The sequence below is a fragment of the Podarcis erhardii genome (genome assembly GCF_964252035.2).
Source record: "Podarcis erhardii genome assembly, chromosome: 1".
Classification (NCBI taxonomy): Eukaryota; Metazoa; Chordata; class Lepidosauria; order Squamata; family Lacertidae; genus Podarcis; species Podarcis erhardii.
In genome coordinates this window covers 197043-264211 of record NC_138497.1, presented here as the reverse complement: position 1 = coordinate 264211, position 67169 = coordinate 197043, and the positions used below count along the sequence as shown (strand labels likewise).

The following is a 67169-nucleotide window of genomic DNA, read 5'->3' as shown; positions in this document are numbered from 1 at the left end:
TGTTGGCTATTTGCAGTATGGTAGCGCTGCAGAGAGCTTGCTGGGGAGACCATGCATTAAAAAGGGACTCAAAAATAACTTAAACAAGGTTTTAATTACAAAAACAAAAACTCCTTATACACTAAATACATTAACAACAAACCAGACCCAACCACCAAACCAACCCCCAGGGTAATGGGAGAACTAGGTGCTGCTCCTTATATACTACATGCAAATGCTGACACACCTTAATCAATGCAACTCAGCAGCACCTGCTATGTTTCACAGCTGTAAAGCTGGGTCTCGTTATCTTGCTCTGGCCCTTGCTCTGGCCCCTTAAAGACATACACATTAGGTGGAACAATGATGAACCTTTACATTTAAAGAAACCATTCAACAAATCAGAGCAACTTCAAGGGGGGCATGGATGGATCACACTGTCATGGACCATGTAATGATCAGCCCTTGATGTACACAGGTGAAGAGTCAAGGGGATCTCCCCCTCCTGCTGCAACAAGCTCTCCTCCCATCTCCCAGAACCAAAAAAGGGTTGAAATGGGAGGAGGGGCAAGCTGCATGCAGACACAGTCTCAGATTGCTTGGGGGAAGCCCTGGAGAGGAGAGGACTTCGATGGCTGTGGGAAAGCTATGAGTTTCAGTCTCTGCAATTGGATCTGACACTCAGCAAAATCTGTGAAGATTGTGTCTTTACAATAAAGAGTTAACTCCAATTTTAAGCAGTGTGCTTTTGTGACAGCTCACTCTGTGACACCCTAGATCATTTTCACATGTACTACTGGCAACTAGGTGTCCCTCATCTTATATTTGTGCATCTGGTTCTTCCTGTCTAAGTGTAAAGCTTCCATTTGTCCCCCTAGGAGCTGGGGGCACTGTTATACAGTGGTTCCGCTCCTTCCTCCTGGGCCATGTTCAGAGAGTGGGGGGGGGATGAGTGTTCAGACCCCTGGGCTCTCACTTTTGGGGTGCCTCAAGGTTCTGTCCTCCCCCCTCCATGCTTTTCAACATCTACATGCAGCCACTGGGAGAAATCATCAGGGGGCTTGAGCTGGGTGTTCATCAATATCCGGATGATACCCAGCTCTCTCTTTCAAATCAGAACCAGTGAAGGCGGTGAAGGTCCTGAGTGAGTGTCTGGAGGTGGTTGGAGGATGGATGGCAGCTAACAGATTGAAGTTGAATCCTGACAAGACAGAAGTACTGTTTTCAGGGGACAGGAGGTGGGCAGGTGTGGAGGACTCCCTGGTCCTGAATGGGGTAACTGTGACCCTGAAGGACCAGCTGCACGGCTTGGAAGTCATTTTGGACTCACAGCTGTCCATGGAGGCGCAGGTCAATTATGTGTCCAGGGCAGCTGTTTATCAGCTCCATCTGGTACACAGGCTGAAACCCTACCTGCCCGCACTGTCTCGCCAGGGTGGTGCATGCTCTAGTTATCTCTCGCTTGGACTACTGCTATGTGCTCTATGTGGGGCTACCTTTGAAGGTGACGCAGAAACTACAACTAATCCAGAATGCAGCAGCTAGACTGATGACTGGGAGTGGCCGCCAAGACCACATAACACTGGTCTTGAAAGACCTACTGTACGTTTCTGCGCACAATTCAAAGTGTTGGTGCTGACCTTTAAAGCCCTAAACGGCCTTGGTCCAGTATACCTGAAGGAACATCTCCACCTCCATCGTTCTGCTCAGACACTGAGGTCCAGCGCCGAGGGTCTTCTGGCGGTTCCCTCACTGCGTGAAGCCAAGTTATAGGGAACCAGGCAGAGGGCCTTCTCGGTAGTGGCACCTGCCCTGTAGAACGCCCTCCCACCAGATGTAGAAGAGAAAAACAACTACCAGACTTTTAAAAGACATCTGACGGCAGCCCTGTTTAGGGAAGCTATCGTATTTTAATATTTTGTTGGAAGCCGCCCAGAGTGGCTAGGGAAACCCAGCCAGATGGGCACAGTATAAATTATTATTAGTATTAGTATTAGTATTGAAATGCATTTTGTTAGTTTTGGCGCAGTCTTCTCCAATCTGTTAAAGTCATCTTGAATCCCAATTCTGTCTTCTGTAGCATTAGCTATCCTTCCTGGTCTGGTGTCACTGGGTGAGCATCCCCTCAATTCCTTCATCCAAGTCATTTATAAAGACAATGGGCCCAGGACAGAACCCTGCAGCACCCCACTTTTCACTTTTTTTCCAGCATGATGAGGAACCATTAACAAGTATTCTTTGGGTTCAGTAAGTCAACCAGCTACAAATTCACTTAACAGTTATCTCATCCAGCCCACATTTTACCAGCTTCCTCTCAAGAACATCATGAGGGACTCCATCAAAAGCCTTACTGAAATCAAGATACACTATGTCCACAGCATTGCCCTGATCAGTAAGCCTGTAAGTCCATCAAAAAAAGAATTGAGATTGGTCTGGTGTGACATATTTTTGAGAAACCCATGCTGGGTTTTAGTAATCACAGCATCCTTTTCTAAGTGCTCATAGATTGACTGTTGGAATTATCTGTTCTAGGACCTTTCCTGGTATTGATGTTATGCTCACCAGTCGGTAGTTACCTGGGTCTTCTTTTTCTCTTTTTGAAAATGGGGACATTTGACCACCTCCTCACCTAATCGCCAAGAATTCTCAAAGATCACAAAGGCTGAGATTACACCCGCAAGCTCCTTTAGTACCCTTGGATGCAGCTCATCAGGCCCTGGAAATCTGAATTCATTTAAAGTAGCTAGATGTCCCCTTACTACCTCCTTTCCTTTCATGAGCTACAACTCCTTTTTTGCATCATTTCTTTTGTCACTAGGTTGGTCATTGCGTTCCTTTTGTGTGAAGACAGAGAAAAAGTATATGTTAAGCAGTTCCGCCTTCCTCTGTCACCCAAGAGCATTGCTCTGTCTTCTCCATGCAAATGACCTACCACTTGCTTGTTCTTCCTCTTCCTTCGAGCATAGCTGAATAAACCTTTATTCTTATTTTTAACCTCTCTTGCAAGCCTGAGCTCACACTGAGCTTTAGCCCACCTGACATTCACCCTACATCTATTGGCTACTTGTATATACTCCTCCTTTGTGATTTCTCCATTCTTCTATTTCTTATACATTCCCTTCTTAACTCTCAGTTCATCTGTAAGCTCCTTATGTAGCCACACCGGTTTCCTTAGATGCCTCCCACTTTTCTTTCTTGTTGGAAATGTCTGCATTTGGACCTTCAAAATTTCATCTTAAGGAAACTCCCATCAGTCTTGGACTCCCTTCTCTCTGAGTATTTCTGACCATGGGATCTTACCCAGGAGTTGTTCCTGATGTTTCATTGGAGTATTGTATGAAATTTGCAGCAGGTGGGTCACTTCAAGAGTAAGCACTATATGCTTGCAGGACTCCTGACTTCACAAATATTTTGTCACAAAACCTTGGTATCACACTGCTTGAAACTTTGGGATCTTTTCCCCCTGTAATCCTTGTTCTTTCTTAATTCAGGTTATCCAGAGTTGCATGCTGCATCCATTGAGAAACGGATCTGACTATGCAGAAGCTAAAACTATTCCACCCTTGCAGGAGGCGCTATTAGTGCTTCTACAAAGGCAAGAGATGTCACCTTTGTTCTTAGCTCCATGATTACAGGGTGGAGAACAAAGAAGCCACCTAACATTCTTACTAAGAGGATTTCACCAAAGCCTAAAGTTGTCACAACCTATTAAGGCAAATGAAGCCTGGCATTTCACAAAAGGCAGAAACGCTTTAATTTGATTGTGAGAGATAGAATTCCCCATCTCCATGGTTTCCATTCCAGCCTAATCCTACTCAAATGACATAAGCACTTTCATACTGGTGATTATTTCTAAATCTCTGCTCTTGACAGGGAAACATGACATTATCTCCCCACAGAGGAGTTCCGGCAGATCTTGTGCCTGGAAGGTAGTCAGGCGGGCCGGGAGGCGAGAGAGGCCGCCTGCCAGCAGCCGGGAGTGGGCACGACCCACAGGGCAGGCAGAGGGCCGAGTCCGGGTCGCCAAGCGGCACCGCCTGAGGCTGCTGCTGCTGCCCCCGACGCCTGGCTGGCGAGGCAAGGAGAGGAGTCCTGCGGCAGCCAAAACAAGCCAGACCAGGCTTGGGAGGACCCAGGCAGAATGTCTTCTTCGGCGGGAGCCTGTCCATGGCGAGCGGGGAGCGCGGCCTTCCTCGCCTCGCCTCGCCTCGCCCCCCCACGCTCGCTTAGACCAGCTCCTCGGCGGGGCGCGGGCGGGGGCGGGGGCCGCAGCCGTGCTCGTTCGGGGCCCGGGCCCTCCTCGACTTCTGTGGGGTAACTCTGAGGAGGGACCCGCCAAGGGCGCAGCAGCAGCAGCGAGCTTCGCTCTGGCGAGGGGGCGAGGGACACCCCCCCCCCATGGCGCTCCTGGCCGCCGCCGCCTCCTTCCCGCCCTTTTCAGCGCCTCAGGCGAAACGAAGAAAAGGGCGGGAAACTTGGGCTCCCCCCCCCCCGCGCTGGCCTTTTCGGTCTCGGCGTTGGCTGCTCCGCCTGCCTGTCAACATGCGGCCCCTCCTTCGCCAGGCTGCCTGCCCAGTCAGACGCCTCTCTGAGCTGCCAGGCGGGGGGAAGGGCGCCCGCCGCCTCAGAGGGAGCAAGGGGCCGGAAAGGGCCGCCTTCGCCTGGGGCCGAAATCTCTCCGCAGGCGGAGCCATTGGGCCCCCCGCTGGCTTTCCATTCGGCCCCAGGCTCCCTTTGCATTTCTCCAAAGGGGGGCCATTTCGCCTTCAGTGAGAAGTTTGTGGGGATGCTCAGTGAAATTCCTCTCAGTTTAATGGCGTGGCGTGTTTTGTTTCTGTGTCTCTTGCTCTGTAATGCCTCCGGCTACATAAATAAGCAATATCTAGGCAGAAATGAATCCTTTATTCTGGAGGTTCATTCCTACCTCAGAGGAAGTGCTTGTAAGGCCTTTGCCGTGGCTCTGGGAGGAGAGGCTTCCTTGGCTCACGGCCGGCCGGCCGGCTCACCCGCCTTCCGCAACCAGGATGGCCTGGGGAACTTGGCCCCTCACCAGCTGCCTGCCCTGCTTGTGCCCTTTCCGGCAAGTCCGGTGCAACTCAGTCCTTCGGAGGAACCAAAGGTCCTGTCGGGATTGTGGCCAGAGATCCTTCTGGGCATCGGTGCCGTGGCTCTGGCTTGCAGGACATGCCAGAGGAGCACTCCTTGAACAGGCCTCCAATAATGGCATCTTAATGCAGGGGGAATCCAGACTTTAAAGAAAATCACTGGATGAGATTTCTTTTAAATACCCTGGTTCTGTGATAGGGACACACAGAATTCAAGCTGAGAATACAAATTCAGTGCCTAATAATATTATAGGCATGTTGCATCTGAGTTTATCAAAGAAATGTAAGCAAGAATAGACACTGAACTTACAATACCATCTCATGCATCTCTACTAAGAGCCAGCCTCACTGAGTTCAGTGGGGCTTACTCCCAGCTGAAGTGTGTAGCATTTCCGCCTCAAGCCTGGCAGCAAACAAACTCTGCATCTTCTCAAAGTCCCCGAGGGGATTCCTAAGACTTCTAGGCCTTGCGCTACCAAATCCCACTTCACATAACCATAACAATGCTGGTGGAATGAATACTGCCATCTGAGAATGCATTCATTTTTGGTACACAAAATCAAAGTTTAGTACAATGTAGTTAAACTCAGCATATCTGAGCTTTTATCTATGTGAACCAAAGTTTGTTACCTCACCCTGCCCCCAATTTCAGTGCATTGAAATATGTGTTTGTAAGTTTAAGCTCAGAATTTATGAACTCAAGGGGAGAAAAATTGTAAATCTGTACAATTATATCTGAGCCCCATGAATCAGACTTGTAAGAGCAATCATGTTCTTTTAAAGCATAAGGACTTTATTAACACTCTAAAAAAGAAAGCTAAGATTTTCTGGTTTCTTGCTTAACAAGCTAAATTGATGTCATAGATCACACAGTGATGTATTCCCAGCTGCTTAAGCCTCTGGACTGATGTCATGGATCACACTATGATATATTCACACAACTCAGCAGGTTTTAAAACATAGACAATTTAACTGTACTCATTATCCTTTTCCTGTCAGTAGGAGATGCAGCTTGGGGTGGATTTGTAGCAGAAAAAATGGAAGCAAAATTGTTAAGAAACTTCCCCCTATACCATTGCCCACTGCTCAACTTCTGCTAGAAGTTTCAGCCAAGAAAGGAAGGAAGAAAAATAAAGAGAAATAATAATAATAATAATAATAATAATAATAATAATAATAATAATAATAATAATTTATTATTTGTACCCCGCCCATCTGGCTGGGTTTCCCCAGCCACTCTGGGCGGCTTCCATAAAAACCAGAAATACACTAAAATATCACAGATTAGAAACTTCCCTAAACAGGGCTGCCTTAAGATGTCTTCTGAATGTCAGGTAGTTATTTATCGCTTTGACATCTGATGGGAGGGCGTTCCACAAGGCGGGTGCCACTACTGAGAAGGCCCTCTGCCTGGTTCCCTGCAGCTTTGCTTCTCATAATGAGGGAACCGCCAGAAGGCCCTCGGCGCTGGACCTCAGCGTCCGGGCAGAACGATGGGGGTGGAGACGCTTCTTCAGGTATACTGGGCCGAGGCCGTTTAGGGCTTTAAAGGTCAACACCAGCACTTTGAATTGTGCTCGGAAACGTACTGGGAGCCAATGTAGGTCTTTCAAGACCGGTGTTATGTGGTCTCGGCGGCTGCCCCCAGTCACCAGTCTAGCTGCCGCATTCTGGATTAGTTGTAGTTTCCGAGTCACCTTCAAAGGTAGCCCCACGTAGAGCGCATTGCAGTAGTCCAAGCGGGAGATAACTAGAGCATGCACCACTCTGGCGAGACAGTCCGCGGGCAGGTAGGGTCTCAGCCTGCGTACCAGGTGGAGTTGGTAGACAGCTGCCCTGGATACATAATTGACCTGCGCCTCCATGGACAGCTGTGAGTCCAAAATGACTCCCAGGCTGCGCACCTGGTCCTTCAGGGGCACAGTTACCCCATTCAGGACCAGGGAGTCCTCCACACCAGCCCGCCCCCTGTCCCCCAAAAACAGTACTTCTGTCTTGTCAGGATTCAACCTCAATCCATTAGCCGCCATCCATCCTCCAACCGCCTCCAGGCACTCACACAGGACCTTCACCGCCTTCACTGGTTCTGATTTGAAAGAGAGGTAGAGCTGGGTATCATCTGCATATTGATGGACACCCAGTCCCAACCCCCTGATGATCTCTCCCAGCGGCTTCATATAGATGTTAAAAAGCATGGGGGAGAGGACGGAACCCTGAGGCACCCCACAAGTGAGGGCCCAGGGGTCTGAACACTCATCCCCCACCACCACTTTCTGAACACGGCCCAGGAGGAAGGAGCGAAACCACTGTATAACAGTGCCCCCAGCTCCCAGCCCCTCTAGACGGTCCAGAAGGATGTTATGGTCGATTGTATCAAAGGCCGCTGAGAGATCCAGCAGAACTAGGAAACAACTCTCACCTTTGTCCCTAGCTCGCCGGAGATCATCAACCAGCGCGACCAAGGCAGTTTCAGTCCCATGATGAGGCCTGAATCCCGACTGGAAGGGATCCAAATGGTCCGCATCCTCCAGGCGTGCCTGGAGTTGTTCAGCAACCACGCGCTCAATCACCTTGCCCAAGAATGGAAGATTTGAGACTGGGCGATAGTTGGCCATACTGGCCGGGTCTAAAGATGGTTTTTTAAGAAGCGGTTTGATGACCGCCTCTTTCAGCGGATCTGGGAATGCTCCCTCACAGAGGGAAGCATTCACCACCTCGCAGAGCCCATTGCCCAGCCCTTCCCGGCTTCCTTTTATTAGCCAGGATGGGCAAGGATCCAGGAGACAGGTGGTTGGTTTCACGCGTCCAAGCAGCCTGTCCACATCCTCGGGGGTAATGGATTGAAATCGATTCCATGCAACTTGACCAGACAGAGCTCTAGCACTCTCCCGCCCCAGCCCTGCTCCCACGGTGGTGTCTAGCTCCTTCCGAATATGAGTGATTTTATCTGCAAAAAACTTTGCAAAATCGTTGCAGGAGATCTTGGGGTCTTTACAAAGCCCCGGTGGTAAAGGTGGTTCCGTTAAATTACGAACCACCTGAAAAAGTCGCCTGCTACTATTTTCTGCAGATGCAATAGAGGCGGTGAGGAAAGTCTTCTTCGCCGTCGCTATCGCCACTTGGTAGGCTCGACGTTGAGCTCTAACCTGTGTCCGGTCAGATTCGGAGTGAGTTTTTTTGCCACCGACGCTCTAGCCGTCTCAGCGATTGTTTCATCGCCCTCAGCTCCGAAGAAAACCACGGAGCTGTCCGGGCTCCATGCAATCGGAGAGGGCGCTTCGGAGCCAGACAGTTGATAGCCCTGGTTAACTCCGCATTCCAGCGGGCCACCAGGGAATCAGCTGAAAGGCCATCAACATGGGATAAGGCATCCCCTACCACTCTCTGGAAACCATTTGGATCCATTAAGTGACGGGGGCGGACCATCCGAATTGGTCCCACCTCCCTGCAGAGGGGAAGGGTCGCGGAGAAGTCCAGTTGCACCAGGAAGTGATCTGACCATGGCACTTCTTTTGTTTCACTTTTACTTAGTGTCAGATCACCCACGTCACTAGAGGTGAACACCAGGTCTAAGGCATGTCCATGACTATGAGTTGGGCCAAACTTATTCAGGGACAGCCCCATGGAGGCCATGCTTTCCACGAAGTCCTGAGCAGCCCCTTGTAAGGTCGTGTCGGCATGGATGTTAAAATCCCCTAGGACAACCAAACTAGGTGTCTCCAGGAGAAAATCCGCCACGACCTGAAGCAGCTCAGACAGGGAATCCTTGGTGCAGCGGGGAGGTCGGTACACCAAAAGGAATCCTGTACTGCCCCTATTGCCCAACTTCCAGAACATGCACTCAGAAAACTGGATCTTCCCAATAGGACGCCTGGTGCAGACTAATGACTTCCTAAAAATCACTGCAACCCTCCCTCCCCGCCCACATGACCTGGGTTGCTGTGCGTAAGAGAAACCTGGTGGGCAAGCAGCGGCAAGGACAGGCCCATCTGCTTCCTCCAACCAGGTCTCTGTCACACATGCCAGGTCAAGTCCTCCATCCACAATCAGGTCGTGGATGGCAGTGGTTTTATTCATCATTGACCTGGCATTACACAGCAACACCTTCAGGTCATGTAGGTTTCCCCTGTTGATTCCAGTATCCATCCGGTCAAGGCCAGACCCGGAGGCAGGGATAGTCTTCAAACAACGACTAAACCTGCCTCCTCGGTAATGACATGGTCTGGTCTTAGCGTAACTCCGCCTCCTGCCCATGATCACCGAGATCGGATGTCCCAGTGCTTCCCCCCCTGTGGAACTTGTCCCAGCCATCGTGATGGCTGGGGCCCCACTCCCAGGCAGCCCTGATCCCGCCCCTTAAAAACAAAACACAAACTATACAGAACCAATAGAACAACAACAACAACAAAAAGGAACAGAACAATTATACTAAAATTAATCCCCAACCAAATATCCATCCCACCCACCCCCAGCAATGGAAAAAAAGAAATAAAAATTTAAATTGCCACCGACTGCTTGAGGACATTTTAAAGCACATTAACCCCCTGGAACAGGGAAGCAATGGCAGAACACTTCCCACACTTCCCAAGAGTTTGTTCCAAAAGTTTGTTCCTGAGCCACGCCCCCTGGGCCAGTTGGAAAAGGCCCTGGAAGGGAGCAGGCCCTGCAGTCCTCACCCAGCCGATGGTCCGAGGCCTCACTGCAGCAGGAGTCCCTTTATAGCCAGGAGAGAGGGCCTGGGCCACGCCCCCTGGGCCAGTTGGAAAAGGCCCTGGGAGGGAGCAGGCCCTGCAGTCCTCACCCAGCCGATGGTCCGAGGCCTCACTGCAGCAGGAGTCCCTTTATAGCCAGGAGAGAGGGCCTGGGCCACGCCCCCTGGGCCAGCTGGAAAGGCCCTGGAAGGGAGCAGGCCCTGCAGTTCTCACCCAGCCGATGGTCCGAGGCCTCACTGCAGCAGGAGTCCCTTTATAGCCAGGAGAGAGGGCCTGGGCCACGCCCCCTGGGCCAGTTGGAAAAGGCCCTGGGAGGGAGCAGGCCCTGCAGTCCTCACCCAGCCGATGGTCCGAGGCCTCACTGCAGCAGGAGTCCCTTTATAGCCAGGAGAGAGGGCCTGGGCCACGCCCCCTGGGCCAGTTGGAAAAGGCCCTGGAAGGGAGCAGGCCCTGCAGTTCTCACCCAGCCGATGGTCCGAGGCTTCCCCGCAGCAGGAGTCCCTTTATAGCCAGGAGAGAGGGCCTGGGCCACGCCCCCTGGGCCAGTTGGAAAAGGCCCTGGAAGGGAGCAGGCCCTGCAGTTCTCACCCAGCCGAAGAGAAAGAATAAGAGAATTGATGAAGGGAGGTAGCGGGAGAGGAATGGAACACCTGTGCATCCCATGTTGTTTGACTCCCATAGTCCAGTGGCTCTTCTGCCTCCTGCTTACCCTCTTGTATCCTTGCAGGTTCCTCTAGAGCACTTACCTTCAGCAAGGTAGAGGGCCACCTGAAACAGGTGGGGAAAGTCTACAGCAGCAGCTCCAGAGCAAATGCGTATATGGAGCTGGCTTCCACAAAGAGTGAGGTCTCCTTCCTAAAGAAAGTACGAGAGGAGTGGGGGACAAACTCATGAAAGAGCCTGCATGACAGCTGACGCTTAGGTCACATGGCTATGAGCAGCCAGCAGGCAGGACAAGAGCCTCCTTTATTTTCTGCCCTTCACCCAAAGATCACAAAGCAGTTCACAATACAGGGTGCCCTAGCCTGCTGTCTTTGGTTTTCCTTTGGGTAAGGACAGTGGCCCATCAGTTTGGTAGTCAGCATGTTCCAGCATATTCAGTGCAATTAACTTCAGCCACAAAGGGCAATGAGAGACATGGGAATGATGGGGAAGCCCTATGTGCTTTACCCAAAACACTTGTTACATTATACATCCCTTACTAACTCCATTCTTCCATGTCTCCTAACAAAGCAACATAACACCTGTTTATCTGACTTTTGTGTTCAAATCTCAATTATCACACCACATTGAATATGCCCCAATTACCATATTTACTCGAATCTAATGCACAACTTTTTTGGCCAAATCACGTTATGAATATTTAGGTGTGCATTAGACTCGATGACACATTTACATTTGCCAGCAAATACTTTTTTTGGTTTCAAGGTTCTGAAAATTGAGGTGCGCATTAGATTCGATGGCACATTAGACTCAAGTAAATACGGTACCTCGTGCTTTGTAACCACAGTGTAACTAACATTCCCCTTTCCTGACAGTGCGACACTGTCTGAGCAGGAGTCAGGGAGCCAGACGGAAGGGAAAGACTTCAACTCAGCTCAGACTCCGCAACCCAGAAGCAAAGCAAGGCCCAGGGCTGGTGCAGATGCTGCAGGCTGACTGTGAGGGGCCACCTCCATTGCTGTCCAAGGTTCTGAACTACTAAAGAGACGTAAGCAGTAAGGTCTTGCCTGGAAGCTGGATACTTTGCTATTAAGTGTGCTGTTTCATGCCTTAATATAGAAGCCCAATCTAGGAACCGGGCTTCTTGCTTTGCCTGGCACCCTATAAGTTGGGGCTGGACACACTGGTGGCACTGATGGCACTAGGGCAACTCCAACTGTGGTGCTGAGCATTATCCTGTTAGTCTTTGTGCTTTAACCTGCGGTATGCAGGCTAGTCCTGTGCATTACACATAAATACATTCTGCAGGTTGGCTACACAGCTATGTTGTGCTTCATTCTTGCTGGGTATGAGTAACGTGTGGTCGTCACCCCAAGCATTTTTATTGCCTTCAAATCCAGAAAGAGCAGCTGCCCTTGGCAGAACACAACAAAGATGCTGAAATGGCTGGGCCTCTGGTTTGTGGAACAGTTTTGGGCTTGATTTGGGACCAACTCTTGAAAGAGCTAAGAAGGACTAAGTAGCTTCATGAGTGTAGCTTGACCAGCAGCCGAGATCCAGTCCTAAAGGGCCCTGCTGAGATTTCACTGACAATTCAACTTCAAACAATTCAAGAACTTGCTGCAAATATTTATTGAAGTTCATCTCAACCACCAAACACAATATATACTGGTCAGTACACAAGAGAGTGTATTTGTATTAAGGCAAGGAGTCCCCAGGAAAATAAATAATTTCACACTTAAGATCAGTATTGTCATAGTGCCTATTGAGTGCTTATAGTGGTCCTCATCCTTAGCTAAGTAATTTTTGCACAACCCCACTATTTCACCTGATGCATTCAATTCAAATACTTTCATAGGATAATGCCCCACCTTTTTCTTACAAAGATTTTGCAAACCTGCAGTATTGTATAATCTTTTTTATATAGTTGAGCCATTAGGAGAGATTAAACATCCAAGTCCCACAGAGATCTCCCAGAGCAGTTTGCGTCAGAGGAAATGCCTGCATCCAAACCCCAGAAAACAGGATAAGTGAGAGACTGTCAACTTTAGGGCTTTCTGGAGTTGGAAAAAACAAACATTTCAATCAAATATCTGCTGGTAGAGAAAGAGGAGACAGAATTGCACAAGCAACATTCTTGCCTCAGCCTCCCAGTTGTTATGCCTGATAATCACTGTGTAAACAGGAGAAACTCTACAAATATTCAGGCTTCCTTAAATCTTTTGGACAATTAATTGAAGGAAGGTGTGTATGTCTAAAGCCTTCAGAATTTTGTTTTTTACTGATGCAGCTCCACAAGAAGTCACAGCCTCCAGATGCACAGAATCTGCAGCTGCCCTCCCAACACCCCTGAACCCTTTTTGTGAGTGCTGTCAGCCCCCCTTCTGGGAATGGCCCCGGGGGACTCCTTGTCCTGCCACCATTAATGAACACAGAGGAGGAAGAGAGGCGCCGCTTCCAGAGCAGAAACTGGAAGTCCCTGTTAAATCCCCTTTTCACTGGGAATGTGGCACAACACCCCAGATCACAGGAGTGACCAAGGCACTGACCCCCTGTGAGCAGAGCAGGGGCAGGAGACCCCTGCTCAGAATGAGACCCTTGCAATGGCCACTGAAGGAAAAGGGATGGCAAAGAGTCCTCTGGAGAGGGCTTGCTGACACGTGGCCCAGCAGGAAAGGTGGCAGCCACCATGTTGCACGACAAGCGAGAGACACCACATGGAGACACAGGCAGGCGGCGATGGCGGCCATCATTGGGGGCTTGTTGGGCTGCCCTCTTCCGTGAGGGTCTTGAAATCCATGGACAGGGCCATCTCCTCAGCCAAGGGGGGCCTTTGCCACTCCTCCCGTGTCAAGATGTAGCCCACAATGGCCCCAAAAGCCACCAGCAGGAGGCCCAAGGTGTTGGCAAGGACTCCCTCCGGGGCAAAGGAGCTGTAAGTCTCCCTGAGCAGGAACAGAAAGGTTGACATTAGCACAAGCACTTTATCTCCACCCCACAATTTCTCATTCATTCATTCATTCATTCATTCAAGAAAAAGGCAGCTCAAGGCTTTGGGCAACTCGTCTGCTGACCAGACATGTTCAGAATCTCATTCTGCCTTCCAGGCCAGAGGAGGCAATGGAGACGACACTCAGTTCCAAGCCCAGCACTGCTGCCATTTTTCAGGATGTTGATTTGAGAATATATTAACCAAGTAAACTGCACAAAGCTGTAATGAACACCCCTCCTAGGCAGTCATTTCTGCTCCATCCCTCACTTTGCAGCCCAGAATTCTGGATTTATCAGAAGGAAGCCGAGCAGAGACAGAGCCATCAGGTTGTAAGTTAAAACAGAAACACTTCCACAAAGTGGGGGCCACTCACTTGATGTTGAAGAGCAGCACCTCCAGGATCCCCAGCAGGGCAGTGGCGACGGAAAGGATGAGGAGGGCAGCCCCAAAGAAGACGTGCTGCGGTTTGTATCTGCTGCGGAGCGAAAAGGAGGCTCCAGGGAAGAGGAAGAAGCTCCAGCCCAGCAGCCACTAAGGAGGAAGGGAGGCAGTACCCCAAAGTCAAGAGACAGCAGCCCACCTCCCATGGAGCCCATCCCACCCCCAGAATTGACGAAATAATCAGGAGGCAAAGAGGAGCCAGCCCTCAAACACTGCAAACTCCCTTTCTGCCACCGCCTTTAAGTTCTGGTGAGAGGTGGGTGGTGCCCCAGGATGAGGGGCAAAAGGTCTCCCTTCCAATAATCCACCCCCATGGCCTCCTCCTTCTGACCCCAGGAAGCCATGACTGGGGCACAAGGGCTGGCTGAAAGGCAATTCAGAGCGGCCGCCTCCTTCCTTGGAGGTTTTTAAGCAGAGGCTGGATGGGCCTCTGTCAGGGATGCTTTAGCTGAGATTCCTGCATTGCAGGGGGCTGGACTAGATGACCCTGGGGGGTCCCTTCCAACTCTTAAGATTTTATGTGGTGCCACTGCAAGTGGCCCCACCCCCACCCAGGAGGAAGGTGGCGCAGGAAGGGCTCCCAGCAATGCAGATCAGCTGTGCTCTGGGAAAAGATGAGGATCCTGGGAGCCAAGACCCAGCTCCCCAGGCAGACAGTGTCAAGAGCCCCGTGTTGTTTCTGCAGTGCAGGTGCAGCCCTCCCAGAGATCCCCCATCCAGCGCCTGGAATCAAAGGCCCTCCTGAGATGGATGTGGGTGGCTGCTGGAAGCTCTGAAGCTGTCAGGCTGCAGCATGCAGCAAGGATGTGGCTCAAGGGTGTCCTTCCTCTACTCGCTTGTGTCCAGACAGACCCCTGGGCAGCTCAAGCCCCCCTCCCAGGTTGCTGAGGAATCTGGGGAGCCCCAGCACCAGATGCCGTTTCAACAGGGGAATCAGCAGCCAGAGTTTCTTCCTTTCTCTTGCTCTGATTTCCTGCCCCTCGTGCATTTCTCCCTCGCTGCTCTCTGGTGCACAGACCTGCTTTGGAAGGAGGCCAGGCAGACACCAGCCCCCTTTCTTCCTCCCGCTCTGCTTTTGCCTCACCTGCACAAAGTAGAAGCCAAAGGCCAGGATGCCACACCAGCTGTGCAGGCTGTACATGTCCGGGATGCTCTGCTTCTTGTGGAATTGGAACACGGCTATCAGACCTGGAGGGAGGGAGAGGCCTCAGGTGACCCCCTGCCTTTTCCCAGCATCCCAACCCTCAGGCAAAACTGCACCAGAGTGGGACCCCACTTAACATGAGTGATGAGGGATGGGGAGATGGGCAGGTCCAACTTGCCTGGGAAGAAGCACATGGGTGGAAATGGCAGGTGGTGGAGACTGTCTGTCTGGGGGAGCCCTGCTAGTTGTATTCCAATCCACATATGTGAGGAACACAGTAAGCCACCTACGGCCTCGTCCACCCCAGCCTTATGTTTTTATGGGAGAGGAGGCCCAAAACATGCCCGCTTCCTCCAGCTTATTGGAGAACTCAGAGGAGCTGTGGGTTGACCCTGAGACTCAGGGAAGCCTCTAACCACCCCCTTGAGCCTGGTGCCCCTCAGAGGGGCTTCCGAGAAGGCAGGCAGGAGGTTGAGGCTCAAGCATATGGGGCAGATTATTCCAGCTGCCCCCCCCCCCAGGACTCACCAACCAGTGCAATGACCAGCGCCAGGGCATGGAGCAGCCCGTGGAGGACTTTGGTAGAGCGCTTGCTCTCATGCCGGAAGACCCGATATACCAGGAGGGCTGCAAGAGGAGAAGAGGGAGGGGAGAGGGGCAATGAGGTGTGGGGCTGGCTGAGAGGGGGGCTTGGCTCTTGCTCCCCTGGCCAGGAACTGCTCCGCTCAGACCCCACAAGTAGCGTTCTTCAGTTCTGTATTTTGTACACTTATAAATTCATAAATATGTTTTTAAAAAACAAACAAATAATTGAAAAGGTTTGAGGGTCTCTCAAAAGCCTGGGATTTGAATAACAGAGTGGAAGATAATCTTGTGGAGCATCTGCCTTAGTCATGTGGCTGAATGACCATGCGCAGACACAGTTTGTGGACCCTTGGCTGGGCAGTGCAAGATGTGCTTCTGCCTCCTTTGGGACGGGGGGGGGTGGCACATCCTGTTCTGCCCCCTCTCCTAAATTGTGAATGCAGTTACAGCAGGGGGAGGGGTTTGAAATAAGCAGCTCCCAGTTGTCTCCCTTGGAAGGCAGTTCTCAAAAGGCCCCCCTCCCACCGCTTCCTTACCGTCTCCTTGGAGGAAGACCATCCCAATGACCATGCACAGTGGGTGGGCATTGAACTGCAGCTTGGATCCATCCCAGGCAATGCCACCTCGGTATTGGCCCATCCAGGCCCCCGTCAGGGTGATCACGGCCAGGCCCACCACCTGTGAAGCAGCCACGGCGTAGGTGAGGCCAGATGGACTGGCACTCCTGGCCGGAGAATCCTCCATGCTGTGCTCAGCAGAGCCTGGGGCTGCCAAACAAGAGGAGCACAGCTGTCAGCAGGTAGACCCAGGGAGGGCAGGGGCTGCCTCTGGAAATCTCGGGGGAACTGGAATTTGGGGGGGAGACCTGCACCCCTCCTTGCCCCACTGGGCAGCAGCACCTTGGAGTAGCTGCACCCGTCACCAGATCTTCTGTTAATTCCAGTGGCCAAAGAAGGCCCAGAGGGTGGACCAGTTACTCTACGAGCCAAAGGTGGCCCTCAAGATCTCGCTGGACTTCCAGTGGAGCCCGTTGCGATTCTTAATTATCTGTCTGCATTGTTGTAAAGTGATATTTTATCTCTTTTGTAAAGCTTGCTGCACACCACTCTGGAATTTTGCACGAAGGGTGCTCTATGAACACCTGGGCCAGGCTGCCTGGGGTTTCTCCTTCACCATTTCGTGGCTCTATAAGGATCAGGGAGAAGAGGAAGCTGGCATGGCCCCACTTGGCCCTGGGGCAGAGAGCCCAAGCCGAAGCTGTGGGGCAAGAGTCTGAGGCTCCTCCACCTTCTGCAACTGGGAGCTACAACTCCCATTCTCCTCGGCTTCATACAGCAATGTTTTGGGGTACCTGATGGGACCTGGAGAGTTCAGAACATCTGAGCAGGCATGAAGCACCATGTTGGGGAAGGCCACTCTGGCCAAACTCCCCCCAGGAGTCTCTCACCCCAAATGCTTGTTCCCCACCTGCATCTTCAGGTCCTTCTCTGCACTTTGACCCAGCACAGCAGAAATGTCTGCAAACATCCTCCCCTTTAAAACAAACACAAGCCCCAGGAAAACACAAAAATGCCTTCATTGGGCCACAACCAACAATGATGATCTCCTCTCTGCACTGGGAGTTCCCAATCCAAGCAAGAGCCTCTGCTCTTGCTTGGATTGGGAAATGCAAAGTCTGACCGCCCCCCACCACTTGCAGGCTGCCTTCCAGCTTCCCTCTTCTACTGAGTCTCCACCCAAAGATGGGGCAGGATGGAGCCTAGATGTGCTTATGGGCAGAACCAGGACTAAACCACTGAGCCTCTTGGGCTTGCTGATCAGAAGGTCGGCAGTTCAAATCCCCGCAATGGAATGAGTTCCTGTGGCCCTTTCCCAGCTCCTGCCAACCTAGCAGTTCGAAAGCATGCCAGTGCAAGTAGATAAATAGGTACCGCTGTGACGGGAAGCCAAATGGCATTTCTGTGTGCTCTGGCTTCTGTCATGGTGTCCGATTGCACCAGAAGCGGTTTAGTCCTGCTAGCCACACGATCCGAAAAGCTGTCTATGGACAAAAAGCGGCTCCCTCGGCCTGAAAGCGAGATGAGCGCCACAACCCCATAGTCACCTTTGACTGGACTTAATCGTCCAGGGGTCCTTTACCTTTATGGGCAAAACCTCAGCACCACCATTTTCTGATGGAGAAGCAGAGCCTGCAATGCCTCTGAAGAGCCTGGTGAGTTGTCCCCTAGCTGCGTTGCTGGGCTCTGGATCTCCCTGCCCCTCTGCCAGGGATGTGGGTACCCTGGGGGCCTGTTCTGTTGCACAGCACACAGCTGGCCTTTGCAGCAGGGAGGAGGACAGGGCTAAGCCAATTGACTTAATCCACTTAACTGCGCTGATCTAATAAGGCCTGCAGCTCTGGCCAAGAATCGATGCAAATGTGATAAAGACACCCACTCCCACCTCAGCTTCCAGGATCCAGGCTTCTGTTGGGCACATCCTGCTCCCCAACCAGATCCCCCTCTGGCCCCCTGAGCCCTTTGGAGTCTGCTGCTCCACAACAGCAAAGAGCAGGAGCTGCCATTAAAACAGATGAAAACATCTGGCTGCAGAACAGGCCTCCCTAGGGAGAGGCGCAAGGCAGGTGATTCCTTTAGGCTGTGCTGACTTGCCAGGGGGAGGGGCTGCACTTTCCTCCCTGCTCTCCATAACCTGGTCTGTGGTAGAACAGCTGCTTGGCATGCAGAAGGTCATTGGCATCTCCAGGCAAGACTGGGGAGAGACTCCTTGCCTGAAATCCTGGAGAGCCACTGCTGCCAGTCAGTGCAGACGGTACTGAGCGAGATGCAGCAATGGGTCCCACTCAGTATAAGGCAGCATTGCACGCCCCCCCTCCATGCCAGGCCCACACTGCCTGTCTCGTGAAGCTTGCCATGTAAGGGATGTGCCAGGGCAGGAGGGAAGGAGGTGACTGGCAGCACCAGCCTTCAATCAGGGAGCACCTTGGCCAGGCTCAGTGCCGGGGGGGGGGGGGAGGTAATAGAATGAAGTTACCAGTTGCTGGACAAAAAAGCACAAATCAAAACCTCAAAGCAACTTTCATACATCCCAAGTCCCTTTCCCCTGTGCCATTGTAGAGTTGAAAGGGACCCTGGGCATCATCTTCTGGTCCAAGCATGTAAGGTCTGACAAATTCCTCCCTTGCCTTGCTGACCATTTCGTTTCCCAGAAGGTGGAAGAAGCAACAAGGGGATCATCTATCTTGGATCTGGTCCTCACTAATAGGGTGGAAGCACTTGGAAACTCTGAAACTTGGGAGGAAGTGATCCTCCTCTCCTGGGTTTCAGGATACAGAGGAAAGGGGAAACGAAAGGGGAGTCGGACACAGACTCTGGACTTCAAGAAGGGCAACTTCATATAGCTGAAGGAGCTACTGGGTGTGATCCCACCGTCAAAGAGAAGGGAGTCCAAGAAGGATGGGAGTTTCTAAAAGGAGAAATGTTGAAGGCCCAAATGCAGACAATACCAACAAGAAAGAAAAGTGGGGGGCTCGGCAAAAATATATGTAAGCTATTTTCATACAAATTGCCCCCCAAGTCACAGCAGAGAGATAACCCCCCCACACACACACACACTTTCTAGGCTTCTCTGGCACAAAACCCCCAGCACTGACTTGAAAATATCAACAAATTCTGCAAATAAATAAATAAATAATATAGGTTCCACGTTATATAAAAAAAGAACCATTAAAGGCATCTTGCCCACAGGCCCCTCCACCTGTTTGGCTGAACTCTGGCAAGAAGGATCCACTCCGAAGTGGCTGGCAGACCTGCTGCCCTTGCCCCCCAGTTCTGCAAAAGAGCCAGCTGCTTCTTTGGGCGCCCCTTGCAGTCAGCAGAGCCGAAGAAACCCTCCGTCCACCTGCCGGAAGCCCCAGCGACCCGGGTTCTGAGGGGCCCAAGCAGGCTGGGCCTGGCTCTTCCCTCCTCGCTGCCCCCAGCGCTGCCTCCGTCGCCGCCGCGCAGTCCAGCCCGGGCAGGCAGCGCTCAGCCCGGCCAAGACCCACCTGCTGCTCCTGCTGCCGCGTCCTGAGCCCCCAAGGCGCGTCTGCCGGCCGCTCCAGAGCTCCTTGCGCAGCGGAGAGACGAGGCTCCCGTTTCCTCCTCCTCCTCCTCCTCCTCCGGGCAGAGCCTGGACCTCCCTCCCCCCCCCCGCCCGCCCGCCCCCCGCTGCCCGGCGCGCCCAGAGCGGCGGGAGGCGCTGCTGCTCCGGACTGGGGGCCCTCACCTGCCCGCCCGCCCGCCTCCTGCGCTCAGCCGGGGGACCCTCTTGCGGGGGGGGGGGCGGGACGGACGGACACGGGACTGGACGGAGCCACCTTCAGCTAACATGACTCACCTTTCCTGTTCTCGCCCAGGCAGGAAGCCAGAGCAGGACGAGGCAGAGCAGCCCCGCGGGAGGGCGGGGGGGGGAAGGGCCGGGTCTGGAGGGGACCCCGGGGCATCTAGTCCACCCCCCCCGCAGGGCAGTCCCGCTTGCTTCCAAAGAGGGGCAAGCCGGGGGGGCAGCCTCGGAAGGGCCCCCTGCTCCTTCTGCCGAGGGCGCCTCCTTGCAGAAGCCTCCGTCTCGAGAGGGGGCGGAGGGACAAAGAAGGGCCGCGAGGGGGGTCCTGTGTGGGCAGACGGAAGCCCATCCCGGCCGGGGGGGGGAGAACTCTGGGTCGCCCGCCCCACTCCCCCCCCCCGCCCAGACCGGGGCGACCAGCCGGGTCTTCTCTGGGGGATGCGGGGCCCCTTGGCGCTCCAGGGAGGCGCCCCTCTCCTCCCCCCCCCCCGCTCACCTGGCGGCGCCTCCGTCCCAGTCCCTGCTGCTGCGCGGCGTCCGCCTCCTCCTCCTCCCGGCCGGGCTCGGGGGGGGGGGGGAGGCAGCTGGCATCTCCCTCCCCACCCTCACCCCGTCGCCATGGAAACGGGGGGAGCTGCGGGGCGAAGGAGGAAGAGGGGCTGCAGCCAAGGGACCCCTCCCTGCCCGTCCAGGCTGAGCAGGTGCAGGTGCAGGCTGGGTGGGGGGGGCTGCCCTGAGCCCCAACAAAAGAAGCGCCTGCTCCAGCGGGACGAGATAAGCCCCCCCCCCCATGAGGGGGTCTCCCTGCCGTCTGCACCTGGCTGGGGGGGGGCTTCCCTGCTTGAGAAACGAGCCCCACAGGAAGGATGCCCGCAGAACTCCCTGCCACCTTTTAGCTATCTCTTGGAAACAGTCCTTTTAAGACAGGCCACCTCAATACATTTTTGTATAGAACCACCAGCACCTACTGGTGATTTAAATGTTTCATAGATACATTAGGGGTCTCCCTCCACCCCAATTTTTAACTGGTTTTATCCAGTTCTATTTTATACAGTGTATTGTTCAAGTTGCTTTGAGATTTTCTTTGTATAAAGCCACTAAGAAACATAATAATGTCTTAGCTTCCATAGCAAATGTTTTTTAGATTATAAACTACGTCTTGGGCAACAAAAGATAATATTTAGAATTGGACTGGTACTTTTGTACAGAAAGGGACTATTCACAACATGTTGCAGAAGATGTAATTAGGAAAATGCTTCTTTGAAACGTAAGTTTAAGCAATGTCTGACTTTTATGAATTTTTAGATTGAAGTCTTAGGATGTATAAATACTATATTTGAGGGAAAATAAAATTGTCTGATAACAATATCCTAAATGTCATGCCAATTATATGGGGCTTGGTAGCTGGTCGATCTAGATGGACTCTTTGTGCCCTTACTTCTGCCAAAAGACTGATATTGACTGGAAAGATAATACTTTGGCCCCTTTTGATTAATGGAGAGACGATAGGACATTTCTTGCAACATAGGAACAGATTATTTTTAGATGCAGATTGTGTATTTTGTGCATTTTGTTCAGAGAGAGATGACCCTCCATTTGCCTCTTGTGGCTTAATCAACCAGCTGTTCTCTTCAACATCCAGGATTCTGTAAACACCAAGCATTTTATTTTCAAAAATACAGAAACGATTTTCACTCTCCGCACACAACTCTGGTCCTGGGGACTCCTGGCCTGCAGGAGCAGCTCCCATTTGGAGAAGGACCCAGTTCACTGTCTCTGCCAGGTAGGGCAGGCGCACCTCCCTACACCAGAGCCCACTTTGCCTCTGCTGAAGGGTCAAAATCAGCGCCTCTGCCCGAGGAAAGGCCGCCTGGGCTTTGCAAAGGTCTTTCTTCACTCTGTCAGTTCCTGAAGTTCCTCTTGGGTCCCTCAGGCCTTCTTTTTTCTGCCTTGGAAGCTGCGCTTTGCCCCTTGTCCAAAGCAAACAGTGTGTGGGACACTGGAAGAGAAGGAACAGCAAGAGAGCTTTCAGTGTCCTCATGGCCAGCAGTAAAAAGGGCTCTGGGTGGATCAGAGGCTTGGCTGAGGCTTTTCAGGTTTCCAAATGCCATATGTGAGCGCTGCCATTTAAGATAACTTGTGTGACTACAGAAGGCCCAGAAATCTATTGAAATTTGTTACGCTTTCCTGTTGCTCAGCCACTCAGGCTCAATAATGGGTGTAATTCCTTATTTTAACTCATTTCTGGTACCTCCACATTGAGCTCATGTTACCACAAGTGCATGCAGCGTTGTCATTTGATTAGTAAAAAAATTACTCAGTCACCAGTTCAGTAACAAAGCTATGCAAACATATATACATGCAAACAATATTCCAAAAGCAGAACAGCTCTTCCTGATTTATTCCAGAGGCCAGACTCTTCCTGACTTATTCCAGAGGAAAGGGGATATGTTTAATATAAACGGAATTAAAATAACAACAATATTAGTTAGTGGCAAATCGCCCTGAGTTTCACTCACACAATGCCATTCATGCAGCTTCCAGCCATTCTAAAAGATTTGGGGCAGGATGTTAAGATGAGATATCTATTTTCTCTTGGAGGTTTTGTGACACTTTTTAGTTTGTGGCTGACTGAAGAAGCAAGCGTTGACATCGTTCTCCACACACAAAGAACAAGCGGATGCTAAGATGAGGACAGCCGCTCCAGGAGAGGCACCAACCTGGACCTGTAGAGCCGCCTCTCAGGTGGCGGAAAGGCTGGCCTGTCCTCTGCCCCAGGCTGGGGCGGCTTCTCCTCTGTGCTCTCGCTGGGGCCGACTTCCATGGCATCGTCCGCTGCCGGCTCCCTGCAGTCTTCTCCCTCCCACACATCCATTGGGAAGGCGCTTTCTCTGGAGGGAGATCTCGCTGCCTTTGTGCTGGCGCAAAAACACAGCCCAGAGCAAAACCCTTGCAAACTTGCTGCTGCTGCCACCACCCCAATTTCTCTCACCACATGGAGGCTGTCTGCGAGTCCTGGCCCTTCTCCCTTGTCAGCTTCTTCTCCCCCCAGCCTTGCTTTTCTTCCTGCAGCATGCAGGCAGGAGCCTGGGTACTGCAGCAGTCACAGTGGCAGGCAAAGACTTTTTAGAAGAGGATCTAAATCCCTCCCCACCCATGAGGCTCACCAAGTGGCTTTGGGGCCAGGCACTTCCTCTCTGCCTCACCTACCTTGGCTCCTGGGCGAAAAGGGCAGGATTCCAAAGAAAGCCAGACAGTACTAGATTTGTCTAGAAGATTTGTCTGCTCCCCCCCGCTCCATCTCCGAAGCCAGTCTGCTGAACAGTGAGCATGTCTGCCTCCCCCCCCCCTGTTACCCACACCTGAGTACTTACGTCTTTGCCTTCACGGGTTTATCAAAGCGGAAGTCCGATGGGTAGCAGTGAACTCGGACCAAGTGCTCCTTGCGCTCTTTGCTGTTCTTGAACTTCTCCGGACAGCTCTCAACCAGGCATTGGTACTAGGAAAGGGGGCAAGAGGGGGCTGGTCAGCATTTGGGGTCCCAACCACTCAAGCAGAGGTGGGCTTTTTTAAAAAAAATCTCTGATGTCTTATTGCGTTTTTGTATTTTGTTGGAAGCAGCCCAGAGTGGCTGGGGCAATACAGTCAGGCGGACAAGATACAAATGATAAAATTATGATCCTGAAGAAGCAGCTGGCTTCTGGTGCAACGGTCTCTTATCGGGACCGGAAGCCACTTCGTGGAGCAGGCGGGAGGATGGGGCCGCCAGGGGCCTCGGCTCTCACCAGGCTGCGCTTCTCCGCCATGACCCCGAAGAGGGCGTCGTGCCCCTCGAGCAGGTGCAGGTGCAGCAGGTGCGCCGAGGGGAAGGCGCGCTGGCAGGCCGAGCAGGCGCTGCGGTGAAGGAGGCCGTAGTGGTGCTCGCAGCTGGCCAGCGAGTCGAAGAGCTGCGCGCAGCCCCCGGCCGGGCACGGGAAGAAGGCGGGCCTGCGGGAGACACGGGGAGGGGGTCGCAAGGGGCGCCCAGAGGCCACCCAGACCCGCCCCGCCCGGCCGGGAGGGGAGAAGGGGCGCCCGCGGGCGCCGCTCACCGGGAGGCCCCTCCGGGCGGGGCGCTGGGCTGCGCATCCTGGAGGCCGAGGTGCCGCTGGACGTCGCCGTCCTAACAGGAGGGGAGGAAGAGAGAGAGACCCGGATGAGGCCACTTCCGGGAGGGCCCCCTCCCCGGGCTCCCCTCCCCCCCCCCCAGCCCGCCCCCCGCCCGCCTGCCTCGAAGAAGGGGTGCTGCGCGGGGAAGCGGAGCCTGGCCGGGCGGAAGCGGAAGGGGCCTCCGCCGCCGCCGCCGCCGCCGCCGCCTCGCTCGCCGTCCTCGTCCCGCATCCTCCCGCTTTCCTCGCCCGGCGCCGGAAGAGGCGGGTCTCTCTCTCTCTCTCTCTCTCTCTCTCTCTCTCTCTCCCGCTTCCGCTTCCGGGTCCCCGTTGCCGGGGAGACGCCTCCCGGTCCATGGCGGCCATGAGCGAGTTCCGGCTCCACCACGACGTGAACGAGCTTCTCCGGCTGCTCCGCGCGAGGGGCTCCTGCGGGGAAGGCGGCGGCGGCGCCGAGGGCTACGTGGAGCTGCTGCAGAGGAGCCAGAGCGGGCCCTTCCTCGCCACCTCCGCCGCCGCCCTCGGAGCCAAGGCGAGCCAGCCAGCCAGCCAGCGAGCGAGCGAGGCCCCGGGGGGGGAGGGAGGGAGGGAGGGAGGGAGGGAAGGACCCCCCCGGCCCCCTCCCTCCCTGGATGGAGGGACCCGGGACCCCCCAGGGACGCTGACCCCCCCCCCGCCTCCCCGCAGGTGAAGATCGCGGAGTTTTCTCGGACGCCGGAAGACTTTCTGACCAAGTACGACGAGCTGAAGTCGAAGAACACGCGGCACCTGGACTCGCTGGTGCAGCTGCTCTCCAAGCTGACCGAGGACAAGGAGGTGAGGAGAGGCCAGCGGCGCGGGCGGGGACAGACACCCCCCCCCCGGACAGGAGACCCAGAAAGCCCTTCCAGATCCGGGGAAGGGAGGCGGGGCAGACCTCGGCGGGGTCCCCCCCCAAGCAGCCCCAGCCAGCCATTCCTCAGCCCAGCCCAGCGCTCTCCTTGATACCTGGCGCTGGCTCACCGGTTCCCCATCAAGAGAAGCAGCAGAGGGTGGGACCCGCAGCCCAGGGGTGGAGGGTCCAGAGCCCCCGCTCCCCTCTCTCCCTTCCCACCCGGCAGGCAGACTGACAAGAGAGAGACAGGTTGCTCTGGCCTGAGGCCTGAATTTGAATTCGGCCCCCTGAGGCCCACCTCGGCTGTCATATATCAAGACTGGGGAGGCAGCTGGGAGATCCACTCTCCTTGGGGGCTGTGGCTCTTTGGTGCCCTTCCTGAGTTCTGCTTTTTGTGGGGCTTTTGCAGACCCTCCAGTACTTGCAGCAAAATGCCAAGGAAAGGGCAGAGCTAGCAGCCAATGCAGCGGCCAACAGTGGCGGAGCCAGCAGCAGCAGCAGCGTCACTTTCTCCATCCCCTCAACAACAGCCAAAATGACCGTCCAGGAGCTGGAGGAGCTACGGAAGCAGCTGGGCACCGTCACAACCAGCTCCAGCGCCCCACAGGTCCCTTTCTTCTCTCGGGTCCCCTGATTTGTTATTTGGGAAGGGAGGGTTCTGCTGCAGCCAAAGCCTTTGGGATCTCTCTCTCACACACGGCAAGCCTAGGATGGGAAGTCAGTGGGCAGCTGCAGGAGGTCCTTAGCTGGGCTCCCTGTAGCGCCTACTTCAGAGGAAGTTCTGCCTTGTCCAACGCTCCGGGCAGGTGGGCTGCTCTCCGGTTTGCCAAGGGGACTAGGGGTGGGTCCTGAGAGGCCTCCCTGGGTGCAAATACTGTGCCAGCCTCTTTTGCCCCCTGAGCAAAGGGGGCAGGAACTGGCAGCGAGTGGGAGCCCAGCTGCCATGGCTGCTTGATAGTTCAGTGTCTGGGCTGGTCTGTCACTCGCTCTCTTCCTTGGCAGTCTCTTGAGCTGGTGCGGAAGTCGCTCAGGGACAAGCAGAACAGGAAGAACTCTGGGCAGCCCATCCCGTCCTTTCCCGCCTGGGTGTATGAGAGGCCGGCCCTCATCGGGGACTTCCTCACGAGCTCCAGCCTGAGCCTGGACACCACGGTGCCTATAGGTGAGTCTTGCATGAGAGGAGCAGAGAGTCTCACAGCCTGGGGCTATTTCTGCCTCCCCTGCCTGCTGGATGTTTCTCTGGGACCCTTAATGGGCAGCTGGTGATGCTCTGCCAACATGGGTCTGGGCAGTGCAGTGCGGAAGGTCCAGAACACAAGAAGAGTGGGGCGGCTGGATCAGGCCAAAGGGGCCTATCCATTCCAGCATCCTGTCCTCACAGGGGCCCACCAGATGCCCCCAATGGGAAATCCATTGGCAGGATCCAAGCCCAAGAGCCCTCTCCTCTCCCATAGCCGCCAACAACTGCCAGCTTATCATAGATTAAAAACACATGAATACGAGTAGAGTTTTATTCGTGAGCCCAGCAGGCACAATAAAAAGTGTCAAACAGCTTGACGTAAAAAAATAAGCACACAAAACCGTGTCCAGGTACACAAAATATCAATAGGGATAAAGTCAAAGAGCATTTCAAGGCAGCCACCTGTCAAATGCCCTCTCCTCTCCCGGTGGTGGGAGACCCTGCTCTTTTTAAGAATGGCCAGCTGCCCTTTTGGCCCTCAGGCGGGTTCCCCAGATGCATTTGTTTGAGTGGCGCCGGTGCATGACGTGCCGCTTTCCTCTGCCAGGGACTTTGCCCCTGGCAGCCCAGGAATCTGCTGTGGTGGAGGACTTGCTCTACGTCCTGATTGGGGTGGATGGCCGGTACATCACTGCGCAGCCACTGGTGGGCAGAGAGAGCCGCACTTTCTTGGTGGATCCCAACCTGGATATGTCAGTCAAGGAGCTGGTCACCAGGATCCTCCCCGTGGCAGCGAGCTACTCCATCGTCACCAGGTAGCAGCCTGGGCTTCCTCATCAGGGATGGAGCTGGGGGAGGCGAAGAGGATGCAGCGACAGCCTGTCTCCCATCCCTCCGGCTGAGGGTTGGGGGGGGGCCTCCTCCCACCTGGGGGGTGCAGCAGCTCAGAGCCCCAAAGGCCCCTGGAGCTCAGGGAACCTAGGGAGCTCCCTGCTTCCTCTCATTGCTGAGCTGCACAAGAACAAGGCTTCCTTGCATCTCGGGCGGGGGGGGGGGGGAGGTTGGCATTGGTGGGCCACGTTTCTGGTGGTGCCCAGAGGTGCTGGGGCTGGCTTCCAGCAGCAGCTCTCTGTCCCACGCTCTGACAGGTTTGTGGAAGAGAAGTCTTCCTTTGAGTACGGGCAGGTGAACCACGCGCTGGCGGCCGCCATGAGGGCCCTGGTCAAGGAATACATGACCCTGGTGACGCAGCTGGAGCACCTGCAGCGCCAAGGCCTGCTCTCCCTGCAGAAGCTCTGGTTCTACATCCAGCCCACCATGAGGACCATGGAGATCCTGGCTTCCCTGGGTGAGTGCGGGGCAAGGGCTCTCTGGGGGGCAGCGAGCAGGGTGCCTTTCTGGGCAGCCGCCTTCTCTGTCTGCTTGCCTCCTCCCCTGGAGGGAGGGAGGGAGGCTTGGACCTTGGAGCCCCAGTGCCAGGAGAGGCCGAGATGGCTCTCCTTCATCAAGGGGGGCGGTGGAAGGAGCTGGGTCCGTGTGTGTCCAGGTGGGGCTCTGGCTCTGCCCACTGCTGGGATGTTGCTGCAGGGAGGGTCCTTCCAAGGGAGTCCAGCAGCCCAGCGCTGAAAGGGGTTCCCTCGTGCCACAGTCAGTCTCAGGTGAGGCCAGTGATTGGGTCATTCCTTTTCCTGGGGGCAGCAAAGTCAAAGGGGCTCCCTCTGGGCCTACCCACCCCCTGGAGGGAGGACCAGGGCCCCCTGGGAATGCCACTCCTCCTCCTTCCCACGAGGAGCCCCATCCCTCAGCCCTAGAAAGAGGAGCTGCAGGGGAGCTTCCTTTGTACACACATCCCCCCCCAATGCTGTGGAAGCCTCCAAGTCCCCCCCACCCTGGTGCCCCAGAGCAGAAGGGGGCAACCTCTGGCCCCTCCTTATTTTGGTAATAATTTTTATAAAGTTGCCACAGAGGGATGTCGGGATGTCTTCATTTTGATTACTGTATATATATTACAGTTTTTAAGGTTGATCTCTTCTGTGAGAGCCAGTGTGGTGCAGTGGTTAAGAGTGGTGGATTCGTAATCTGGGGAACCGGGTTCGCTTCCCCGCTCCTCCACCTGTAGCTGCTGGGTGACCTTGGGCTAGTCACACTTCTCTGAAGTCTCTCAGTCCCACTCACCTCACAGAGTGTTTGTTGTGGGGGAGGAAGGGAAAGGAGAATGTGAGCTGCTTTGAGACTCCTTTGGGTAGTGATAAAGCGGGATATCAAATCCAAACTCTTCTTCTTCTTCTTCTTCTTGAACCGCCCTGAGACCTCCAGGTATAGGGTGGTATATAAATTCAATTAAGAAGAAGAAGAAGTTTGCAATTACAATCCGATAATAGCCTCATTATAACAATACCAACTTGTAATACAGTTATTAAAACCAATCCCCTGGCCCCTCCTGCTGACTGCAGGAATAACTCTGGCGTGCTCGCTCTCTGTTTCTGTGTGTCTGCAGTCTGTGAGCTGTACACTATTTGTTGATTTTGCAGAAGCTTCTATCAGCTGAATAGGGTGGGGGGACATTCTTTGAATAAACAGTTCTACATGATTCAGATTCAGCACAGCGGATTGCCTGGAGCACCTCAATTGTGATAAGTGCACTTGAGGACAACCAGGGAGTGGCAGAGGTTCTGTTCCTGAAGTGGTTGCCAGTAGCCTCTTTTCAGAGGTTCTTGGGCACCTTTGGGGGCCACAAGTGACCCCTGAGAGGCAGGTTTCACTTCACCAACCCCAAGGGCCTATTGAGCCTTGCGGAAACCCTGCCTCCGCTCTGGGTGCTCACCTCGTAAGCCGGTGTCCCAGGCCATGGTCCAGAGCAGCCATCTCCTGCTGACCCCTTTTCAGATGGGGGAGCTCCTGCAACATCCAGGTGTGTCTGCCATGGATGGGCACCTGTGCCCTGACCAACACTGGCTTCAGCGGGACGTGATTCTTCTTGGCCTTTGCTTCTTGTTGCAGCCACTTCTGTGGACAAAGGGGAGTGTGTTGGAGGGTCAACACTTAGCCTGCTGCATGATAAGACGTTCAACTACACGGGAGACAGCCAAGCCCAGGAGCTCTGCCTCTACTTGACCAAGGCTGCCAGTGTCCCCTACTTCGAAATCCTGGAGAAATGGATCTACCGAGGCATCATCAATGATCCCTACAGGTGGGCGGAGGAACCCGTGGTCCTTCTCTTGGCATGTGAGCTGGAGAAACCTCTGGGGTCTGTTTGGGAGTCCAAGCAGGGACTGCCTGGATGAAGAGCCCTGGGGAGCCTCCTGCTCTGCGCCTCCCTGCCATGGGCCTAACCGCTTTTTAATTCCACAGTGAATTCATGGTGGAAGAGCATGAGCTCCAGAAGGAGAAGATCCAAGAAGACTATAATGACAAGTACTGGGATCAGAGGTACACGATTGTCCAGCAGCAGATTCCCTCCTTCCTCCAGAAGATTGCAGACAAAATTCTCAGCACAGGTGAGGAGCCAACTTCCTGCTTGACAGGAAAGCGGAAGGGGAGGAGGGAGGGTCATGCAGTGGATGGAGAAGCCCCCAGGCGGGGCGGGAGGGGGGCGGTTGTGGAGTGCCTGGGAGGTCTGGTTCCCTTTGCAGCTCTTCCCTTCTGCCTCTGGGCGAGTCGTATTGAGGATATCCTGTGACATTTTTTCTCAAGCTCCAAAAGCCGATTGTTGTATTTATCTGGCTTCTTTCCATTGCCCTTCCGTCAAGGAGGGAGATGACAGATGAAGCAATTGAGGGGATCCTCATCAAATTTGCAGAGGATACCAAACTGGGAGGGGTAGCTAATGCTGCAGAAGACAGAATCAGGATGCAAAAATACCTTAACAGATTGGAGAAGTCAGCCCAAACTAACAAAATGAGTTTCAGTAGAGACTAATGTCAGGTTCTGTGCTTAAGTTTCATGCATTGGGAGGATGAGAGGGACAGCAGGGAAGGGAGAGGAAATGTGCTCATTTGTTTGTGTACAAGGTCTGAACAGTGTTTAGGGAAGAGCTGAGCCCGTCCTCATGTCCCTTTGTCCCTCCCGACCTGCAGGGAAGTATTTGAATGTCGTTCGGGAGTGTGGCCGTGATGTCACTTGCCCCCTGGCCAAAGAGGTCATCTACACACTGAAGGAGCGAGAATATGTGGAGCAGATCGAGAAAGCCTACAACTACGCCAGCAAAGTACTGCTCGATTTCCTCATGGAGGAAAAAGAGCTTGTGGCCCACTTAAGGTTTGCTTCCTTCCAAGTGGCGTCTCTTGCAGGCCACTTTTCTTCTCCATGCCAACTGGGACAGTTTTAGGGGCTGCTGATTTGGGAAATGAAGGGACAAAAGTGTGGAGGAGCTTGTGCAGGAGGAGCTGGGGGGGGGCAGGGGCCACGGGACCCCCACTCTAAAAGAGGGTCCTCCCATTTCACTGCCTCCCAGCTGAATTGCAAGGGGCTGCTTTATTGCAGATGGCATAAAGATACTTGCAGCACTTCTTATTCCAAAAGCCAGGTCCGCTTCTTCCTGTTTCTACCGGGCGGGAGGAGGCAGGCGGTGGGTGAGGGCCTCCTCTGCTCCTGCCTCCTCTGTTCCTGCCGCAGTGAGTTGACTGGTGGCCCCTTTCTGTCAGCAGGTCCATCAAGCACTACTTCCTCATGGACCAGGGGGACTTCTACGTCCATTTCATGGACCTCACCGAAGAGGAGCTGAAGAAGCCAGTGGACGACATTGTCCCCACCCGGCTGGAGGCTCTGCTGGAGCTAGCCCTACGGATGAGCACAGCAAACACAGACCCCTTCAAGGATGACTTGAAGGTAAAGAATACCTGGCACAAAGGCAAGGCCTCAGGGCCCCAGAGGTGCTGCCGGTGTCTCCCCATTGAGCCTGGGCAACCCCGCGAGTGGCTTTGGCTTGTCTAGCAGGGCTCTGGGGGACGTTTGGTGTTGAGCCCTTGCCCACCCAACCAAAGAAAATACTTTTTGCAGATAACGTTGCTCAGATTCAGGAAGAGGTAGACTCCACCATGGAAGGGTCAGGCCAGGAGAGTGCTAGAATCCTGTCTAGTCAAGTTGCATAGAATCAATTCCAATCTGTTACCTCTGAGGATGTGGACAGGCTGCTTGGACGAGTGAAACCAACCACCTGTCTCCTTGATCCTTGCCCATCCTGGCTTATAAAAGCTAGCTGGGAAGGGCTGGGCAATGGGCTTCGGGGGTAGTAAATGCTTCTCTCTGTGGGAGCCTTCCTAGACCCGCTAAAAGAGGCGGTTATCAAACCACTTCTTAAAAAACCATCTTTAGATGCGGCCAATATGGCCAACTATCGCCCAGTCTCAAATCTTCCCTTCTTGGGCAAGGTGATTGAGCGGGTAGTTGCTGAACAACTCCAAGCACTCCTGGAAGATGTGAACCATTTTGATCCCTTTCAGTCGGGATTCAGGCCTCACCATGGGACTGAAACTGCCTTGGTTCTGCTGGTCGATGATCTCTGGCAGGTTAGGGACAAAGGTGAGAGCTGCTTCCTAGTTCTGCTGGATCTCTCAGCGGCTTTTGATACCATTAACCATTACATCCTTCTGGACCGTCTACAGGGGCTGGGAGCTGGGGGCACTGTCATACAGTGGTTCTGCTCCTTCCTCCTGGGCCGTGATCAGAAAGTGGGGGGGGGGATGAGTGTTCAGACCCCTGGGCTCTCACTTGTAGGGTGCCTCAGGGGTCTGTCCTCTCCCCCCCCCCCAGAATGTTTTCAACATCTATATGCAGCCGCTGGGAGAGATCATCAGGGGGTTTGGGCTGAGTGTTCATCAGTATGTGGATGATACTCAAGCTCTACCTCTCTTTCAAATCAGAACCAGTGAAAGCGGTGAAGGTCCTGTGTGAGTGTCTGGAGGATGGATGGCGGCCAACAGATTGAGGTTGTTTTTTGGGGACAAGAGGCGGGCAGGTGTGGAGGACTCCCCGGTCCTGAACAGGGTAATTGTGCCCCTGAAGGACCAGGTACGCGGCCTGGGAGTCATTTTGGACCTGCAGCTGTCCATGGAGGCGCAGGCCAATTCTGTGTCCAGGGCGGCTGTCTACCAGCTCTGTCTGGTACACAGGCTGGAATCCTATCTGCTTGCGGACTGTCTTGCCAGAGTGGTGCATGCTCTGGTTATTTCTCGCTTGGACTACTGCAATGTGCTGTATGTGGGGCTACCTTTGAAGATGACCCAGAAACTACAACTATTCCAGAATGTGGCAGCTAGACTGGTGACTGGGAGCAGCCACCGAGACCACATAACACCGGTCTTGAAAGACCTACACTGGCTCCCAGTACATTTCCAGGCACAATTCAAAGTGTTGGTGCTGACCTTTAAACCCCTAAATGGCCTCGGTCCAGTATACCTGAAGGAGCGTCTCCACCCCCATCGTTCTGCCCAGACACTGAGGTCCAGCGCTGTGGGCCTTCTGGTGGTTCCCTCACTGTGAGAAGCCAAGTTACAGGGAACCAGGCAGAGGGTCTTCTCAGTAGTGGCACCCACCCTCCCACCAGATGTCAAAGAGAAAAACATCTACCCCACTTTTAGAAGACATATAAAGGCAGCCCTGTTTAGGGAAGCTTTTAATGTTTGACGGACCAATGTGTTTTAATACTTTGTTGAAAGCCACCCAGAATGGCTGCGAAAACCCAGCCAGATGGATGGGGTATAAATAAATTATTATTATTATTATTATTATTATTATTATTATTATTATTATTATTATTATTATTATTCCAGGTTTTTTAAGACTACTATGGAGTGTTCCGCTGGTTCAGGGTTTGACTTTGGCCTCACGGACTGTCAGTGAATGAAAATTCAAATATTTGCTATCATTTGTTTGTTGACAGTCTGGTCCCATGCTCTGTTTGGCAGTTTGAGTGTCTGACTGGCCTCCTTCCTCTGGCGGCCCTTTCCCCTCTTTCCAGGTTGACTTGATGCCCCACGATCTCATCACGCAGCTCCTGAGAGTCCTGGCCATTGAAACCAAGCAGGAGAAGGCCATCATCCACGCAGACCCCACGGAGCTCTCGCTCAGCGGCCTGGAAGCCTTTTCATTCGATTACATCGTGAAGTGGCCTCTCTCACTGATCATCAACAGGTAAGGCAGAGCAGCTCAGCTGATGGTGGCTCATCCTTTCCATCCAGAGGGGGCAGAGCACAGCCAGCCATTGGCCATTGGCCTGATCCTCCTTCCTCCGTGCATGTGCCTCAGTCAATGCATCATAACTCTGGAGGGGAAGGGGGTGCTGGGAAGGCCTCCTCGGTGCCTCTGGAGGAAAGGGGGCTGGCTGGCCCCTGGCCCTGAGGTAACCTGCCTTGGCCCCTCCGGGCCCTGGCCAAGCAGCGGCTCCCCCACGCCTCTCCCCGTCTCCTAGGAAGGCCTTGACGCGCTACCAGATGCTCTTCCGGCACATGTTCTATTGCAAACATGTGGAGCGCCAGCTGTGCAACGTCTGGATCAGCAGCAAGACGGCCAAGCAGTGCTCCCTGCACTCCTCCAAATGGTGAGCTCTCCCAGAGCCAAGCAGGCCCAGTCGCCAGCAGAGTCTCTGAAGGCAGAGGCCTAGAGCGGAGCCTGGCCCCTCCACATGTGCCGTGGGTGCTCAGCCCACTGAGCTGTGGCCACTTCCTGGGCCTTCCTGCTTTCTGCAGAACGAAGACCCTCTTGGATGGACGAGGCCAATGGGAGGGCATTGGGCTGCTGGGTCCCCTGGCAGCAAGAGGGTCTCTCCCTGCAAGTCCTCTGGCCCTGGGAGCTCCCCCTTCAGATTCTGGAAGGGGGCACTGAGGATTCAGAAGCCGCTCAAGGGGCAAAGACCTTGGTAGTCAGAACTGGGGGCGGGCTGCCTTCCTCCTCCCCCCCAATTGCAGGGCTCCTCCTGCCTGGCACTGGTTTGGGCTCCTTCCTGGGCTTCTGGGCAGCATCCTGCAGCCCCACAGGGGCTCTCCTCCCATCTACCCCTCCAGGCTCCTCCCTCTCTCTCTCTTTCCCAGGTTTGCTGGCGCCTTCACTCTCCGCCAACGGATGCTCAACTTTGTGCAGAATATCCAGTACTACATGATGTTCGAAGTGATGGAGCCAACTTGGCACATCCTGGAGAAGAACCTGAAGTCGGTCAGTTTTGGGCCAGTGGCTCTCAGAGCCTCTGTGGGCCACACCAGGCCCCCAAGTCCTCCTTTCGTCCCCCCCCCCATTGGTGGGGCTGGGTGGGGCCTCTGTTCCCAAGGGGCTTTCTTCTTTTCCGCTAAAACAGGGGCTTCATTTGTGAGTTGGAAGGGTGTCAGGCTCTTTTGGGAAAGCAAGGTTCTGGCTGGTCAGGAGCTTTCTGCTGTGCCGGAGAGCCTGAAGTAGCTGCTCACAGGAGGCCACTGGCCCAGAAACCCCCTTGGCTACATTTTGGCTTCTAGTGCTCCCTTTCCTCCAATGTGACAGTGAGATGGAGGTCCCTTTGCCCCTGCCTCAGCCCCTGAAAATAAGGCTTTGTCATCGCTAGCTCTGCATGTTGATTGTAGCAAAAGAACAGATAACTATTTCTGGCCATGGCTGTTTCCAATTCCCTCGTTTCTGATGGGCTGCTGTCTCCTCTGGGCAGGCTTCCAATATTGATGATGTCTTGAGCCACCACACCAGCTTCCTGGACAACTGCTTGAAGGACTGCATGCTCACCAACCCAGAGCTGCTGAAGATCTTCTCCAAGATGATGTCTGTCTGCGTCATGTTCACCAACTGCATGCAGGTGGGCTTCCTCTTGCGTTCCTCTGTGCCACGGGGAGCGAGGAGCACCCCCTGGGTGCGCCAGCGTGCTCTGGGCTCATGCCTGCCTTTGTCCCACCCACCAGAGATTATCCCACAGCATAAAGCTAGACAATGAGCTGGGACGCCTGACGGTGGAGCACGGGACCATGAGGGGGCCCCCCACCGAGCAGGAGCGCACAGAGGAATCCTCTCGGAAGCAGCTGGCGAACAAGGTAGGGGTTCAGGGGAGGGTGGAGGTGCCTCTTCATTTGCAGATCCCAGCCCTTCGCTCAGGCAAGCACCTCAGGTGTGGGCAGAGCCCTTCTCTCGTGGTGCTGAGCACTATCTGGCTCCTTCCCAAGTCCTTGTGCTCTCCAGGAAATCCTGCCCCAGGATAAACCATGGCAGCAAGGCCAGGGCCGCTTCCTTGCCCGCCCTCTCTTCTCCCTTGTGAGTCTTAACTCTCTCTCTCTCTCCCCCCCCCCCACCTCTGCAGCTGTCAGCAGAGCAGGCCGATACCATGCACGTCACCTCTGGCTTCGAGGCCACAATCAACAAGTTTGACAGCAATTTCTCAGCCCACCTCCTGGACCTGCTGGACAAGCTGAGCATCTACAGCACCAATGACTGCGAGCACAGCATGATCAACATCATTTACAGGTGAGCAGGGAGCAGCTCCTCTTGGGCCGCTGGAGGGAGCCTGGGGCTCGTGTGGAGGCTCCGTCCTCCTCCCAGCATCAGGGCGGCTGTGCAGGGAATGGCAGGAAGGAGGAGGTTGGCCTCTGCAGACCCTGCTCTTCTGCTCTGGCAGAGGGACTTCCTGGTCACGCTCCTGTGCTGCTTCCACCCTCCTCTCCCTCTCCCTCTCTCTCCGCCCCCAGGTTGGACTTCAACGGCTTCTACACGGAGCGGCTGGAGCACATGTCTGCCGAGCGGAGCCAGAAGGCCGTGCTGCAGGCGGGGGCCCCCAGGCCTCTGGTGGCCACCCAGTGACCCCCTTCCCTCTCCCCGGGGGCTGCACCCAAAACTCCCCACGTAAATTTAGCACTTTTATTGCGTAGGTAGCCTAGAGCTGCAGCAACACACTCCCGCTGCTGCAGCCACCGTTGCTTGTCCATAAAGATTTGTGGCGTTTCTGGATGCTTCTACTTTTTCAACGCAGCTGAACAATTTGGTGTATTTTACTTGACATAAAAAGTACCTGTAAGCAGTTCTGAAGTCCTGTCATGTGACACAGGTGGCGGGAGGGAGGCGTTGAGGCCTATGAGATGGTGATGGAGCCAAAGGGGGCACAGCAAGGCCCCACCCCATAACCTTGGGGCAGTGGGTGGGTGGAATTTCACCCACACTGTGTCCTACATGCTCTGTTGGGAAAGAGGGTCCTTTCCATTAGTCTGTCTTAGTTGTGGGCTTGCCAAAGAGGACACCCACACCATATATTGAAAGCTCCCTCGTAACACCCCAACATGCTTTTGAATTCTGGTGCTGGAGGAGACTCTTGAGAGTCCCATGGACTGCAAGAAGATCAAACACATCCATTCTTAAGGAAATTAGCTCTGAGTGCTCACTGGAAGGACAGATCCTGAAGCTGAGGCTCCAATACTTTGGCCACCTCAGGAGAAGACTCCCTGGAAAAGACCCTGATGTTGGGAAAGATGGAGGGCACAAGGAGAAGGGGACAACAGAGGACGAGATGGTGGGACAGTGTTCTCGAAGCTACAAACATGAGTCTGACCAAACTGCGGGAGACAGTGGAAGACAGGAGGGCCTGGCGGGCTCTGGTCCAGGGGGTGACGAAGAGTCGGACACGACTAAACGACTAAACAACAACACCCCAACACACACACACCCGCAAGGAGGGACGCTTCTTGCTTGTTCATACGGCATTGGCAATGTTGCTGCAACCTGCCTTTTTTGGAGCTGAGAAACTTGGCACTTCAGACTCACTCCCTTCAACGCCCCCCCATTAGTTTTCTGCAGGGGAGCTGGGAGAGAAACTAATCTGCTCTGGTGAAATGCAGTGTGTGTGAGATGAAGAGCAGCTTGTTAAAGGCTAGAAGGCAACCATCGAGGAGATGCAGCACAGATACAGATGCCACAGGAAAAGATTATGAAAATAACTTTATTTTCCCTTAATCCAAAGATCAACATTTTGCATATATCTCTCTCACTCTTTTGAAATAGAAGCCATACAAAAAAAGCCAGGAAACACTTCCAGTCAGCAGGTCTACCTTCCACAAATGCATTTTTAAGTTCTGAAGCAAAGTCTGCCCACCAGTTTAATCCAGTTTACAGTTACAACCCAACAAATGCGTCCCCACTTCTGCACACGCCCTGGCATCGCGGTTCATTCAACCTGGCCATTGGCCCCCATAATGAAGACACTCTGAGCCTTTGGGCAGCTCTGCAAGGAGCATCCAGTAGCATGCTGTGGGGTGGGCTCCGCAGAGGGGCAATGCCCCACCCAGGGGACACAGAGAAAGAAGCAATGATAAAGCAGCACAACACACCCACACCCAAGGGAGCTTGCACCCTAAGCCCATCTGCTTAAAAGTGCTACCTGGAGGAAGGTTTTGAGTGAGGAACACTCTCCAAAAGGACAGCAGATGCTCCTTCATCACAAGCAAACCCTGCAAGGAGGCTAAAGAGCAGCTTTCCAAGAAAACCCATGACCATGCAAGCACCAGTGGTAAAATCAGACCCCCCCCCCTTTTGCTGTGTCAATGTTGTCCTCACAGGAGGTCTGCAGTAGAGTCTACCCTCCACGGACTTAACGGCTGAGGTCCTCCAGAGCACACCCCCCCCTCCTCTGTGGGGCAGATGCAGCAGCCATAAAACTCCCATGAAAGCTGGCTCTTGGGCTGTGGAGGACCACACAACTTCAAGGACGGTTTGTGCTGCCCTGAATAAGGCAGATCTGAGGCAGCCAGTGAGTTGCAGTTTCAGACCATGGAGCAGACACAACGGCTGGTGCAGCAGAGGCATCATGTGGCAGCTGCCGTGGCAGAGTTGGCCCCGCCTCCCCCGTGCTGGAGGCGCAGCTTCCCTGCTTTGGAGAGGAGACGGCTGTCTCTAGCAGTCCTCGCCTCTGCCGGCTCAAAGGCGTAAGAGCCCAGAAAGAGGTTCGGGGGGAGGCTGCTGCCAAAGTAGAGCTTGCTGTTGGAGGCCACGGCCTGGTACCTCATCAGCTCCAGGAAGGCAGGTGTCAGTTTCAGCTGCATAGGGCAGGGGGAGAGAGGAGGAGAACGAATGAGGCAAGGATTTCTGTGCCATGAGCATCCACGGGATACTCACAGTGCAGCCATCCTTCCAAATGAGTTGTTCTGCATTTCTGAGGCAAAATCCTTTTCCTTCTCCCCAGCACACACACGGGCAGCCAAGAGTCAACACCCACCTTGTTCGAGGCAGCTGCTTTCTGGGCCATGTAGAAGTTGGCGTCAGCCTTCGCCTTCTCTCGCGCCAAGAAAGCCGTGTCTGGGAAGGGACCAAGGAAGGCAGCTCAGGAGAAAGGAGGATCACCAGGGTGCCCCCTGGAAACCCACAGCAAAGCAACATGCCACTCAAGCACAGGCTGGTTTCTCACTGGTTCCACCCATGATGAAGATAATAAACAGCCCCAACCCCACGGTCCAGAGGATTCACCAGAGCAGAAAGCAGCCCCTTTTCTGCCTGCCTCCTCCCTGCCCACCTTGGCTTTGGGGACCTGGCTTATGCTTTGCACACAAGGTTTTGGGGACAAGACACACAAACACACACACACTTCTCACTCTCCATGAGGCACATGGCTTGTGCAGGCTCTGCAGATCTGTTTTTCAGGCTCAAGCAATCTGAGCCAGTCAACACAAGTGAATCTGAAGCAAAGGAGCCCCTGCCTTGGGCCACCCCAGTGGCACCCACAAGGCATCAATGCTCAACTATGGCCAGACACCCAGGCTGCACCCGGACTTGGCTTCTCAGTCCCCAGAAGACAGGCAAAGTCCCAGTGCTCTGTTTGACTGCAGGCAAAATGCTTGTGGGTAGCACAGCCAGAGACGCGGGGTTATTTGGCTCACAGCTTCTGCTTTGCTGGCATGGAGGAGGTAGAGGTAAGGGCTGCATAGCTACCTTCAAGCTGAGAAATTTGCTTCTCCATCAAAGTCTCCATGACCCTCTGCTGGCAATGAATCTTTGCCACCTGAGCCGCCTTCTCTGCTTCTGTGAGGAGAGAGCAGTCAGTCAAACACCAGCAGCCAAGGGCACCAATGCTCCAGAGCCCCACAGCCAGCGCTCCAGGACTCCCGAGAGGAAATCCGTGGCAACAGAGCTCTAGCAGCAGGCAACCAAGAGCCCCAAAGGGCCTGCAGGCCTGGCTTGCGACACACCGTCACTGGGACCTCACAGGCCACGTCCTCTTCTCAGAAAGGCCCTGCTAGGCCTGGGGAAAGAAGACACTCTGGCCTCTGCCAGAAGTGAAGTCGTGGCTCTGCAGGCTCTTGCTCCAGGCTGTCTTTGCAACCAGGCACTAGCAACTGTTTGCCATGTCAAGCAATAAGCTACACAGCTGCCACAGGATTCTCGTTCCACATTTGCCAGAAACTGATCTTTTATTGCGGCAGCCTCCACACTTCAGAACTCCCTGTCTATTGACACCAGGCAGGTGCCTTCATCACTGTGGCCTTTTTGGCGCCTGCTAAGAATATTTTGTTTAAGACAAGCCTGCCCAAAAATGTAAGATGTTTTATCCATCTTTAGCTTGCTGCTTGTTTCAATTCTTATCTAATTGTTTTAAATAGCTGTCTTTAACTGCTTTATTCATTTTATGCATTTCATAAACCACTTTAGGGTTTTTTAACAATTACATGGTATATAAATTGTATGAAACAAATATGGCACTGTGGAGTTCCGTTTTTCATGAGGTTTGCAATGCATTTTCCTGAAATGCTTTTTGGATGTGTCTAGATCCAGCCAGAAGCCTAGAATCTAAGGTCTTTGTGCCACACATGCCTCCCGCCCCCGCCCCCCCCATTTTCTGTCCCAAGGGAAGATAAGGCACCGGGGGTGGGGGAAGAGAGAGACTCTCCCAAAGAGAGTCTGGTTACCTATGACGGCCCTTTTCCTCTCCGTCTCGGCCTCCTTCTCCACCACTCTCTGCTTCTGGGTCGCTATCAGGAGCTTCGTCTTCTCTGCTTCCCTGAATGGAAAAACAGGAAAGGTCCTTCCCTGCTCCTCCCTGGTGTGGGGCCCCAGCCACCCTCCCCCCCTGCCCTGGAAAGGAAGGGGCCCTGGGAGGGGGTGGCTGACCCCCCCCCCCCGCTGTTTGCATCCCAAGGTGCTGCACAAAGCAGGAGCTTGGCCTTTAAATCCCCTCCAGCTTTTGCCCTGCTCGGACTCACGTGTTTCCTTTTCCAGCACTGGATCTTGGCCCTTCCCTTCACTAGACAGAATGTTTTCTCATTAAGATACATGGCGTGTTTGGGGGGAAACCCAAAAGATAAACATTTGCACTTCAGATTGTCACCGGCCCTGAAGAGTTAATGAGCTGCCCAAGATGTTTTTCCTTCAGCCTTCCAGCCACATCTCTCAGCCTGCTCTGCCCAATACCTCCAGGCACCACCGGTGGTCTCCAACTCCTGCCATCTTCTGCTAGTTTACAGCAGTCCAACTGACGGCCAGCTACTTCTCCATATGCCAGAATCTAAGCCCCAAACCCCCTGAATAACCATCTCTCTCTTCACATGCCTGCCCTTCCGCCATAGAAGGGCCAGACCTGAGCAATCTCAGGCATGGCCCAGAGCAATCCAGCAACAGCCTTGGTTGCTCCTTTCCTTTTTGCAGGGGCCTGGCAAGCAGAGACACTCCGCTCTGATTCTCCTGGCAACTGGAGGGCAGCCCAGGCCTGAAAGCCCTGAGAAGGAGACGTCAAGCAAAGCCGCCTGAGAGGCGCTTCTCCCACCCTGGCCTTTGCATCAGCTGCACAGAATGGGGAGAGTCCTCTGAGAAAATGGTGGGCACAAATCCACAGAGGAGGAGGCTGTCCATGTCTACGAAACCACGCTGTGGCTGTGTACTACCTTCATTGCCGGACGGAGGAGATGCCTCAGGAGAGCAGGGGCTGAGGAGCCCAAGGGGAGGTGAAAACTGGTGGAGTTCAGGTCCAGCCTGCCTGCCAGGGCTTCCCAGAAGAGACGTTTGGTTGGCCCCTGTGGGAATCCTGAAACACCGGCCTAGAGCCCCTCCCTGGCCCCTGTGCTTTGGCCTGACCTTTCTCTGATGCTCTCAGCAAATACTCACACAAGTTCAAAATCTCTTCGGATGGCTTCTGGGATCTTGGGCTTCGTCACACGCACTGCCTGCACACACACAAAAGCCAGCATACCTCATAAGACTGCAGCTGCCCCCCAAGTGCAAGCTCCTCTGCTGCAAAGAAAGGAAGTGCCCCCTGCATCTGGGCCCGTCCCGCTGGACTGGACCCCCCAGCCAGCAATATGGCAAGTTTCCACTTTCGACAGAGGGAAGCTCTCCCTCCTCAACCTGCATCCCCACGCGGAGAAGTGGGCTAGTCCTAAATCCACCAAGAGCCAGGAAAGGGAAAAGGGAAGGGGAGCATTACCTGGATGGTGAGACCTGGAGCCATGGCATTCAGATCCTGCTGCAGGGCCAACTTCAGATTTTCATCTATTTGATCTAGGATTAGGGGGAGAAAAGATGAGAGGCAGCATCAGCCAAAGAGAGTCCGCTACACAAGAGTCCCAGCATTTCTCCAGCTGGCTCTGTGCTGCCTGCACTGCCCAGCCACAATGGCTTCAGGTCAGTCTCACCTGGAAACGCTGCCAGGACTTGACCCACAGGAATTCTGCATGCACCGCAGATGTTGCGCCACTGAACCACATGCACCCCCTGTGCCAACCACAGGCAAGGGTCAACAAAGACACCAGACTGCCCTGCCAACTGCCCAGCTGTGGACGGGGCCCTCAGGCAACCCAGTCGAAGATTCCCAAAAGCAGAGAATCGGATCTGCCAGACAAGCCCAAGAACAGCTGGCAAAATATCAGGATGCCATAATAAATATTGTTCTCACTACCAAGAGTAATTCTGTGGTGCTTAATGTGAAGCAGAATACTTGAAACTCAGACTGGGAGCTCTGTGGGTGTCTCTACACAATGCCCAGCTGCCAGCTGCATCTCTCTCCTAAAAATATTCTTCCTCCTTCAGAAATCCCAAATTCCCCAAGCACTCCATCCCAGTCTGGTCATGCAGCCTCTTACCCTGCCTGCTAGACATCTAAGGAAACAGGAGTGCAGATTCTGAAATGGGAGCCGGTCCAACAACACAAAAGGCTCCTGCATTCCTCCTGACCCAGCACCTCAGGAGGACCAGGAACACCCAGCTCTACCTCTCCTTCAAAGCAGAAACAGCGAGGGCGGTGAAGGTCCTGTGTGAGTGTCTGGAGGCAGCTGGCGGATGGTTGAACCGTGACAAGACAGAAGTACTGTTCTCGGAGAGCGGGGGTGGGGGACTCCCTCGTCCTGAATGGGGTAACTGTGCCCCTGAAGGACCAGGTGCGCAGCCTGGGAATCATTTTGGACTCACAGCTGTCCATGGAGGCGCAGGTCAATTCTGTGTCCAGGGCAGATGTCTACCAGCTCCATCTGGTATGCAGGCTGAGACCCTCCCTGCCCGCAGACTGTCTCACTAGTGGTGCATGCTCTGGTTATCTCCTGCTTGGACTACTGCAATGCGCTCTACGTGGGGCTACCTTTGGAAACTACAACTAATCCAGAATGCGGCAGCTAGACTGGTGACTGGGAGCAGCCACCAAGACCACATAACACCGGTCTTGAAATACCTACATTGGCTCCCAGTACGTTTCCAAGCACAATTCAAAGTGTTGGTGCTGACCTTTGAAGCCCTAAACGGCCTCGGTCCAGTATACCTGAAGGAGCGTCTCCACCCCCATTGCTCAGCCCGGACACTGAGGTCCTCCTCCAAGAATCTTCTGCTTGTTCCCTCACTGCAAGAAGAGAAGTTACAGGGACCCAGGCAGAGGACCTTCTCGGTAGTGGTGCCCTCCCTGTGGAACACCCTCCCTCCAGAAGTCAATGAAATAAAAAACTATCTGATTTTTAGAAGACATCTGAAGGGAGCACTGTTAAGGGAAGTTTTTAAGGAATGATGTTGTCAGAGCTGCCTCTATGTCCCAGCTCACAGAGGACCAACGCTAGGCTGTCGTAACGCACAAAAGTCTTTATTGAAGTTCAGTTTCCATTTCAAAGCCGCAGCGTGCAGCCCTACGTCTTAAACCCTAGATCGGCGAAGTCCCGTCTGAGTCTCCTCCCCTCTGACACCAGTTTAAGATCCTAGCCCTGCTCCACCTTTTCCGCTGCTCTCTCCTCCTCTGGGTCCTCCTGTCCGCTGGGGCATTGCCCTTTCTGGACTCTTCCGACGCTGAGTCGCTTAGCTCCTCCCCCTGCCTCTGTCGGGCTTTAGGACCCGGTTCCCAATCCTCATTCTCTGCTGTCCCGCGCTCCTGTACATTTGAACTTGCCTCTCGCGCCAACCCCGTGACCTTCCTCCTAACCGTTACACTACTTCTGTCACTGCTTCCCTCTTCCGGGATACTGGCCGGATCTGACCTCCCCTCCATTGTCCGACTCTCCGATGGAGGCGTGGTCAGCCCTGCCTCGTCTTCTCTCCCTGGTGGGGAATGTACTGGCCCCGATACTTGGGACTCTTCCCCCCCACTCCGCTCTGGTGGGGAAGCTGGTCCTGATTTCCAACTACTGCTCTGGGAGTCCCTGCTGCCCCCTTGCTCCTGGGGCGTTCCCCTTGGGAACCCCCTACCCCTGGCCACTGGCGCCCCCTTCTGTGAATCTTCCGATTCGCTGGAGAGGCTCATGGAATCCCTCGGGCCACTGTCCTCTTCTCCTACGCTCCCCTCGGATTCTTCCCCTTCGCTCTCCATTTCCTCTCTTCCCTGTGCCTCTGCTCCTGAGCCCCTGGACAGATGTTTTTATTATTTTTTAGATATGTTGTAAGCTGCCCAGAGTGGCTGGGGAAACCCAAGCAGATGGGTGGTGTATATATGAGAAAATATTATCCTCATCATCACCACCATCGTCATCAGGTGAGAGCTGGAGGACAAAGTCCTGACCCAGCAAGAGGCACAAGACCTCTGTGGGCTTCCTCTTCCATGCAGTCCCAGAAGAGGAGGGACGGAACTGTGTAAACATCCTTGCTCCACTTCCAATTCACTGGATGTGCTTTGGGGAAACGGTACCAGCAAAAGCAAGCCTCCCCCCCATCACCTGCTTACCAAAGAGCTCAATGTAGACCTCCTGGAGGGTGTGGGCACTGCAGAACTGGTTGAGCTCATGATGGACTTTGTTGAAAATGAGGGTCTTGTCATAATCTGCAGTGTAATTCTTCACAACATCGTATACTAAGAAAAGGAACAGCAGAAGTGTCACCGGAAAGTCACTCTGATGCCATTGGTGCTCTCTCACCTGTCAGGCAAATTCAAGATGCTGGTGCTCAGCGTTTCTTGAACACATAGGAGCTATTTCTCTGAATTACTCACAATTTCTATCTAACAACTGAATATGACTTGTAAGTATAAAAGATTGTCCACACATCTGAAGCCGGATCCTAGCTATATTTACTCAGAAGGAAGTCCAACTGGTTTTAGTGTGATTTACTTGCAAGAAAGTCTGCTTAAGGCTGCAGCCCCAAAAAAATGGCAGTGGCCTAATGAGCAAACGTCCTAATTTTTACTCAGCAGTTCCAAAGTGAGCAGCTCTAATGAAAACATTACAATGTGATGTTACGGGAGACTGATAATATTTTTCTTCCTATGTCAACTGCAACTGAAGGCTTCTGTGCAGACGTCCACCTTTACAAGTCCAGTGAGCAGCAGTTCCCAACATCCTGCAAAGCCTCGCAGGAACTGGTGAGAGCCAGGCCCCAGCAGGAGTCAGTCTCTGCTTTTTCCTAGAAGCCCAGCTGCGAAGCTTCTTCTCAGAGCTCACCCTCTGCCATCCCCAAGGAGCCCGGTCCTGCGCTCCTTTTCCAGCTGGTGCCCTTCCGGACCCCACTTCCCTTCTCTTCCCCCTCCTCCTGCCGCCCCAGCCACTCCCCCCACCAGAACAGCTCTGCCCACTGCCTCCCCTGCAGGTGCCCAAGGACAGTCTCCCTGCCGGCTCAGCCTGCCCCACACAGACACTCTGACAGATTCAGAAGCAATTTAGCCTTTTCGGCTGGACCAAAATCAGTTCCTTCAGAGGGTGTAAGTCTCGCTCATGCCAGTCACCAATAACAACACTGAAGAGCATCAGAATCCGGACCCAGCCCTGGCTGTTTTCCATCAGCCTAGCAACCCTTACTGAGCCAACATCAAAAGTCAGGAACAGTCAACAGAAAACCCTCCTTTTCAGCAACATGAGCCCCTCCAACTTCCCTCTGCAATCCCCTTCCCATGCCCACCAACCCTCCACCTCCCTCAGCTCTTGCTGCTGGTGAGCCCACCCGCCCCTGTCTCCGAGGGGCTCTGCTTCTCTCCTTCCTCCAGGATTTGCTTTCAGGCACAGGAAAAGGAGACATACCTGCATGTGGAGCCAACATGTTCACCACCTCTATCCGATCAATGTAGATCATGACTCCTCCACTGCAAGGAAAAGAGGAGGAAGATGAGCTATTGCCACCCCTTGGGGCAAACTCAGTTTCCTGCAGCCTTTCTCTACACCAAGAGGGAGAGAGGCAGAGACAGCGTGCACAGAGTTTAAGTGCAAGAGAGCCGGGGGTGGGCAGGGGGCTGGTCTGAGGCAGCTTCCGGCTCTCATCTCAGGGTTAGAACCAGGAGACCCCAGATGACCTTTGGCCCTCAACAATGGGCACAGGAGCAAGTGGCACAGACCGCCCAGCTGGGCTGCTGCACCAGCAGCCGTTCCCTCCACAAGACAAACTCCCGCCAGAGCCAGTGACGACAACAGCCTTTGTGGTTCCTCACAGCCTGTGTCACGGAGCGGGTGGCAATGAAGCCGCCGGCCGAGTGACTTGGAACAGACGCAGGTCCCACGGTTATTGCACTGCTATTGGCCCAGACTGAAAGTTAACCTACACCTCTACTGAGCAACATGCAAGAGAAAATGAAGAGGAAGCAACACAGGACTCTAGAGGCAACCCCAACTCCCGTCTTTGCCTTCACACTGCTACAACTGAAAGATAACTAGGTAGCCTGGCTGTATCCAGCAGCTGCCAAGAGCCAGACTGGGGCACCTGCCAGACACCTGACTAGCCCCCCCCCCCCGCCCCTGGCAAGAGAAAGGCCAGCAGCCCCACAGGAGAGCATCTTTCCCAAGATGAGCCTGTTGGCTGTTTGCAGCTTCCCTTAAGCAAACTGCCTTTGAGCCCTTTGGTTCCGGAAGAGATTCCTGGCAGAATCCTGCCCAACACATCTCACTGAGCAGCCAAGAAGCAGAGCCACTGACGGGTGCTTCCAGCCCAGAAAATGCCGCTCGGGCTCCCCCCCCCCCCCGCACAGCCTCCGACGCAGCAAGAGCCATGCAAAGGGCGACCCACCTGGTCCCGCAAGGCACGTTCTTCACCTCGTCGGTTTGCAGCGTGGTCTGAAAGAGAAGAGAGACTGAGCAGCCCTGGCAGGGGGGGGGGCGGGGGGGGAGGTCCCGCCTGCTCCTCCCCGGCAGGAGCCCCTTTCCCGCTTCCCAGGCGGGCGAGATACAGACCTGGACGGCTCTGGGCGTGGTGACGAAGGGCAGCCGGAGGTGGTAGCCCGGGCCGCTGAGGGTGGCCAGCAGCGCCCCGCCCCTGGGGGGGGAGAGAGAGAGAGAGAGAGAGAGACAGGGGGGGGGGGCTGAGCGGAGAGGCCGGAGGGGGGGTCCCGGGGGGCCTCCCCTCCCCCTCCCCCCTCCCCCTCGCCCCGCCTCACCTGTAATAGACGGCCAGGTGGCCCTCCTGCACCTGGTGGACGGAGGCGCCCAGCAGGAGGAGCAGCGCCGCCGCCGCCGCCGCCCCGGCCAGACTGGCCCCGGCGCTGGCCCAGCGGGGCGGGCGGGCGGGGCGGAGGGAGCGCGGGGCCGGAGGGGCCGGAGGGGCCGGAGGGGCCGGGCCGGGCCAGCGGCGGGCCGCGTCCCCCTCCCCGGCCAGGCCGCCGCCGGAGGACATGGCGCTGGCGGGCTTCCTTCTCGCGCGCGCTCGGGAGGAGCCGCAGGCGCAGAGGCGCCTCCCCGCCCGCCCGCCCCCCCCCCGCTTCCCAGGGAGGACTTTGGGCGACGCCCCGCCCGCCCCAGCCGGAAGTAGTGCCCTGCCGCCCGCCCGCCCGCCCGCCGGAAGGAGGAAGCGCGCGGGAGAGCGATGGCGCCCGGAGGGGCCCTGCGAGTGTGAGCCCCCCCTCCCTCCCTCCCCCCCTCCCTCCCCTCCTCTTCCTCGGGGCTGCCGGCCAGGGCCGCCTCCGCCCGCCCGCCCGCCGTCCTTCCTTCCCCCCCCCCCGCCCCTGACGCGCCTTCTCTCTCTCTCCCCCCCCCCTCCAGGCTGGTCTGCGGGGACGTGGAGGGTCGCCTGGGCTCCCTGTACAGCCGCGTCCAGGCGGCGCAGAGGAAGAGCGGCTCCTTCGAGGTAAGGGCGCCCCTTCCCCTCGTCCCCTCCGCGGCGGGCGCCGCCGAGTCTCCTTCGGGCCGCCGCCTCCTGAACGCCTCCCCTGCTGCTCTCCTCCTCTTGCAGCTCCTCTTGTGCGTGGGGAACTTCTTCGGCTCGGCCCAAGACCCGGAATGGGAGGAATACCGGACAGGAGCCAAGAAAGGTAGGGCGAGGCTGCAGGAGACAGGAAAGCTGAAAAGGCATGAACTGCCCCTAAAGTCCTAGGCTCATGTTTCACATGGTCTAGTCCTCACCTGAAGACTGCAAAAAACAAAGGCAGGCTTCCCCTGCCCGCCCCCCTCATATTCTTATGAGGGTCCCTTCTCCGGGCTTCAGAGTGGGGCTGGAAGTGGGGGACAGAAAAGGGTCCTCCTATCCTTCCACTCTGTAGTTTTAATCTGAAATCTTAGGCACACTCCTGCACGTAGAGCTCGGAAACTGCTCGTGCTAATGAAATTGCCTTTCACAAAATGCGCCCAGAACAATGGGCATTTCAAACCCTGACTGCAAGCCCCTCTCCCTCACCTCAGGCTGTTTTCCAGCCCAGGTGACGATCTGTGTCTGGGCTGCAGCCCTTCAGACTTTCACTGTGGGGTCACACATCTGCATCGTTCTCCCTGTGAAGGACCCCTTTCCATGTAGGAAGCTCACTCTCTTTCTAGCCTACACCACAGTGCCCACTCATATCTTTTTCAAAAGCCAGCACTTTCTCTGAAATGAATTGTCTGTGGAGAAAGAAATAATAATAATTTATTTATTTATTTATACCCCATCCATCTGGCTGCATTTCCCCAGCCACTCTGGGCGGCTTCTAACAAAAGATTAAAAATACATTAAAACATCAGTCATTAAAAACTTCCCTAAACAGGGCTGCCTTCAGATGTCTTCTAAGCATCAGATGGTTGTTTATTTCTTTGACATCTGATGGGAGGGCGTTCCACAGGGCAGGTGCCACCACCGAAAAATAACAGCCCTGCAAAGTTCATCTCATTTGGGCCATGGTGGCTTTGTCTCCCTCAGCTCCTATACAGACATACGTCTTGGGTGCCAACAACAGTGAAACAGCACAATGTTTTCCAGATGCCAGCGGATGCGAACTAGCGGAGAACATCACTTACCTGGGTAACTTTATGCTTATTGTTTACTACATTTAATTAAAAGGAAGGAGGAAAATGTCTGAGAGTAGCTTCTTTAAAAAATAAAGGTAAAGTTACCCTTGACCGTTAGAGTCGCGGGTGACTCTGGGGTTGCACGCTCATCTCGCTCTATAGGCCGAGGGAGCCGGCGTTTGTCCGCAGACAGCTTCCGGGTCATGTGGCTAAGCCGCATCTGGCAAACCAGAGAAGCACACGGAAACACTGTTTACCTTCCTGCCGGAGCAGTACCTATTTATCTACTTGCACTTGACGTGCTTTCAAACTGCTAGGTGAGCAGGAGCTGGGACCGAACAATGGGAGCTCACCCTGTCACGGGGATTCGAACTGCCGACCTTCTGATTGGCAAGCCCTAGGCTCTGTGGTTTAGACCACAGAGAGATACAGAGAGATAAATCAGTTAAAAGCCAAATTTAAAATGATGTACCATACAGAATCCTAAAACTGTTCGTCCAACAATCCAATAAAAAGGACGATCCCTCCCCATGCCCACTAAAAGATGAGCACCACAATAGAGGTGAAGAACCACCAAAGCCCGGGCAAATAGAAAGGTTTCAGGCTTGCACATAAAAGCTGATGAGGGGAGGAGCTGACTGCTCTTAGGACTCAGGCATGGTTTGGGCCCCAATTTAGGGCTCTGTGGGAACCATATTTTGTATTTCCTTCAAGCTAGCAGGGTGTGGATTTTATCTGATCCCCACCAGAAATTGTTTTTCCAAATGGAAAGTTACTGTGCCAAATGAGATTTCTCACTTGGGTCCTTCCTTGCTGGGATCTGGGCTTGGGAGCACAGCTGCCACCTGCCCCTTCTTCAGTGGAGAACAAAGATTTTTGATCTTCAGCCTTCTTGTTTGGAGGAGAGGGATGGTGCCCCTCTGACCTCTCTCAATGCTCCCAAGAAGGTGATGGTGTGGGGCTCCCCAAGGTTTCTCCCCCTGTTCACTCAGCCCCCACCCCACTCCATGCCAAGCTACCTGACCCATGAATTGAATGGGTCATAATGCAGGCATCTGCCAGGCTCTACCAGGGGCTGGGAAAAGACTGGGAATTTTTACTGGCCAGGGAAAAGTTCTTTCCAGCACAAGTTCTTCCCTGTCTCTTAAACAAATCAGAATTCCAGCATATACACCCAACTAGGATCTCTCTGGTTCTCCCTGTAGAATTAATTGTGTTCAGTCTTCAGGCATGTTGCTGGTGTGTCAAAGGGTTCCATCCTGACCGTTGTGTTCTGTGCTGTGCATGTAGGACGTAAAGGGGTCTTCAGCGGAGCCTCTGGGCTGCAGATTGCCTACCTCAGTGGGACTGAGTCCACAGGGGGGGAACCAACTCCAGCCCACTGCTTCAGCACCAAGGATGTGACTGATCTCAAAACCTCCCTGCTGTCTGCCTCTAAGTTCAAAGGCGTAGACATCTTGCTGACATCTTCTTGGCCAAAAGGAGTAGAAATCTTTGGAAATAGCCCTGTAAGTATCCAGTTTGGGGTGGGAGGGGTTTGTATGTTCTGTTCCGTAGAAATCCACATTCTGGATTGGTGGTGGTGATTGTAAAGCTGTGCTTGAAATTATACACCACTTTGGAAAAGCAGGAACAGTAAGGAATACCACATAGTCAGCTGAAACAAAAATATGTGGTGATGCAATACTGAACCCAGAGGATGGCAATAGATAAATGTGGCTCAGTGTTGGGGGTGGGATGCAGGCACAATAAATAATTTTTGCAGTGGCAATAAAGGAACAGGAAATAGCCCAACCCTTTCTAAAATGGACAAAGGAAATGCATAACAGTATATCCAAAACTGTGGTAAACAGTTATCATCCCCAAAAAGTTTATAATGGGGAGTGGAAACCAAATGCTGTCATTGTTTCAAAAGTCTGAGAGAAGAAGAAAGTCTCCATTAAATTGAGAGCCAGAAGGCCAGATGTGCTTCTGGCTGGAGACCCTTCTCAGGCTTGGGGCCACCATGGGGAAGCCACCAGGCACCAGCCTGAGGTCAGACGAAGGGGGGTGCAGCACGAGGCCCCCTTCAGAGACCTCCACAGGTGAGCCGTTTACCATGGAAGCCAGACAGACTTTCAGCAGCCTGGCCCAGATGTGGAGGGGGCTGTGCTGGAGGGAGAGGCTTTCTAGGAAGCAGGTTTACTTTCCCCAAGAAAACAATCCTTTCCTTCTGCAGTTCACAAACATGGGCAGAGGGGGACTTTCTTTCTTTCGGCTGCTAACAAATCCACAGAAATGTGAAACAAAATATGTGTGTTTGTGTTTTAAACAGGGTGACATAGACACTAAGAAATGTGGCTCCGGCCTGGTGTCTTTACTAGCTGCGAGTCTGAAACCACGGTACCATTTTGCTGCCCTGCAAAAGGTCTATTATGAAAGGCTTCCCTACAGGTACGCAGAGCCTGGGATCGCAGTTTGCTGACTGGCTGGTGTCTCTGTGTTGATGCAGTCCCATGCATTAGGCCAGGGAGGAATATTGTTTATTATTATTATTTATATGATATCTAATCCTGTGCATAAGTGGCCTCTTGAAATTCTCCAAGCAATTTCTTTGCATTGAGTCCTCTTGGAGAGGCAAAGGGGGAATCTGCTTGTTACCCTGATATTTTGGGATTTTATAGAATTCCAAATTTGTTCTGCATTGATGGTTCCACCTGTAGCCCATCTCGTGCCCCTCCCATAACTGGAAAGTGGTGCTGTGAAGCAGGACACCTTTCAGTGTGGGAGTTTTGGAATCTCCTTCCCTGGAGGCTTTCAGTGTGTGACTTGCTGAGCTGCTCTGGAAGAAGCTGAACTCTGTCCAGATTCCATGTTGACCTGTGCATGGCACTTCTTTGGTTTCTCTGATTCCTGCTGGAAGTGGCCTCACTCTTCTCTTCTGCAGGAACCACACGGTTCTCCAGGAGGCAGCCCAGCATGTCAGCAGGTTCATCGCCTTGGCCGGGGTCGGCAATTCCGACAAGAGGAAGGTACAGAGAGTTCAAGGGACCCTCCTGTCTCCTGATGAGAATTGTAATCACCGTTTCATTGATGGAAACAAGTCAGTTGTTTGTGTTTCTCCTGACTCTCTTTGCTGTTCACTTTCTCCAGTATCTCTACGCCTTCAGCATCCTCCCAATGAGCTCCATGGAGCCTGCAGAGCTGGTCAAGCAGCCGCAAGATGTGACGGAGAACCCCTATCGAAGGCCTGGGGGCGGCAAGAGCTGTGCCCACCTGCTGCCAGATGAAAAGGTACTGGGGGCGGGGGCTGCACACGTGCATTTCCAGCAGAGCCCCCCCCCCATTTGCCTCTGCATTGGAATTGTCTTCACAAACTTTAATTGGCTTATCACTAGTGTGTTTCCTGCCCTGAGAGGAAGGTGGGATATAAATCTGGCATGTTTAAGAACATGTAAGGAGAGCCCAGCAGCAGGATCAGGCCAAAGGGGACCCATTCAGTCCCACATCCTCTTCCTCTCTTATGGCCAACCAAGTGTCCACTATGGGGAGCCCCCAAGCGGCACGCCAGCCACTTGCGATGCTCAGCATTTGGGATTGGGGGGGGGATGGCCATTTCTGGCCGGCTGGGTGATAGGCGCGTGGGGGAGGGAGGTTGCGGAGCTGGTGGCTTCAGCAGCCAGGGAATGGTCAGTAGAAGCAGCCATTCCCTTTTCTGCATCCAGAAGATCCTGGCCAGAATTCACTTCATGCGCAACAGGACTGCCACTCCCCCCCCTCCCCCATCCCCCATGATCCTCCCTCTGCACTGCACAAGAGTTGAATTTGGATCACCTCCCAAGTTTCCTCCGAAAAAAAACTTCCACCAGGCTGTGCCCTGTCTGCTTGTCCTGCTGCTCACTATTTTGGGTCTCCCCAGTCCCGCTTTGCAGCTCCTTCAGAAAAGAGTTTTGTTCCTAGGGTTCCAGAGGAAGGATTGCCAGGCCTCAAGGGACATGGAAGCAGCCCTTCCCCAGTCTGCTCTCCAGATGCCGGCTTAATAGCAGCCCTTCTCCTTTCCTCTGCAGGAGGAGCCGGCTCCCCAGTTCTTCTTTGACTTAAGCAGCAAGCCAAAAGGAAGGAAGCGCAGACCAGAAGGTGGGGAGGGGCAGCAGCCCAAGCGTGCCCCCGGCAAGCCCCGTGAGTACCAGGCCCACACCTCTCTCCATGGGCTGGCAGAGGGTGGACTTCTCCCTTCAGGCCAGGAATTGGATTTGCCTTTTGTGGGGTTGTTTCCGCACTTCTTCCATGGAGACTCTGACTGGGCGGCAGGCAGAGAACAGAGCCACTTAAGGGGGAGGCTCTAGACTTGCTACTCACTTGTTACAACACAGTACAAAACGTAAAGGTAATTGCACTACACCATTAAAGAGCACACACACATACAGTGGAGGCAGCAGCAAGCGACCTTGCTGGGGAAAAGACTCTGCAGATGTGGAGCCACAGCAAAAAAGGCCCTTCTCTTGCACTACCCTCCCAGTCTCCCTCAGGGGGTCTGGCAGCTCTCTTTTGTGGGAGAGGGGCTCCAGAAGAGAACAGGGTCCTAATAATAATAATAATTTCTTATTTATACCTTGCCCATCTGCTGGGATTGTCCAGCCACTCTGGGCGGCTACTAACAGGATGATAATAAGAATAATACATGATAAAACGTTAGGGCTAATCCCTAATTCACAAAGAGCTTCCTGGGTCAAAACCAGCCCTTTGAATGAGGCTTGGAAGTGCCCAATCACTTCCAAGCGGAGCTGCAACAGGATTCACGTTATAGGATCTGCTTGCCTCCAACCTGTCAACTGTCAAGCAGCTGCACAAATTCAGCCTTCCAAGCCGCTTCCTAGGGCAGCCCCCCAATGAAGCACATTGCAGTAGTCCAGCCTTAGGCTGCCAAGTTCCCCCTGCCCAGAGGGTTCCCGTTAGGCTACTGTCCTATGCTGAGAGAAGGGAGTTGTCTGTGGCTGGCTGGTGAAAGAGTCTTCCCACCTTGGATGGGCTTTTGATCCTCAAGGGAGAGGGCTCCCTTGCCTGAGTCAACTTAAGCCCCCTCGTAGCACATGCCTGTTCTCTGCCTGTGGGGCTCCCCCTGAGATCCCCATTGTGCTTGGGAAGAAGCAGTGGCCATGCCTTGGGGGCTCAGGGGCAAGAAGCGAGGGAATGTCAGCTTCCCCCCATGAGTCCAGCACAGCCTTGGCCTGCAGGAGGGTCTTTCTGGAGGCCTGGCCCACCAAGTTGCCCGGAGCAAACAGTGCTCTTTCTGCCTCCTGCTGGCCATCCTGCGACACATGTGTGAGTGTTTGTGTCTCTCCCCCCTCCACCTGCCTGTTTAAGCCCTGCCAACGGCCGCCTGCTGGTTTTGCCTTGCTAGCCCAGAAGTCGAGAAGCATTTGGTGGTGAGCATCGGCACGCACGTGAGTCCCTCTTTCTTTCTGCCTTGGTCCCTTTCGGAGCTTGCCGGGCATTGTGTGGGTCTGAGATGGACTCACAGCTGAGGACAGGAGTTGCTGCAGCATGACAGAGATGCAGCGAGGCTGGCCATGACTTGGCCTCCTGGAGGGGAGGCTGCTGGGAAGTCTGGCAGGGAGGCTGGGTTCCCTCTTAAAGGACTTCCCGTGGTTTTCTGTCCCGTCCCTGGATGCTCTTGAGCTGCTCTTTGGTATCTCTCAGTGTGCAAGGAAGCAGCAGCTGTTCCGGGGAAACCTCAGTATGACCACAGGGAGAGCCACCTTGGGGTTCTGGGCTGCCTCAGCTTTGACCCGGCTGGTGTCGCTGCCGGAGCTAGCGGGGTGGGGTGCTCACCCTTTGTGTTCCTCTGCGCCTGGTTCTGCTGCAGTGCTACCTGGCCCTGGCCAAAGGGGGCTTGACTCCAGACCACGTCCTCATCTTGCCCATTGGGCACTGTCAGTCGATGGTGGACCTGGCATCAGAGGTGGTGGAGGAAGTAGAGCAGTACAAGTCCGCCCTGAAAAGGTTCTTCGGGGCCAGAGGGAAGAGATTCGTGGCCTTTGAGAGGAACTACCGCAGTCAGCACCTCCAGCTCCAGGTGAGAGGCCTCTGGGTTAGTCCCTCAGGAACAGGCGAGGGATGGCCATGGGCGTAAGAGCAGTGGGGTGCTCCTCCTTCCTTCCTTCTGGGGAGCAGATTCTAGTAGCTGCTGGGCTCTCAGAGCCTGGGCAGCTGTTGTGGCAGTTCTGCGTAGCTGGCCAGAGACAGTGTCTGAGCGGCGTCTGGCTGTCACAGAGAGTGTGGAGGAGGCCAGAGAGTGGAGGGCTCCTGGAGGGTGCAGAGTCCCCGGCTGCTGCTACTCACCTCCTACAGCTACAGGAAAGCTTTCCTTGCCTTCTTTCCTCAAATTTCATAAGTTTAAGCCTGCAGGAGAGGCTCTCTGCCTTTCACCATGATGACAAGCTGTACTGAGGGACGCCGCCCTGTGGGTCCCTGTGATGGTACTCTCAGCTTGCTTTGCAGTTCTGCTCTTAGGCTGCTATGCACCATGCCAACTCCTCTGTGCTGTGATTCCCATCCCCCAGGTGGTTCCTGTTCCCCTGAACTGCTGCACTACGGAAGACATCAAGGAGGCCTTCATCGTCCAGGCAGAAGAGCAGCGGATCGAGTTGCTGGAGATCCCAGAGCACTCGGCTCTCAAGCAGGTAGAAGGAGCACACCAGGGTCTCCTGGGGCCACAAGGTCCATTTCATCCATAGCGAGGCTGGAGCTCCCCCTTCTTGGAGCAACCCTTTTGGGTGGGCCATGCTCAGAGACGGCTGGTGGCTGCATGGAGCCACCTTTTTATGCAAAATTCATTTGGATGTCCAGGAATCAGAATTGCAGAGTTGGAAGGGACTTCAAGGGTCATCTGGTCCAGGAATCACAGCTAATCCAGGGGACCTCAGTCACTAGTCCTTCCTTTGCCACCTGCTCCATAGTCACTGACTGCAAAGTGGCTCACCTAACCTGGAGCCATTTCTGCTTCTCTCCCCATCAGCCGAGGGGGACACTCAGAGGGAAGTAGGCCTATAGCAGGGCCCTTGGGGGGGGGCAGGTGTAACCAGAGGAAGGCCTGAGAGTCATGCAGGCCCAGCATCTGCTGCTGACAGATCCTGAACGGGAGTCCTTTTGGCTGCCCCTTCCTAGGTTGTGTGAAGACTCCTCTTCAGTAGCCATTAGGGCAGCTGCCCAGACCATCTGTGTCCTGGGCCAGCCCACAGAGCCACCCGCGGGGAGGGGGGGGAGGGACTATTGGCCTCTCCCTCACTCTGTGGTTGCTTTAAGGGTCTCCAGATTTCCTGGGTCCTGCTGCAGCCATGAATAATAATAATACAGTGGTACCTCAGTTTTTGAACATAATCCGTTCCAGAAGACCATTTGACTTCCAAAATCTTTGAGAACCGAAGCTGCAAGTTGGCTGCAAGTGGGCAGGGTCCTACCTTACCCCTGGCATATTTGCTGCCTTTGGGTCAAGGGGCAGGAGAAACTTAGCAAACAACTTGTTGAAAGCGCTTACAAGGCTGGGCCCAGCACCTCCAGCTCAGCCTGGGGCTGGCAAGGCAAGGAGGAGGAAGCTGCTCTGCTGTTCTGTCCACTCTGAGCCCTGGGGTCCCAGCAGCGGAAATGCTGCCCCAGAGACGTTCTGAGGCTTTGGTTTTGTCTTTCAGATAGTCCAGCCAGGGACGCCTTATTTCTATGTGGAGCTCGATAACGGGGAGAAGCTCTTTCACCGTATTAGGAAGAGCTTTCCCCTCCAGTTTGGAAGGTTTGTCATTTGTCCCCACCCCCAATAACAGGGGCTCTGCACATGCTGGGTGGTTGCTGGGCCCCAGGCTTCTCTTGGTCAGAGAATCCTAGAATTGTAGAGTTGCAAGAGATCCCAGTTGTCATCCAGCCCAGCCCCCTGCAATGTGGGAATCTCAACTGAAACCATCCAGCCTCTGCTTGGAAACCTTCAGTATCTCTGCCCCTTCAACCTCCCCCAGCAGAAGATGCCCCAATCAGGAGTGGTTTGGGGAGGGGGCAGGAAGCCAACTGCTCTGTGGGCCTGGTGGGGTTGGGGGCGCTTGGAGAGAGCAGGCCGGGCTGACGCTTTTCTGGGTGTCTTCTCTCTCCCCTCAGGGAGGTCCTCGCCAGCGAAGCCATCCTGGCCATGCCTGGGCGGGCAGACTGGAGGAGCTGCCAGGCGGGGCAGGAGGAAGAAGCCATGGCAGCCCAAGACTTCCGCCAGGCCTTTGAGCCCTTTGACCTCGCCCAGGAAGATTAAGGGCCAGGGCAGGAGTGAGTGAGCAGGCGGCAGCACAGACCGGCTGGATCCTGCCCTCTCTCTTCCTGTGAGGAGCCTCCTTTCCCTCCCTGTGAGGGCTCTTCTTCCACGGCCACAGAGACTTCCTGCGTAGGGGGAGTGTGGCCAGCCACATCCACCTGACCCTCACCCCCCACCCCGGATCAGCTACCATTGGCCTGTCTGGCTTCCAGAGCAGAGGTGGCTGCTGGGTCTAAGTGGGGGTCCTGCGCACAACTCCAGATTGTGCTGTGGAGGAAAGGAAGGCAGCTGTTGCCTCTGAAACGGAGGCAGACTCACCCCACACCGAGCATCTCCTATGAGGTTCAGGGAGAGAGGGGTCTCTCTGCTACAGGGTCCTCCAGGCAGGTCCCCCAGGCAGGATGGGCAGTAGAGGCCATGGCGGGACAACTCCCCTTCCCCTCTTCATGGCTTTGCTTCTGCTCAGAAGATGCTGCTCCTTGCTTCTGCTGGGAAATACTAACTGCCGGCCAAAGGCAGATTCCTAAGGATTGCTCTGAGGAGGGTGTATATAATTTGAACATATGTTGGATTGTTGCACTGTAAAAAAAAGTGTTTTGTCATAAGAAAATCCTCAAATAAAAGGGTGCTTTTATATATTTAAATACATGAGCTGAGCCCGTCTGCTCCTGGCTAGTCAGTTGGGGCTGTGGCTGTCAGAGAGGGAGGGATGGGGAGGGGAAGGGGTGGCTAATGGCTGCTCCAAAGGCCCTTCATTTCATACCAGCCGTAATGTGACGGTCGGAGGTTGTTGCCTCGTGGCTTCCTCTGGGCCCACTGACCTTCCCACCCATGGAGATACCAGCTGGAATGAGAGGAGCATTTTGGCTCTTATCAAATCATAGAATCGTAGAGTTGGAAGGGGCCTTGAAGATCATCTGGTCCAGCCCCCTGCAATGCAAGCATAGGCAGCTGTCCCATACAGGGTTTGAACCTGCAACCTTGGCATTATAAGCACCAGGCTCTAACCAGTGGAACTCGGGGGAAGTGTCAGCTTCGCCTTTGAGCCAGTGCCAACGACTGGGCTCAACCTCTTCAGCCCCGACTGGGCCAAGCAAGCTGGAAAAGCACTTCCAGAGACCTTCCACTGCAGGGAGCAGGTCTAAGTGCTGTGGACTCACAACTTAGAGCTGTGAGCACCAAACTCACTTCCAAAAGTCAGCGGAGCACAGCAGAGCATGAACCACACGAACAGCAGCTCTGAAGTATAACTTCTTTTATTCTCTACAGCTACTGCATAAACTAACCAAAGACTAATGGGAGACGCTGGGCTGCATGAGTGTTAGAGCTGCTTGAGCAGTCACCACTCAGACAACACTCAGACTCACATTGAAGTCAGGCTGGAGCGGAAGAAGCAATGAGCAAAATCCGCCCCCTCCTTTCTGAAACATTTGTCAGCAGATTCTTGCAATGGGAGGGGTGAAACATCCTCAGGAAGATGGTCTCTTTTGAGAAAATTCTTCAAGGAAGGTCTGCTAACCTTTGCCTTCCACAGCCCCCCTGAAGGTGGAGGGGAGAACCCTTTTAAACTGCCATAAGAGCAAAATGCTGCTTTGGGGTGTTGTGCTGCTCTCCTAACACCCCATTCACAGTTTATATTCACAATTCAGGAGGGCAACTTACTTGTAGGGCAAAGACTCTGTTGAGTGTCCCTGCAGAAAAACTTCTTAATGGTAAATGAGAGGTAAGTCTTTCCCAGAGCATTTCTGAAAATACAGCTTAAAAAATATAATAATGACAATGAAAAGTGATGAACAGTTTATTATGTATGTTCTTCTGAGCTCTTCCTAGCTGCTAATTAGCTAGGCTAATGGATGCCAATACTAGTCCATCCATGTAGTTTCCTCCTTCCTTTGTTGGGAGGTGGAGCTCAGGGAAGGAGGGAGAAAGTTCTGTAGACAAGCCAAATTTGCATTTCAGAGAGACAAGATTGAGTGAATGCCCTTAGGTTTTAGATTCAGGTAGCTAGCCGTGTTGGTTTGACGCAGTCAAAATATATATAAAAAACACAATAAATTGTCCAGTAGCACCTTAGAGACCAACTAAGTCTGTTCTGGGTATAAGCTTTCGTGTGCATGCACACTTCTTCAGATACACTGAAACAGAAGTCACCAAGGCCCTTATATATAGTAGGAGGGTGGGGTGGAGTTTTTCTGTCTCATTACATATGCTGATCCAGGGATAGGCAACCTCAGCCCACCAGATGTTTTGGGACTACAACTTCCACCATCCCTAGCTAACAGGACCAGTGGTCAGGGATGATGGCAGTTGTAGTCCCAAAACATCTGGCGGGCCGAGGTTGCCTATGCCTGTGCTAATCATCTGCATGCTATCCCTTGCTTTTTCTTGTAGGACTAATTGTAGTTGTTAAGAGTTGTCAACAGGTTTACCATACCCATTGAGTCTATCACCCATCTCCTACTACCCTTCTGAGAAAAACCCCACCCCACCCTCCCACTATATATAAGGGTCTGGTGACTTCTGTTTCAGTGTATCTGAAGAAGTGTGCGTGCACACGAAAGCTTATACCCAGAACAGACTTAGTTGGTGCTACTGGACTTTTTATTTTTTTATATTTCGACTGCTCTTAGGTTTGTTCAGAACACTACCCCCACCTTCTGTTGCTTTTTCAAATATGCACTTTGCTCAACGGTCCTTGCTATTCATTTTTCTCTCTCCTTGGCTACTCTGCTTCAGGAGTGGGTAGAAAAACCCACCGCAAAACATGGTGACAAATTATAATGCTAAATATTCTTTTCCTGTACCTCAGTGCCTTATTCTTTCAACTTCTTGTCCACATGATTTAGCTAACAAAGAGGTTTCAACCTGTAAACAAGTGATTTGCTCTACAATTAGACCATTCCGTTTTTCTTTTTCTGTCCCCCCCTTCTTTGCCTGCCTGCCTGCCTGGATGCATCCCATGTATGGGCTCATTGGTTCTTCTGTTATTTATTGCCTGTGATGTTTAAAAGCAATAAGCACACTGAGAGTTTATAAAAACTATAAGGTATCACTAAAAGCATGTAATGCCTCTATTTATGCTCTAAAATAAATGTAAACCAAATGATGAGCCAAAATGCTAAGAAAAATGGCAGGAAGGTTCATTAGCTGGTTAAAGGTAGTTGGGGAAACTAAACTTCCCTCTCCCTTTTTCTTTCTTTTTTTACATTTTCCAATATTGCAGATTTGCTCCAAATTGCAGTAAAAAATAGTAGGATGGGGAAAACATGCATGTGTTCCTCCAACCTAGGAAACCTGGTGTCTGTTGTGGACACGTGCAGAGGTATTCATTCAACTGCCCAGCACACCAGGAGGGCCCACGTGAATAAAATAATGAGGGGCACAGGTAAGCCCCGCCATGCAATGCCCTCAAATATTTTATGGGGGGGGGGTGAAGGTACCTTGACCCTTAGGAGTTGGCTTCTATGCGACCCATACACCTGTGGATCGTTCCTATTTTTAAAAAATCTATCTGCACTTCTGGCACCAGAGCACAGTTTGTCTCCTTTGGGGGCTTCTGAGGTGCCCTCCAGCCAAGCACTCGGCACACAAGGTGCTTTTCTGGGGGAAGCGGAGCCCTTTGCCGCAAGGCAACTTCGCTGTGTTTGTCCAAAGCAGCAGCTCCTGTGCTTGTCTTGCGTAAAAGAGCCTTTGAGAGCCACTCCGGTTGATAAAGCAGGAGATCAGCATTCTAAACAGGGCCTGATCCACTAGAAGTCCTGCTCTCAGGCTCCAGGGCAACCGTGCAGGGCACACCCTTGGTCAGGGTTCCCCCCCCCCCCCGGGGTTGGGCTTCTAGGGCTCACCTGGCCTGCCTTCCAGAGGCTGCAGCTGCTGCTTCCCTAAGCATTGTGGGAAATGGCCCCTGCTGGGAAACAGGACTCTGCCCCACCCCCCAGCTCTTGCCTTGTCTGTCTTAACAGTGACAGATCTTGCAGTTGCAGCTGGGGGCAGTCCTGGATTCCTCTCGTGATTGCAGCACTGATACCAGGCCAGAGAAACCAGAAGGGCGACATGGCAGAAGGCAGCCACTGCACGAAGGCCACAGAACCCTCTTCCCCATAAGCACCTCAGAGCAGAGGCTGAAGAGGGCAGCTGAGGGGCTGTCGCGTCCACGAGGGGCTGCCATCATGAAAGGGGTTGCTAAGTGCAGTTCAGACACCAGCAGGAGACGCCTGTTTTCAGTATGGCTGACCTATAAGTCTTTGACATATCTTAGAAACCTGAAAAATGTTCTCCACACCCCACCCCACCCCGGGTTTATACCTGTTGCAGACTTTGGCTTTGCAGCTTCTGCCATGGTGTCTTCAGATATTCTTTTGTTCCTGTTTTCAGTTTGTGACTTTCTGAATCTTTCACTTGTGTCTTCAAAAACAAAAGAGAAAAACAAGACCAGTATTGTTACAAGTGATATTGACCTCTAGTACTCCTCTGTCTCCTCCTAATTAAATTTGTATATCATCCTTCATCTGAAAACCACAAGGCAAGCAATGTAAAACCCTCAAAGTACATAATAAAAACAAGAACAAAAACAAAACAGTAATGCTCCTGCTCTCGTCCAAAAAACACATTTAAAAGCACATTGACTGCTAATCAGCCAAAGGTCTGGTTGCATAGGAACATTTTTGCCTGGGTCTCTGGGCAGACACAGTGATGCTAAGCTTGCAATTCAGAATCCTTGTACTAAAGTTTGTGCAGATTTTCAAAGGCTCTAAAAACAAGTTTAAAGTGAAACACACTGTCTCTCAGGGACCCACTGTCTGGGGGCCTGTAATGCAAAGCTCAGTGAGGCCATTCAGAATACCTTTCCATTATTTGATATTAAGCTGGAGCTTATTAAGAAGGTCTGTCAAAAGTGTCCAGAATAGAAGTAGACCTCCATCTTGAACGCAGGTCAGCTGCACAGAGTTAAACTATGGAACTCATTTCCAGAAGAGGCGGAGATGCCACCCACTTGAATGGCTTTGAAAGAGAATGAGACAAATCCATGGAGGAGGAGGAATGGCCGAGAGGCCATGGATGGCTCCTAGCCAGGATGTCTATGCTCTGCCTCCTGGTCAGAAGCAGCAATTCTTCTGAATCACATGCGCTGGAAGCTATTGGAGGGGAGAATTGCTCTTGTGCTCAAATCCTGCTTGACAGTTTCCCAAAGGCATCTGCTTGGCCACTGGACTAGAAAGGGTCATTTGCCTGGTCCAGCAGGCTCTTCTCAAGAACATCATGTGGAATTATCTGCTTCAGTGTCCACACTTGGGTAGGATGTGATTTTATGTTGATCTCCCCCACTATCAACCCGCATCAGATTATTCATAGACTGGGGAAACCCCAATTAATTGGGAGGAAAGTTCAGGTTGTCACTGGGATGAGGGTGACATCATGGGGACAATGCAAAAGCCCTGAACCCATGAAGTGCATTGAATCCCCTTGGACCTGCACCCCCAGACAGCGAGCAAGCAGCTCCTTCCCTGCCACCACCTCTGGTTGGTCAGTCGCTGTGGCTCCCTGGGCAAGCAGATGGCCAGCTGTTCTGGAAGGAAAAGCAGATTTGCTGTATGGTGAAATATGCTGTGTCTCATTCCTGGCCGCCTTAAAACAACCTAAAATTCAGAGTGGGGCAGACTGCAGGAGACAGAAAAGACCCTGCAGCAGTGTGAAAGAGAGAAGCAGGGACACCCCAAAGCAGGGAGCTGGGGCTGGGGCTTGTGGGTTCCAGGGAGGTGCCTGGTGGGCCTTTGGGGGGGGTGCTGCATGCTGGGCCCACCTTGCTGTGAGCCAGCAGGAACCTTCTCATGGATCCGGACGTGCCAGGAGAGTCCTGCATTTTGGAGGCTCTGGGTGGCTGCGTGTGCCTGCATCTGCCTTGGCTTTCCTTCAAGGGCCTCCCACACACCTCCAGCGGTGACCTTTGGGCACAGAAGGTTGCAGTTGTTATCTTGAAGACCAACAGAAGGCGATTGGCTAGCAATCCAGCCCCACCTTCATCTGAGCAGTTTTGCATATTTTGGACTGTAATAAACAGCTTCCCTTCGTCCTGCAATCTGGTGAAGTGCAGTTTTTGGTCATGGAGACTTGGGGGGCCCCTGGCATATTTCTCCTGCTATGTGCTGCTTGCCTCTTCTTCCTCTCAGTCCGGAGGAAGGCGCCTGGCCGCCAGAGGCTCCCTCCAGGCCCCCAGCCCCTGCCCTGGGTGGGGAACATCCTGCAGCTGGACACCAAGGACTTCCCCGGATCATTGGAGAAGGTAAGCCAGCAGGCAGTACGGGCCGGTGGGGGCTGGCAGGCTAGCCTGGCATGGAGCTCCACGGCAAGATGGGGCCTGTGCCACCCCAGGCCTGCCCAGCAAGAGGCCTGAGTAGTTCACCCTCTTGGTCTTCACAGTCAGGAGGCCCCAGATGTTTGCAGACTGAGATTCACTTTGCAATGTGAGGGTTCCCAGGAGGGCTGCTTTGGAGCAAGGGGGGACCGCATCCTGCAGCGTGCCTCTGCCACCCTGTCTCAAGGAGACACACGTGGTGGTGAGGCTGCAGGACACACTGGGGCCCAATAAGGGCAGCCCTGCCCTTCTCAGCTGCCCAGAGGGACCACCTAGGAGATCCTCCTTACAACAGCATCAAATGGCTGCAGAAACCGCCAGCAAAGGAGACTCTGCCCAGGTAGGTGCGCCGAAGGCACCTGGCTCAAAATAAGCAGCCCTCTTCTTTTTAAAATATATTTTTATTTGATTTTAAAATATATATAAACATACAACAAAAAACAATTCAAGATCCAGCTATCAAGATTACTTTGAATTTCCTGACTTCCCCACATCCCTTCCATGGGTCCTAATATTTACAACTGCATATCAATATTTATCCAAATTTTTGTCCTTCCAAATTATCCATACTTTCCATTACTTTACAAGTGTGTTAAAAATCCTGCTAATGTTTTAACCTGCTTACAGTGGTCTCGTAAATAAATTATGAACTTTCCCCATTCTTTTGTGAAGTTCTTGTCTTCTTGATTTCTGAACTTCCCAGTTAATTTTGCCATTTCAGCATAGTCCATCAACTTGTTTTGCCACAATAAGCAGCCCTCTTCTAGTGCTCCCAGTGAGAAGCCCAGAAGGGCACATCCCTCGGCGGTGGAGACTGGGCCGGGGCTCTTGGGGTGCAGCCTGAGGGTCCCCCCAGAGAGAAGGAAGCCTGCCCACCTCCCTTCTCTTCTCACAGCTCAGCCAGAGGTACGGGCCCATCTTCACCATCCACCTGGGCTCTCAACGGGTCGTGGTGCTCTATGGGCACGAAGTGGCGCAGGAGGCCTTGCTGGCCCAGGGAGACTCCTTTGGGGCCAGAGGAAGCAACCCCATTCTGGCTAAAACAGCCAATGGAACAGGTTGGTTTCTAGAAGAGCTGCACGCCAGCACATGCACAGCCTCCAGCCCCTTAGGCAGAGCCCACAGGGGCTTTGTCAAAAGTATTTATGGGCTGCTTTCTAAGGTGTGGCTTATGCAAGGCAGTGAACGCAACACAGGAATGCCCCCCTCCCCGCGCCACCCATTAGGTCTCTGCTGGGCATTTGACAGACTAAGGTCCACAGCTCCCCTTCATGGGGGGGGGCGTGTTGGTTAAGGTCCAGAGGCCAGGAACTGAGGAAAAGTAAGTAAGTATTGGGGGAGCTCCTTGTTCCAAGTAGTTCTCTGTTTTGGGTGACCCTCCCCATCCCCATTCCTGCTCTCTTTTCCCGCAGAAATACAGATCCAAGTCTGTGGGCATCAGAAAGGCAGATTGTTTTCCCCTGTGCAATGAGGCCGAATCCTGTACATGCCCCATTCGCTTTCTCTCTAATTGCCCTATTGAGCTTTCTTGGCTCCTGTGGTGTGTGAGAGACAGACAGACAAATTCCACCCTCTGCTGCTCAGCTTATGGCAGAGGGACAGCACAGCCCTGCAGTGGGGGGAAGCATCCTGGCCCCACAAGGCCCCTTTGCCCCTTATGCATTGCCTTCCTCTCTGTGTGTCCTCAGGAATTGGCTTCAGCAACGGGGAGACGTGGAGGCAGCTGCGGCAGTTTGCTGTTGCCACCTTGGGCAGCTTGGAGGTGGGGAAAAGGAGCTTTGAGGAGAGGATCCAGGAGGAGGCGAGTTTCCTGGTGGAGAGACTCAGAAACACAAATGGTAAGGAGGCCTCTTTTCCTCACCTCCAGACCACACAGTGCTACGGGCTCCTCAAGCAGACCTTGTTCCAAGCAGACTTCTTTTATTCCAAGTAGCAAATGGCTGGTGGCTCATAGAATCATAGAACTGTGACGTTGGGAGGGACCCCGAGGGTCTTCTAGTCCAGCCACCTTAAGCTGCCATCTGTCGCCAGAAAGGTAACGGGTGAAGCCTTAGCCATCACTTGCCTCTACTTCACAACAACTCAATTTCACAGAATCATAGAATTTGCTTGAATTACGTGTGGTGCAATTTTGTTAATGGCACAGATGCAGACCAAGTACAAAAGAAAAGAAGTGGCAATCATTCTGCTAGCCAGGGTGGCCAGCACACTGGTGGCCAGCACTGGAGTGGTGTTTGGTTAGAATCAGGCTAACTGGCATTTGGTCTGGGTGGCTGAGTGGATTTTGGAAAAAGCAACATGATTGTCGCCATGCCTCAAACAATGCCTCTGATCTGTGGACAGCGGCAGGCGAGACTTTTAAACCACCTTCAATATGCCAGACTGCACTAACTTTTTGGCTCCACAGGACAGATCCTGATCAGGATTGGCCTTGTGGGCAGAAGAACCTAAGGGCCTGCTGGATCAGGCCAAGGGGAGCCCATCTAGGCCAGCCTCTGGTGCTCACAGGGGCCAAGCAGATACCCCATCAGAGGCAGTTTTAGGGTAGCGTGAGACACCCTGCAGGGGGCACCAAAACAAGGCTGCAGAACAGAGCGGGGGGGGGGGGGGCTGGATTGTAGTGTTGCATAGATGTGAAAGCCCAAAGTCCGCCACTGCCCCCATGGGAAACCCCCAAGCAGGCTCTGAGAGCAAAAACAGTCCCTCTTGTGAGAATCATTTCTGACTCTGGCTGTGGAAGCAGAGCAGAGTCAATGTGGCCAGAAGCCATCCTTAGTCCTCTCCCTTGGGTCTGGAGATGGGCCCTTACCCTTCCTGGCCTTGGAGGGGAGCCTGACTGGATGCAGCCGCGATCTCCCCACGGCCTCGAAATGATGCCCCTGTTTGTGCCCTGGCAGGAAGGCCCTTTGACCCATCTCGCTTCCTCAGCCAGGCAACTGCCAACATCCTCTGCTCAGTTTCCTTTGGCAGTCGTTTTGACTATGAAGACGAGGAGTTCCTGGGATTCATCCGCCTGGTTCAAGAAAATGCCCTTCTCCAGTCCAGCCCAATGACAAAGGTGAGCACACAGGCAGCAGGAGGGGAGGGGCTTCTGTTCCAGCCATTCAGCCCCTGGGGGAGGGATGCTCTGTATAGGATGTGCAGGAAGGGCAGAAGATGGCCGAGGTTCCTTTCTTCCTGTGGGGCAAGAAGTGGCCCATCACGCAATCTATGCCTGAGGTAGCATGGGGGCCCTTCTGTGATGGTGCCCCCCACCAGCACTTCCTGACTCTGGTCTGTGTCTGCTCCTGCTGCTCCCATCTCCCTCTGCCAAGAGGCACAGACAGAAGACACGCTCCCTTAACACTGCACCCAGGGCATCCCCACTGCCGACTAGGGAAGCCACAATCCATATCTATCCTGTATTTACCCTATGAAATGCTGCATTTTGATGTCTTTCTCCCCTAAATCAGCTTTGATCAGAATTGAGAAAAAACAGGTAATGTGCACACAGCCACACAGTTGGGGTCCTTTGTGGAAAACTCCCTAAAATGCCTGCACCGTCTCACCGAAAAGGCAGCCCCTGCTCCCATCAGCCGGGCCCTTCCAATTCCCCTTGCCCACCAGGTGAGGGGAGCAGGTGGGGCTGGCTAGGGCGGGTCCCCAGCAGTGGGTGTGGGGCTGGAGAGGTCAGCTTTCCCCCTTCACAGAGACGGGTCCCAAGTTTGTGAACCAAGGGCTGAACAGGGGGGAGCAGCTCCAACCCGCTTGCTCCCCTTAAGCCGCTCAGACACTGGACCCCAGCTGACCAAGGAGTGGGTCAGAGTGCCTGCCCCCCACCTGCCAACTCACTCCTGGGCTGCAGCATGCAAGGTAGCCTGCAAGAACAGAGAGCTGAGCTATGAACATCCAGAGGAGGAG

At 53.8% G+C, this 67169-nt stretch overlaps 6 protein-coding genes across 9 annotated transcripts in view; 3 read left to right on the top strand and 3 right to left on the bottom strand.

Annotated features, from left to right (window-relative positions):
- Positions 1-12076: 12076 nt before the first annotated feature.
- On the bottom strand, positions 12077-20498 carry CYB561 (cytochrome b561). Of its 2 annotated transcripts, none has more exons than XM_081843968.1 (6): positions 20441-20498; positions 16158-16388; positions 15565-15663; positions 14977-15080; positions 13825-13982; positions 12077-13404 (listed from the first exon to the last, which is right to left on the bottom strand). In XM_081843968.1, the coding sequence occupies exons 2-6, from the start codon at positions 16363-16365 to the stop codon at positions 13209-13211; spliced, it is 765 nt and encodes a 254-aa protein (XP_081700094.1). In that variant the 5' UTR covers positions 16366-16388; positions 20441-20498; the 3' UTR covers positions 12077-13208. The 2 variants fall into 2 exon arrangements, with proteins under 2 accessions (XP_081700094.1, XP_081700093.1); XM_081843967.1 differs by lacking the exon at positions 20441-20498 and adding an exon at positions 19999-20280.
- A 1090-nt stretch (positions 20499-21588) lies between these two features.
- Positions 21589-24378, bottom strand: ZNF511 (zinc finger protein 511). The gene is made up of 6 exons (XM_081876587.1): positions 24214-24378; positions 24036-24106; positions 23730-23931; positions 23319-23443; positions 22665-22862; positions 21589-21943 (listed from the first exon to the last, which is right to left on the bottom strand). Exons 1-6 carry the CDS (start codon positions 24322-24324, stop codon positions 21874-21876), a joined length of 777 nt encoding a protein of 258 aa, XP_081732713.1. The 5' UTR covers positions 24325-24378; the 3' UTR covers positions 21589-21873.
- Positions 24379-24406: 28 nt separating this feature from the next.
- TUBGCP2 (tubulin gamma complex component 2) lies at positions 24407-36125 on the top strand. The gene is made up of 17 exons (XM_081875924.1): positions 24407-24624; positions 24780-24908; positions 25376-25573; positions 25969-26128; positions 26754-26961; positions 27295-27494; positions 29147-29336; positions 29498-29643; positions 30223-30403; positions 30793-30973; positions 33105-33277; positions 33555-33683; positions 34174-34294; positions 34773-34916; positions 35020-35148; positions 35412-35575; positions 35797-36125. Exons 1-17 carry the CDS (start codon positions 24448-24450, stop codon positions 35906-35908), a joined length of 2742 nt encoding a protein of 913 aa, XP_081732050.1. The 5' UTR covers positions 24407-24447; the 3' UTR covers positions 35909-36125.
- Positions 36126-37018: 893 nt separating this feature from the next.
- LOC309351803 (erlin-1-like) lies at positions 37019-47071 on the bottom strand (the record flags this gene model as incomplete). Its single annotated transcript, XM_081879783.1, has 11 exons — positions 37019-38130; positions 38310-38389; positions 39020-39109; positions 39994-40085; positions 41186-41244; positions 41505-41578; positions 44208-44333; positions 45493-45554; positions 46469-46515; positions 46633-46714; positions 46836-47071. The coding sequence occupies 11 exons, from the start codon at positions 47069-47071 to the stop codon at positions 37900-37902; spliced, it is 1179 nt and encodes a 392-aa protein (XP_081735909.1). The 3' UTR covers positions 37019-37899.
- Positions 47072-47229: 158 nt separating this feature from the next.
- CWF19L1 (CWF19 like cell cycle control factor 1) lies at positions 47230-57561 on the top strand. Of its 2 annotated transcripts, none has more exons than XM_081876357.1 (14): positions 47230-47286; positions 47437-47521; positions 47627-47705; positions 48563-48664; positions 49942-50159; positions 50966-51084; positions 51578-51662; positions 51784-51924; positions 52698-52809; positions 53995-54056; positions 54497-54706; positions 55194-55313; positions 56319-56416; positions 56773-57561. In XM_081876357.1, exons 1-14 carry the CDS (start codon positions 47261-47263, stop codon positions 56915-56917), a joined length of 1602 nt encoding a protein of 533 aa, XP_081732483.1. In that variant the 5' UTR covers positions 47230-47260; the 3' UTR covers positions 56918-57561. The 2 variants fall into 2 exon arrangements, with proteins under 2 accessions (XP_081732483.1, XP_081732482.1); XM_081876356.1 differs by having other exon boundaries at positions 53995-54074.
- Positions 57562-60285: 2724 nt separating this feature from the next.
- The window catches only part of LOC309349938 (cytochrome P450 2H1-like), a 10184-nt gene continuing 3300 nt past the window's right edge, over positions 60286-67169 (top strand). Inside the window, exons 1-5 of one of the 2 annotated variants that reach the window (XM_081876391.1) lie at positions 60286-60302; positions 61706-63197; positions 64165-64327; positions 64958-65107; positions 66167-66327. In XM_081876391.1, coding sequence (XP_081732517.1) covers positions 63018-63197; positions 64165-64327; positions 64958-65107; positions 66167-66327 — 654 coding nt within the window. In that variant the 5' untranslated portion in view covers positions 60286-60302; positions 61706-63017. Of the gene's footprint in view, positions 60303-61705; positions 63610-64164; positions 64328-64957; positions 65108-66166; positions 66328-67169 lie in introns of those variants that run through there. The other variant, XM_081876392.1, reaches the window with a different exon arrangement.

Excerpts from the sequence above, each read along its gene's own strand:
- CYB561 (XM_081843967.1), bottom strand. The coding sequence starts at position 20,104 with ATGCCCCGGGGTCCCCTCCAGACCCGGCCCTTCCCCCCCCCGCCCTCC. Across the intron at positions 15,664-16,157 it reads GGTCTTCCTCCAAGGAGACG|CCCTCCTGGTATATCGGGTC; the intron begins GTAAGGAAGCGG and ends CTCCTCTTGCAG. Across the intron at positions 15,081-15,564 it reads GCTGGTCATTGCACTGGTTG|GTCTGATAGCCGTGTTCCAA; the intron begins GTGAGTCCTGGG and ends CCCTCCCTCCAG.
- ZNF511 (XM_081876587.1), bottom strand. The coding sequence starts at position 24,324 with ATGCGGGACGAGGACGGCGAGCGAGGCGGCGGCGGCGGCGGCGGCGGC. Across the intron at positions 24,107-24,213 it reads CGCAGCACCCCTTCTTCGAG|GACGGCGACGTCCAGCGGCA; the intron begins GCAGGCGGGCGG and ends CCCTCCTGTTAG. Across the intron at positions 23,444-23,729 it reads TGGCGGAGAAGCGCAGCCTG|TACCAATGCCTGGTTGAGAG; the intron begins GTGAGAGCCGAG and ends CCCCTTTCCTAG.
- TUBGCP2 (XM_081875924.1), top strand. The coding sequence starts at position 24,448 with ATGGCGGCCATGAGCGAGTTCCGGCTCCACCACGACGTGAACGAGCTT. Across the intron at positions 24,625-24,779 it reads CCGCCGCCCTCGGAGCCAAG|GTGAAGATCGCGGAGTTTTC; the intron begins GCGAGCCAGCCA and ends GCCTCCCCGCAG. Across the intron at positions 26,962-27,294 it reads AGCTACTCCATCGTCACCAG|GTTTGTGGAAGAGAAGTCTT; the intron begins GTAGCAGCCTGG and ends ACGCTCTGACAG.
- CWF19L1 (XM_081876356.1), top strand. The coding sequence starts at position 47,261 with ATGGCGCCCGGAGGGGCCCTGCGAGT. Across the intron at positions 51,085-51,577 it reads TATGAAAGGCTTCCCTACAG|GAACCACACGGTTCTCCAGG; the intron begins GTACGCAGAGCC and ends TCTCTTCTGCAG. Across the intron at positions 55,314-56,318 it reads AGCACTCGGCTCTCAAGCAG|ATAGTCCAGCCAGGGACGCC; the intron begins GTAGAAGGAGCA and ends TTTGTCTTTCAG.